The 71933-nt window shown below is 50.7% G+C and overlaps 1 long non-coding RNA gene across 1 annotated transcript; it reads right to left on the bottom strand.

Annotated features, from left to right (window-relative positions):
• Nucleotides 1-38116: 38116 nt before the first annotated feature.
• LOC147578765 (uncharacterized) lies at nucleotides 38117-65730 on the bottom strand. Its single transcript, XR_015255653.1, has 3 exons — nucleotides 65458-65730; nucleotides 63586-63760; nucleotides 38117-39163 (listed from the first exon to the last, which is right to left on the bottom strand). It is a non-coding gene; the product is annotated as an uncharacterized LOC147578765 (long non-coding RNA).
• Between the last annotated feature and the right edge of the window lie 6203 nt (nucleotides 65731-71933).

The following is a 71933-nucleotide window of genomic DNA, read 5'->3' as shown; positions in this document are numbered from 1 at the left end:
GTTGGGAACAGGATCCATGCATTCATGCATGCCTGATGCACTCCTTTATTTACTCAACCAACAAAGATCAAGCAAGTGTAACAATCACATGCTAAGCAAGACATGAAATATTAAAAAAAAAAAAAAAACACTTAAATACCCTCGAGATGTTCACGGTCTAGTTTCAGAAGGTAGGTGCATATCATTTAAATCCATTCAAGTCATTTATGTTCTTGTGACTCAAAGCAGAAGGTCCCCTGGGGGAGCGGGGGATTCTGCCAGGACAGGGCGGTTGGGGACAGGGAGGGAGGTGGGTGTAGGGTTGCAATCCTCATCTGGGTGAGATCGGTTTTGCCTGGAGGACCAGTCACAGTCGGTTCACATTGGCAAGGGCGTTGGGAGAACAAAATAGGCAGAGGGGTGGGAGGGCAGGTGGGAGGGTCAGCCCTGCAGAAGGAGAGCATTTCTGCGAGGTGGGTGGGCAGCAGGGCAGTGGCCCAGAATCCCAGAAGAAGATGGCAGGCAGTGGGTAGGTGAGAGGCAACTCTCAAATCCATACGTAAATAGTTTTATGAAGTAAGTAGGTCCTTTGTCCTCATCTGCCAGGGTCTTAACCATTGAAGTCACATTTTCCTTAATATCCAACCCAGAGGACAAGCAGTCTCAAGTGTTCTTGCGAGTTCAGAGTTCAGTGAAGACTGAGAAGGACAACAGGGGACCCGATCTGCAAAGCGGAATGTGCGATACAATGTCCACGGGAGCTATTGTCTTTCGAGGGTTGCAGAGGTCACCCCCTTTGGGAAAAGCCCACTCGCTCCGTTCTCCCACAGACACACCTGCATCCGTGAGGCGTAACCACTGGGAGGGGAATGTATTCCTGGGGCAGGAAAGTGAGGGAGAGCCGGAGAGTTCTCCTAACTAGGTGAGGTGGCCAGGCACGGGAACGAGGTCACGGTCACTGTCAAGGAGCTGGGACAGGTTTCAAGCAAGCAGAGAGATTCCGGGGCCATTAGCTCCTCTCCACTGCTGATCTGTTCCACATGCAATCTGATTTTTATGCTAAAGATTCGTGCACATAAAATGATAGGACTGCAGGCGCTCATTAAAAAGTTTATGTTCTTAGCGGCGTGTGGGGATGTGTGTGTGTGTGCGGGTATGTGTGTATATACTCGAGCTGCTGGAAATATAAACATCTTGCATATTTCATTTGTTTTTCTTCCAACTCAAAAAAGGCCTTCCTTTTGGTTTGTAATCTGTAATCCCCTTGGAAACCCAGGATGTAATCTGATAGAGAAAACTAAAACCCAGCAAGGTTTCACGGGATCCTGCGTTGGCTTTTCTTGGAAAATGGCTTCTCCCGAGATTGCTTTCACGCGTTTTTACAAGGCCATTTTGGAATACTGGATATGACATTTGATTGGGCCTTCCTTTAGAAAGGTCAGCTTTGCTTTAATAATGGTACATGTCATTACTGTGCGTAATAGGAAAATACTGGCCAGTTGACAGACCTGAGGCAGGACGTATTTTTTCAACCATTTGATTAAGACCTTCTAGAAATGGGAAGCCAGCAGTGCACACAAATATTGGAATGTGGTAGTAATTATAATGTGTGAATGGGACAGAAAGGTTAATTCTGCTTCATTTTGACACCTAAAGGTGTCCAGTGAAATGTCAGTTAAAAATGTCCATATAAAGCCATGTTCTTTTCAGCTTCAAGTAAGAAATACACATCTGATATTAACCAAAAGGCCAATAGCTGATAGAAAAAAAACAAAACAGATAACTCAAACCATATTCCATTATCCACTCTCCAAAGACCGAGATCCTAAAGAAACACCATGTAACAATTTGGATTGTCCACAGAGTTCCAAAGAGACAGGACTAGGTTTTAAAAGTAGACCCAGAGAACATGGTAACCCCTTGCTGTTATGCCAGAGAACAGAGATCCAGGCCCTGCAGCCCAAGCCCATGGCGTGGGCCACAGTCTCAGCGGCTGGGTGGTTGTGTCCTCCTGGACGCTGAGATGCCAGAGCCTGAGTGCCCCTGGCCTTGAAAGTCTCAATTGATGCTTCTACCTTGGACCACCTGTCAGACTCGCTGCATCAGCCTTGCACTGTGACGGCCCCTGGGGAGCGTCCCGGGCCTTGGTGGTTGCATGCCCCCACGGTCCTTGCCTGTCCTCCCCCCCTCTGCACTCTGAGGCTGCAGCCTGCTCCTTACCTCGGTACAACCAAGCCCCTCCAGCCCCCCACGCTCCTCTCTGCCTGGAGCTTGAACCCCAAACACCCATGACTTACATTCTAGTAACCACAGAAACCGTTGGCCTGAAAAATGCGTGCGGTTCTTAGCTCTGTGGCTTTAAGAGATGCCTTTCCCTCGTGCCTCCATAAAATTCTATGGGCCTTGGACCGCTTGCTGGCCTGGGCCTGCTGTATAACCCAGAGCATGAGGCCTCAGCAACGAAACCATTCCTGGTCCCATCAAAGGCATGAAAGTGTCATAGAAGGCACACACACCTCCTTTTGTACCCCTGAGCAAGTCACACACTTCTCTCCCACCGGGAGTCTCCCCGAAGGGAACTGTACAAGGACAGCCTGGATCAAAGGCTGCCCTCAAGTTGTCTTTAGGCCTCGGGTAGGGTTCCCAAACCCATCACTTGGCCAGCCCACAGGGGCCAGAGGACTGTAGTGACCCCCAGGTTCTGCTCTCCGGTGAAGAATGATCCAGATCACGTGTCCACAGGACCCACCATTACAAGAGAGATGAGTCCCATCCGCGAACCGCAGGGCCAGGCAACCCGCCACTGGAGTGGACTCGTTGTGCGACGACCAAGGCAATTCACAGCCACGCCACGATACTGTGCAAAATACAGCGAGTGGGAACCCAGACGTTCCTGAACACAACCCACCAGTCATGTGGCCTCAGGCAAGGCGCCTACTCCTAGGCCACGAAACGGGAAGTTCTGGCCCTTGACAGGCTTTTGTGGAAATGAAGTGAGTAGCTAAATTCACTTATGTCCATACTGGCACTCCCCGAACGTTCCTCCTCTTCCGCGTCGTTCCCGAAAGCAAGTCCCCACCACACGGCTCCCTGAGCAGCCCCGACACCATCCTACACACACAGCTGCAGACCCGTGTCTCACAAGGGCACATCGGCCCCAGGACGTCGTGAAAGCCCCTGGCGGTGGCTTCGGCCTACAGTCAGACCGAGGCTTCATTCTCTGTAGGCTGTCTGGTCCCCGTCAAGTCGCTTCGTCTCCCTGCCTCGATTTCCTCAGTACCAAATCACACGGCCCATCAAGGATTATTCTGGGAAATTAGCAATCTGCGATCAGGAAAGCGTCAGTGACCATGCCTGGCAAACCCTGGACCCGGTTCCCTCCCCTCTCATAGCCTTATCCCCTGTGGGCACTGGGAGGGCTCTGGATGGAGTGAGCGAGGTAAACCCCTAGCGGCTTCAGAGCTCCTGGTCCTGACCTCCCTGGTGGTCCCCGGGGTCTGCAGGAAGAGACGCAGGAAGGGTCATGCACCCGCCTCTCCCTTCTGCATCCCGAGGAGGTAAACAAGGCCTCCAAGGCCGCCTCCCCTCGGCACTCTGTCCTGAAGTCCCCTCACCGTCTCTCCTAAGGGGGACACAGGGAAGACAAAGCTGTCTCTCGGGCTAACCTCAGCTGCTTCCTGCTCTGCTCCCCACAGCCTTTGCGCTCAGGCCCTCCCGCCGTAATCCGCCCTGACAGCCTCACCCCCTCGCCTCTCTCTTCCTCCCCTGACAAATACATTGATAAATGATGACAGCAATAATAGTAACAGCCGTTGGTGGGTTTGTGGACACTCGCCTGGATCTTGAAACAGCAGTCACTTGTCCGCTTCTCCTTCCTTAAGACCAAACATACAGTAACCTCGGGACCAAAACAGAAGCGGTGCATTTCACACACACACGCGTACATATGCACACGCACACACGTGCACACCTAAGTGCACACACAAGCACTCACACGTGGGCACATGTGTGCCATGAATACAGACGTGCTTACCCGTGTGCACGCACGCAGCCCACAAGGAATACATTTGCCGCAAGCAACCCTAGAGATGGCTGATGTATTCCAGGAAGAGCACAGTTCCACGTGCTTCTTGCAGCGTGCAAGACACTTTTGGGTGTTGACTTTGTGCCTACAGAGCAACTCAAGGCCGGTCAGAGAGAACCGGTCACCCATCTCTACCTTCCCAGGGAGGTAGCCAGGATGCCAGAGCCTCTCGGGCACTTGGAAAGAGAATTCCACTTGAGTACGTAGCCTTCGAATGTGCAATTGGCTGTGCAAATATTTGCTCGGAGCCTCCCAAGAGGTGTGTGTTAGAGAGGGCGGTTCAGCAGAGGCGTCCTGCTCTGGTTTTCTTTCCTGAGCAAACACTTCACAGTTGTCTGACACTTCGAGTTGTGTAAACCATAAAGTTAACAATGGCCCAAAGATCAAAGACCAAACTGGACGTTCCAGACCAAGTAATAACACACAGGCCTCATTCCTAGGGTGGCAGATAAGTCTCCCCATCTTTGCACAGAAATGAAGATCCTAACTCCATCTCCCCTGACTCCTCAGCAAAAATGTTGACCCCAGATTTTGGAAAAGTGTAAGGAATTTATCGCATGGACTCACTATTCAAAAATCAAATTTTCGAGCAACTTAAAAATAGAACGAGGTGTATTTTTTAAGGAACCAAAGATCTTTTCAAATAAAAAATTATACTAACTTCCAGCTATAAAATGCCCAAGGGGATAACAAAAGTAATAATAATAAAATTTATGTAACGACCCATTACTTGACACCCCAAATTTCCAGTTCTGAAGGGATTACATACGATAGTTTACCTCTGCCAACAATCCTGGGAGATATTATGATTGGAAATCACAGCATGTAATAAGCAAATACAGTATTAAATTAAGCATGGCTTTCAATACTTACTGCTACGGAAAACACCCAAATAACTCAAGTGAGAAATTATGTCACACTAAATGAAACATTCGACAAACCTTTCAAATCTTTCCTCTGCCCCCAGAGTGCCCATTCATTCCTGGCCCCACTACTCACCAAGCCTCTCGCCTACACACGGGGACCGGAGGGTGAAGGGGGTTGGATTGGCTCCGGGTCCTCGTCACCACAGGCACTGTTTACACACCAGAAGGACCAGATGTGCAGACGGAGCCAACCTAAGCGGGGCCAGGTCACTCATTCAATCATCCAGCTGCCTCACTGCTCCAGTGTGGCTGTGTGTTAGGAGCCGTGATGGGGTGGAGGTGGGGGGGGCGACGATTACAATGAGACACTGCTCCTACCCTCAGAGATTTTACACTCGTTCAGGCTGGTAATGCATGCATGTATGTATGCATGCATGTAGAAAGAAAGAGAAAGAAAGAAAGAAAGAAAGAAAGAAAGAAAGAAAGAAAGGAGGAAGGAAAGAAGGAAGGAAGGAAGGAAGGAAGGAAGGAAGGAAGGAAGGAAGGAGAAAGAAAGAAAGAAAGAGAGAGAAAGAAAGAAAGAAAGAAAGGAGGGAGGGAAGAAGGAAGAAAGAGAAAGAAAGAAAGAGAAAGAAAGAAAGAAAGAAGAGAGGGAGGGAGGAAGGAAGGAGGAAGGAAGGAAAGAAGAAAGAAAGGAAGGAAGAAAGAAAGAAAGAAAGAAAGGAAGGAAGAAAGAAAGAAGAAAGAAAGGAAGGAAGGAAGTCAAGATAACAGCAAGGAATCATGAGTGTTTATGAAGCCTTTCTCTGTCCCCACCCGGGGTTGAGCACTCTGTAAGCACAAATCCTTTCAGGCCCCCCCTCCCACAAGCCCTGGGAGATGGACGGCTCTCCTCTTCAGTCTGCCTACTGGAACACCAGGAGAAAAGCCTGGGCTCACATTCAGGAAGCTTACAAGCTTCATCTTGTTCCCTTGGCCTTGGTTTCCTGACCTCCTTCACTGGTACAGCCTGTATTTTGGTGAGCTGCCTTAAATCACTTTTTAGAACATTCGATACCTTTACAAGAACTTGTTTACTAAATTCAGTGTTTCCGAACTCAAACCCTTCATCATTTCCCCCAAATCTGCTTCTCCTCTGAATTACCCTATTTTAGATAATGACAGCTCTAGTCCCCAGAGCTCAAACATGCCGTGATCACCTCTGATAAGTCTCTCATCCTCTTCTTGCTTTGTCTCTCTGCTCTGCCTGATACAGCTCCGGTCACCATCCAGTCCCCCAACAGCATCTTCCTGGCTTGTTCTCACACACTTTTGCCATCGTGGGTAGTGCCTAGGCCATTATTAACCTGGGACATGGACATGGTCTTGCAAGTCCTCCTCCTCTATACCACTTTACACACCGCTGCCATAGCTTCATGGAGCAGAGTTCTTGTGACATTATCACCCATATCTAACCTCATGCAGCTGTTGATGCATCTCCCATCTACCCATTCATCCACTTTCCCTCCCTCCCACCCACCTGTCTATCCATCATCCATCCTTCCATCCATCCATCCATTTATCCATCCATCCATTTATCCATCCATCCATTTATCCATCCATCCATTTATCCATCCAACTGTGTATTCATGTAGCCATGTATCCATCCACCCATCCATTTATCCATCCATCCATCCATCCATCCATCCATCCATTCATCCATCCAACTGTGTATTCACGTAGCCATGTACTCATCCATCCATCCATTTATCCATCCATCCATTTATCCATCCATCCATCCATCCATCCATCCATCCATTCATCCATCCAACTGTGTATTCATGTAGCCATGTACCCATCCATTTATCCATCCATCCATTTATCCATCCATCCATTTATCCATCCATCCATTTATCCATCCATCCATTTATCCATCCATCCATTTATCCATCCATCTATTTATCCATCCATCCATCCAACCATCCATCCATCCATTCATCCATGCATCCATCCAGATGGATTAGGAGCCCTTCCTCTGTGTCAACCCAGTGCTAAGTGTTTTATAAGCATCAACCCCTTCTGTCTCTACTTCCCAACCCTATGAAGAGGACATTTCTCCTCTCCTGAGGTGACAAGCACTTTATCACATTAGAGAGAGAAAGTATGGAAAGTATGAGGAACCCAGCAAAGGCCACTGACCACAGGGTTTAAGCTCTGGGGACTGAAACTGCCATTAAGTAAATAGGGTAATCCAGAAGAGAAGCTGGTTTGGGGGAAATGATAAGCAGTTTCAGTTGAAACATGTTGAGTTTAGTCAGTGATTCCTTGTACGTTCGGACTTTGAGAGAAAGGTTGAAATTAAGATTTTGGAGTAATCACAACTACTCAGCACCGTCACTGTAGCTTGAGAGCAGCCATAGACAATGTAGGTTCTGTTCCAATAAAACTTTATTAACAAAAATGAGCCATGGCCAGATTTGGCCTGTGGGCGGTAGTTTGAAGACCTTTGGCTTACAGGATGAGAAGAGCTGAGAGGCCCAGGGAGTGGAGTAAAGAGAGGGCTGCAGGAGTGGGGACTCCCAGACATGGGCACCCCCTCCCGCCTGAGGCTGCAACACCCGTCTCCGCCTCATCTCCTGCATTTCTCACGCTGGCTGTGCCTTGTGCAGATGCACCAAACAGAATTAAACTACCCAAGGTCCAACTGCAATGGTGGCGGGGAGGGGGGGGGATGTCCAGGTTCAAATCCACTCTGTCCTCTGCTAAGGGACAGCAGGACAGTGCACAGACCCAAAAAGGAAGGCCACAGAGAAGCAGCAGGGAGGCACAAGATCCTGGCTGGTCAGAGCAGACAGAACAAGGAGAGCTTTCTCTCTGCGTCCCTCGAATCCTGCTTCCCCAGGCCTTTCTTTCCATGAACCCTGCAGCTCTGAGTCTGCCGAGCCCCTAGACTGTGAGCACGGTGCGGGGCTCCTACGCAGAGGCGCCAGATGTCCTTGGGGCCTCCCAAAGAAGAACTCTGCTGGGACAATTGTGGCTCTCAAGCACTTCCTTCCCTCTTTCTTGCCTTGGTCAAGAATCCCACGTCAGGAGGACCAGGTCCTCCCACCTAGAAATATCTCACTAGAGGGACCTGGAGAGAGGCACTGACAGGCGGGAAAGTCCACACCAGGGCCAACAGAGGGCGAGCCCTGGTGGCCCTGAGCCACAGGCTGCTCCAGACTGTAGAATGTCGGGTGTCCAGGGCACCTATAGTTGGGGGGCAAAGTGTGTCAGAGCAAAGTGTCTCTGGGGCAGAAGCTTGGTCACAGTAGCGGTTGCCTACCTTTTGTCTCTGGCCAAATGGGTCACCTCAGCCCCTGGCCAACTCAAGTGGGGTGGCTGTAGAAATGTCACATGCCACTTCTTGTCCATCTGATGAAAGCAGGGGCAGCTCTGACGGCCCAGAAGGGCAGTGCCCAGGGAAGGCGGGGCCCATCCAAGTCCTTCGACCCCCCCCCCCCACCTCACCGCCACGAGCCGGTACAGTAAAAGAGAAAAACTTTCTTTTGGGCAAGGCCAGGATGAGAGAAGGGAAAACAACCCTCTTCACCATGAGGTCCCACCTGGCTGGGACGTGCTTCAGGTGTCCAGGCTGGCAAGGTCCTCCTCCCCACCCAGGAAGCTGCAGCAGCCGCAGGACAAGAATTGGGGATGGGGGGATCAAGCGTAGAGGCTGAGGGAGACGGGGGCGAATCCTGGCTGCGGCCAGGGAGCAGGTGCACAGCACCGTCGTCAGTCCCGTAAGCCCGGAACAGAGTCGGAAGGTGAAGGGGGAAGGAACACATCTGCTACATGCTGGGCACGAAATCCTTCTTGCAGTGTGGAGGGAAGCCAGCAGGCTGGGGGTCAGCACGCTGGGGGGCGCCTACGGACACCCCAGGGGTTGGAGGAGCAGCAGACACACGCGCAGGAAGGTAGAGACTTGGAAATCATCCTGTGCCCTGCTGAGAGCCGATCCATCGGAGAGCGTGACTTTTCTCCCCAGGGGAGAGGGCGTAGGGCAAGAAGGGAAAAACAGACGAGGGTCCCGACTGCACGAAACCTCCATATTGGGGGGTGCAGAAGAGGGCAGCCGTCTGTCCCCGTCTTCATGGAGAAGAGATTTCCCGAGCCCCGCTGTCCCTGCGGGCACTCGCCGAACACGCACGAATGAACGCGTGCATGTGCAAACGAATGAACTGTGCGCCCCTGGAGGGCCCTCCTTTGAACCCGAGGCCCCAAAAAACTGCGTTTCAACTTGGACACATCACTCCACCTCCCTGGTATCTGTTTGTTTGCTTATCTGTAAGATGCAGATAATAATTCCTCAGGCTAAGAGATGGAGGGAAATGTCACAAAGCCCCGACCCAGCCTCGAGGCCCACGGCCTGCCAGTGCTGCTCCTGTCTATCCTGGGCCACGTTTTCTTATCTGGAAACGGAGGCTATCTGGCTGGGCCTGTGTGAGGTGTCTCCCTACTGACACGCCCAGAGGGGCTCGAACTGCACAAGCGAATGCGTGGGCCTGGCAGGGGGGGTGGGGGGTGGGGACGGCCGGTCCCACGGGCAGCCGGAGGTGGAGGTGGTCAGCTCTGCCGGATTCCCATGTCGCGGCTCAAATCCGAGATAAGAGGAAACAGTCTTCCTTTTCAATCCTGAGATCGCCACTGACGGGTTCTGTGCGGCTCCCCCCTGCCCGTGTGAAATGCAGAAACTTCTGAGCAAGGCATTCCAAAACCGGCCCCGGGGAGCGGAGAGGCCCTCCCCCTGCGAATTGGGTGTGACAGTGCGGTTCCTCATCCTCAGGGAGAGGCTGCAGAAAGGTTGGTACGCGCAACACGCTTTGCAGTCTGACCACAGGAAATCTGCAAGTTTACTTCCTGCAGTCGAAAGCCGGAGATGCAAAGCGGAGAGCCTCTGCGTCTCAGTATGGTGCTTTTCTCATTTCACGCAAAAATCCCACAGGACGGGGCGCCTGGGGGGCTCCGTCAGTTGAGCGTCCGACTTCGGCTCAGGTCACGATCTCACGGTCCGTGAGTTCGAGCCTCACGTCGGGCTCTGTGCTGACAGCTCAGAGCCCGGAGCCTGCTTCCGATTCTGTGTCTCCCTCTCTCTCTGCCCCTCCCCTGCTCATGCTCTGTCTCTCACCCTCAAAAATAAACATAATTTTTTTTTTTAAATCCCTACAGGGTGTATCTTATAACAGTTCGTAGACGAGCGGACTCAAATTTGAAGGATAGGGTAAGGACCACCTTTTCCAACCACACGGCCAATGAAGGAGGCAGAACATTCCACCAAAACTTGGGATAAAAAAAGAAAACCAAATGGTCCCCTCAGAGCTAGACTGTACTATTCACACATAAGCGAACACCCCTACGTGCTGTGCAAAAGTCACTTTTTGAGGGAGAGGGGCCCTGCTCCACTGCCTGCAGGGTCCACTGTCCTTCCATCTGAGGACAGAAAGCACACAGCAGGAGTGGCATGGTGGCCACAGGAGCCCAGGGCAGAGAGTCACCGGGGAAAGCAAGGGGCATGGCCCGGGGAGAGCTTGTCCTACTCAAGAACAGGACGAGTCCCAGTACCCACCATGTGCATGGATTGTTGGGATCTCCCAAGCCTGTGACAGCAGGATCACCACGGGCAAGGGCTTTGGGCTCAGACTGACCCAGCGCTCAACCACAACGTCCCCAGCGTTTGTGAACTCCACAGCCCTGGACCTGCTACCTTACTTAAGCCTCATTGTATGTATATAAATATTATATATATATATATTTTTTAGAGGGGTGCCTGGGTGGCTCTGTCCATGAAGCATCTGCTTCTTGGTTTCAGCTCGGGTCATGGTCTCCTGGTTAGTGAGTTCGAGCCCCACCTTGGGCTCTGCACTAATAGCTAGGAGCCTGATTGCCATTGTCTCTCTCTCTCTCCTGCCCTTCCCCTGCTCATGTTCTCTCTTGCTCTCTCTCTCTCTCTTTCAAACACAAATAAACAAACTTAAAAAAAATTTTAATAAAATATTTTTGAACACGGAGCACCCACAAGACTCACCTAACTAACTACTTGGTAACCACCCTCCGAATTATGCTTTGGCCTCACTTCCAGGAAGCGAATGCAGGGTCAGCTCTCAGCAGGCCCCACCCCCGCCTGATCCCCGGAAAACGTCCTGCTTTATTTCCGAGAAGCAGAGGGGTCTCACTTCCAGGGATGGCAGGGGCCCCCCTGCAGCAGGGAGATGCCCTGTATCCTGCTGGCTCTGCTTGTTAGCGGGGAGATCACAGCCGCTGCGGCCACCCTGCCCCCAAAAGCCACCTCGGAAACGACCTCCTGCAGCCTGACGGTGCGGCCATGGGGGAGGAAGCATTGCATGCCTGAGGGTCAGGACCTGCTCGAGCTCCTCAGTGACAGGGCATCTCAAATCTCCTGATTCCAACGCCTCCCTAAACCTCCCTTCACCCCCTAGGAATCGCTAAGGTTCAGGCATCAAAGGGTTAAAGAGCAGGTTTTTGGCCAAAGCGGCGGATGCCCCAGCGAGATCTCAGATTCTAAACTAAGTGCACAAGAGCGAGGGAGATGGGGACCCCCCCCCACCCGAGAGGGGCCTGCCGGTGCCAGCCGGGGTGGATGTGAGCACAGGGCCGGTTGCTTCAGTGGGGAGTTATAAAGGGCCACGGGGGTGCCGTCTGCTTGTGAAGAACACGCTGACTTTTAAGTAGAATATTCTAGACAGCTCCCCAGTTCCCAGAATTGGAGAAGTGAGCTGGGCAGTGAACGGAGTATCTACTGCCTCTTGTTGGTTGTCTGCCGGGTGGTCCCAGAGCTACTTGGCTTTTCCCATGTGTATTTCTATAACAAGAATGCCTGTCATACTTTGGATATGCCTTCATTTGGATTCAAACCAGTTCAACATGCTCGACCCCACAGCGGCATTCCTGGGCCCTCTCGGTTGGGAACACGATCTGCTTCTCCCCAGCGGATCCCACGGACCCCGCCTGGGAGCCCCCCCTAGAGGAGTGTCCTCAGCACCCCCCGGTTCTGCGGGCAGGGCAGGGCCTCATCTCCAGGCTGGCGTCCACTCCAGGTCTCCTGGGTCCCCTGGAGTCCTGCCATGCAGGGGAGAGGGGAGGGCGCTGGGCCAACACCTGCGAGCCTCGGGAGAGAGATGCACCTTGTCACATCAGGAGAAAGGCGGTATGACCCTTTATCAGGCACAGCTGTTCCTCCCTGCGAGGTCGAGGTCACGGCTGAGGCCTGCCTGGGAAATGGGATCGCCTCCAGGTGCTTCCTGCCCCACCCTACCCCAGGCGCATGTCACGGCCCCTCCCGGCCCAGACATCACCGTGGAAACCGTGACGATTCCCCAAACATCATCATATTCCCAGGGCCTTCAGGAACTCTCTGTGGAGATAGGTGGGGACCTTGTGATTGTTTTTACAGATGAAGGGGCTGGAAGACAGAGTGAGCACGTTCTCTGCGGCGGGCTCCAGGACGGGCTGAATTACAGCTCTCAGGAAAAACCTGGAAGAGTGCAAACCGAAATTCTCAGAACAGGCTCGAAGCCTATTGACCATTTCGCAGAAGGAACCACGAGGGGCTTCATCTCGATGGACGGCTTTCCCGGTGCCCACGAGAAGGCAAAGCATGGCCCCCCCTCCGGCGACGGGAGCACACCCACGGCCCCTGGACCTCATGTCCTGGAGAACAGGCCAGATAAGGAGAGGGCGGGAGGCAGCAGACAGCAGGCCGATGTTCGGGTCTGATACAGAAGCCAGCGGTGGAGGGAGGGCCCGGGAGTCCCAGACAAACCCACGGTTCTGATGCCAGCCCATCGGCAACGAGAAACGAAAACCCTCCGGATCCCGTCGCGTATTTATTTCCACGCTTTGCAAGCAGAAAGCCCCAGGGGGAGGGTGTCGTCTTCTGGAACAAGCTCCACTGTCTTCTTTCACCAAACTTCCCAGGTGTGTGGGCGACCCGGCCAGGAGGTGTCTTGGTCAGCAGAGCGTCACTCTCCAGGCCTCCGGGGGGCTCAGCCCAGGTGCAGGCGGAGCCCCAAGAATAGGCACAGCGGGGAATCTGCTGCCCACCCACTTACACCAACGAGTCCCCTGACCCTTGACGCCCCGCCCTCCACTCCAGTCTTCCACCTGGGTCCTCTGCCCTCTGCCTTCAGCCCTGAGGCCCCACATCCCAAATCGCCCCTTCCTTCCCCACAAACGACCGGGTGAGGCCTGCTATGACCCAGCACTGTGGGGCCTGAGGCCCTGGCTCCCGCCCGGCCCCTGCACATTCTGCCGTCCACCCTGATTTCCAGCTCCGGCCACCACCCCGTGACATCAGCTCCCGGGGAGGGCAGCCCACCCAGAAAAGCCCGCGTGACCCCAAGGGCGTACCTTCTCCCCTTTCTGTCTGGAAAGGACTTCACATCTACGCCTGGCGGGGAGAGAAGCAGCTTCCATAGCTGGTTAAGAAAGGCCAGCTTGGAGCGGGAGCTGCTGTAGGTCTGGGGCCCGGGGCCTGGGGCCAGGGAAGGTCACAGCACAAATGCAGACTCACATCTCAGCCTGCGGCCACCGTGCAAACCAGTCAGCTGCCCCGAGGTGCCAGCACTCTGGCCGGGGCCTGCTCTGTGGGTCAGATGCAAGAAATCCTGGCTTCCCTCAGGTCATTTCAGTAGAGGGTCCCTCTTGGATCTGGTGGCAGAATGGCTCACATGCACACGTGCACACACACACACACACACACACACACACACAGGAAGCCAGGTGTGGAAGCAGATGCCCACCCACGGTCAGGCCCCAGGGGACACACGCGGTGGTGAGCACGTCTGACCCTGCCTCTGAGGCCCTTCCACTCACGGCAGAGGCAGTGAGTGAATCTGCTCCATGCTGCGTAGAAAGACGGGAGTCACGTGGCAGGTGATAGTTTGATCAGCCACGAAGCTGAGGTGTGAGGGATGAGAAGGAATGAGCTCTGCCCATGGAGTGGGGAGCAGGGAGTCAGGCAGAGTGCCTCCCACATGTGCAAGGGTCCTGGGGCCAGAAAGAGCTTGATGTGAGTAGTGATGAAGACAAACACAGAAAATATGGGAAGAGGGACCCACGGGTTCTCAGGTGACAGGGCAGGACCCCTCTGGTCCTGGGGGCCAGGATTGGCCAGGACTGGTTCTAAATGCACCGCTGACATTTTAAAGGGCTTTAAGGAAGGAGACAACAGCATTTTTGATAAAGCATCACCTTGGCTGCTGTGTGGAGACAGAGCGTAGTGGGTCAGCTTGGGAGCAGGAAGTGCAACCTCTTGCCAGGGTCCCGGGGACATGGAGAAGAGTGGAAGGGCAGAAGCACGCAGGATGCATTTGGGAGCGCAGGCAGGTGGGAGGGACGGAGAGGTTACTGGTTTTGAAATGTCTGGCTGGAGCAGCTGAGTGGAAGGGGGCGGGGGCAGGTGCTGGGGAAGACAACAGGGCAACACAGGCAGGAAGCCATAGCCAACGTCCTCTGCCCTGGGACCTGCACAGAGCAAGAAGGAGGAGGAAGATGCCAGGTCATCCACATGCAGGGAATTTCAGGCCCAGAGGCTTGGTCTGGGAGAAGCTCGGGGCCTGAGGAAGGCCGGGAAGACGTTCGCCAAGTAGGAGGCTGGCCTCCCCCCACCCACCCTGGATGCCTGGGGGGGTCTTGCAGGTGGAGGCCAGGGCTGGAAGAGGCTCAGGGGCCACTGGAAACTGGCCAGGTTGGCCAGGTGCAGGCCCGGGCAGAGACCAAGCGATGGAAGAATGAAAAGACCTTCTCCTTACGCCTTGAGCCTTCCAGGGAGGGGTTATAACCGACTAAGGTTCTGAAATTAGAGAACGGCCTTCTTCCACCCTCAGAAGCTTCTGGAACTAGGTTTCCTGTAGCCAACACAGGCACGCTTCTGGTATCTCCACCTAATAAGATGCACAAGGAAGTGGGTTTCTGTCCACCAAGTTGACTCTTGGGCTAGACCCAGGCTTCTTATCCAGCTGGAATGTACCGGAACACCCTACCACCCAGCTTCCATTCCACTGGGGCCATGCCAGGTCAGTGATGGTGCCATGCGGCCATTTGACTATCAGCACAAAACTGGCCTTATTCATAGAGTGATATTGGGGCCCCTCTGTTCATACGTGGTAGCCAGTGCCCACAGGTCATATGCAGAAGGTCTTTTGACCCTGGTAGAAGAGAGGTTCAAAGTGCACATGTCTGGTTGGGGCAAAATAATGGCTGCGTTATCATTAATGTCTAGCAATCACTGAATTCTTCTATGTGCCTGGTACATGCCCAAGCTCCCCAGAATTTTCTTTTTAAAAAATTTTTTATATGTATTTATTTTTGAGAGACAGAGAGAGACAGTGTGAGCGGGGGAGGGGCAGAGAGGGAGGGAGACACAGACTCCGAAGCAGGCTCCAGGCTCCGAGCTGTCAGCACAGAGCCCGACACGGGGCTCGAACCCACAGACCGCGAGATCATGACCTGAGCCAAAGGTGGACGCCTAACCAACTAAGCCACCCAGGTGCCCCTCTCCAGAATTTTCTCATCTCATCCCTACAGAGACACCAAGGGGTGGACAGCCTGACCTCCCTTCTGCTGGGGAGGAGGAAAAGAAGCTCAGAGGGTTTACCTCTGAAGAGGAGGGATAAGGTTCAAACACTTGCTTGGACCCCAGATCCCTCGTTCCACCACGTGAGTGGGAATGAGTAATGCACCGGGGTCCACGGCTCAGGGAGTGGCACCCAGAGAGCCCTAATTCTATTCTTGTCGCAGGAAAGCTTGGGGAACGCAGGCTGCGGGGCGCCTGGGTGGGCAAGACTCATAACTGGGGAGAGATTTAAAGGCAGAGTGCGAATACATTGGTTCACCTTCTTGCCTCTAATTGAGGAGCAATTAGAAGACTTTTGGAGACGGGCCTCTGTTAACTGCCTCCCAGACTGCCATTCACCGCACGCATGACGTCAGGCAGGTGGCCTCACCGCTCTGGCCAAGCTTGCTCATCACGGGACCGAGGGGTGAGGACTGCCCCCCCACCGGCTTCCAGCCCGCGCTGAGCGGAAGGTTCTGGCACTTGGCACGGCTGGTGGGGAGCAGCGCGGTCCCGTCCATGACAAGCCCAGCCCGAGGGCCAGGATTTATGAATCTGTTTTGTTTTCTTTTTGAAGCAAGGCCAACTGAGTTTTATAGGCACTTGCTTCCCAGAAACTGGCAGATCAAGGTGTCTCTGTAACCACATTTTTTTTTCTCAAGTCCAAGGAGACAAGAATAAAATCCCCTTTTGGGGGCGCCTGGTGGGGGGGCTCAGTCGTTAAGTGTCCGACTTCAGTTCGGGTCATGATCTCACAGTCCATAGGTTCAAGCCCCAACTCAGGCTCTGTGCAGACAGCTCAGAGCCTGGAGCCTGCTTCGGGTTCTGTGTCTCCCTCTCGCTCTGCCCCTCCCCTACTCACGGTCTGTCTCTCTCTGTCTCTCAATAATAAATAAATGTTAAAAAATTTAAAAGGGATCCACACCCACTTTCTGCTTGGTCAGTTCCAGTAAACCAAAACCAAATAACAATATGCCCCAAAGTAGCAGCATCTGATGGGCTTGAGATGTATAATGGCCTGAACGTGGTCTTTGGTTATTTCTCTCTCTCTGGTGTGTTCTAGAAGCTGATTTACAAAATTCTCTGATTACAGAAACCACACCATCTGCAGATCTCTGGGGTCTCAGTGGTGCTGGAAACCCCACCAGGAGTCTCGGGACGGAGGGCCACGAGGACCTGGACTTCAGCCTTGTTGTGAACAGCGGCAACCTTGATTCGCCCTTGACCTGCCTCCTCCTGGTCCTCGCCCGAGAAATCAGGCAGATGCTGCCAGTGGGGCTGCAGGAGGACCAGGTGGGTGACCAGAGCAGGTGTCCCATGGGTGAGTTCCTTCTTGTAACTGCCCAGGGAGCACAGAGGACCTTAGAGCCACAGCTCAGAGACCTCTATTTTCTTAGCTACAAACCACATGGGGAAAACACAATAGAGTCTCCAATTAATGCATATCCCATGATGGCCCATGTAATTCCAAAATCGTTGGCCCGGGGATCCCAGAATCTCCTGTAGCTCAGATGCAGAGACAAAGAGAGCTCCAGCCTGACCTCTCTGAGCGTTATCACCCCGGGGAAGTTACAGCGATTCTTAGCAACGAGCTGCTATGCCCGCAACAGGTTGTTGGGGATGAGGGATCCTTTGGGCTGACTTGAAAAGGAACAGAAAGAAACGTCAGGGCTGCGGCCGTGAAGTTCTACCACCTTCCCCCTCCGAACCTGTCTCCCGGCCTCAGGAGATGCGTTTCTGGTCCTTGGTGGCGCTCCTCAGCTGTGTGTCCCATGCAGTGAGCTCCCACATCAACAGGGCAAGCGCAGGACCCGCCTGGGTGCTGGAGACGGGGCATCGGTCTTGAGCCTCCTGTAAATGACGACCCTGACCGGCCATCCGATCTCCCTCCCGGACTCTTCTGCCAGCCCGAGGAAGTGGTGGCCTGCATCCCAGTCAAAGGGGACCTCCATTTTGTTTTTGTGACTGAGTACCACTTGGCTTGGCTTTGACTCAAGCGTGGCTTCCGATGGGAGAGAGGAGTGAGCAGCTGTAGAGTGGCTGGTGGCAGGGAGGCGGGGGGGTGGGTGGGTGCTCACAGGTACATTTGCTGCCAAGGGATGATCAGGCCCGAGACAGAAGAAGTGAAGTATCCTTCCCTGGGCACATGGATTGACAGACACGTAGGTACGGGAGGGACACGATGTGTCCCAGGCCCTTAAACTAAGCGCCTCCTTCACTGGACTCCACTGCTTGGAGGAAGGTGTTTTACTGCTACCTTTTCATCACACAGCATGGCGTGCAATTCATGGCCCTGGCCTTGCCCTCGCAGCCCCAAAGACCTGGCTGGCGTCTCAGTGCCTACAGCCAGCTCTGACACAGTCCAGAAAATAAGGACCAGGAAGGTGAAGCAAAGTCTTTGCACAAAATAATCCCAGAACCACTCAGAAGAAAATAATCCTAGAACCGTAACCCCACTTGGTTTCCTAGGGCACAGGTGGCCCAGGGGCCAAGTCCCGGTCGGAAACTACACGCTGCGTCTTCTCACGGCAACGCGACAGGTCGCAAAGGAGCTGGGCTGCTAAGGTAACAGGTCGAATGCTTACACTAAAAAAAAAAAAAAAAAAAACCTGAGTCAAAGTTTATCTGAAAATCAAATGTCTCTGAGTGTCCTGTGTTTTTTTTAATTATTTTAAGATTTCTTTATTTTTGAGAGACAGAGAGACACAGAGCACAAGTGGGGAAGGGGCAGAGAGAGCGAGGGAGACACAGAATCCGAAACAGGATCCAGGCTCTGAGCTGTCAGCACAGAGCCTGATGCGGGGCTCGAACCCACGAACGGTGAGATCATGACCTGAGCCGAAGTCGGACGCTTAAAAGACTGAGCCACCCAGGCACCTCTGAGTGCCCTGTATTTTTATTTGCTAACTGACAACCCTAGGTGGAGCCTCTGACAATAACATCTTGGAGTAACCTCCTTTCCCCGGATCCAGCCACTTTACCGCTCCTTGTACGAATGGGCAATCTTTTCTCAGTTTAAGCTGCTGCCTCGTACGTGTTACAGTTCCAACTCGATGCCTCTGTTGTCAGCTTTTTTGCTTCATGACACCGACCCTCCCAGAAATGATTCATCAACGATTCATCGTGATCAGGTCCCGTAAATAATTGCTGAATTGTATAAACCCATAAATCTATCCTATTCTTGGGGTTTTTGTTTTTCGTTTTATTTGTGCTTTATAGAAAGGTGTGTTTTTTCCCAATTTGTCCATAAGGTTGGCACACTGTTACACTTTTGAGAAGAAAACCCTGAGGAGTGCTAACGTGTCACCGACATGTCTAGGCTGTTGCGTGTTGTTCCGTGTTCCTCAATGTGGCAACTGAATTTGTTCAATTTCCAGCACGAAGCATTTGGCCTGGCCGTTCAGTGGTTGGTATGTGAACCGGAATCCCGACACTATTCTGAATTGTTGACAGCAGTAACCTTGGATATGGGCAAGGGTGATACGAGGATTATTAAAACGAGGTTGGAGGAGGAGGATAGCTTCCAAATCTATATGAAGCACCTAATCTATCAGTCAGAATCTCTGGCAGTTAGATCCTGGACCGAAGCATGTGTTGGGTGTCTTGGGCGATTGTACCCTGAAGCCATCATGTGGCACATGGCTCAGAGCAACTTGTCTTGTCTACACATGCCACTGCGTTTCTGGAAATAAAGTTAAACATTACCAACTGGTCTCAGGATCCTTAAACCATTTACCAGTTAGTGAGTGGGTTATGGTTACCATGCAAATAGTGGAAATCATCAACCGGGACTTGGTCAGAACGCCATAAAGTTGTTCATGAAAATGTATCTAAATGATCGTGTGCTAAATATAAATTCTCTGAAGATTTTAGAGAGGCAAAGTCCACATGGTGAATTCCATACTGTCGCAGCCCCACATAAAATCACCGGATGGGTCCCTCGGCTGTCGTATGCCAAATCCTCACATTAGTCCCCGCTTTTGTCGGTATGTTTGTCTATTCTGATACCTAATAAATACACGCCCATCGAGACAAAGTGGAAGGTAGCCATAAGCAGAAAGGGAAAAGCATGTGTATTACTCTACCACCCACATTTAAAACATAAGCACAGTTCTAAAAAGGGGGATGGTTCTAGGGACACCTGGGGGGCTCAGTTGGTTAAGCGTCCAACTTCGGCTCAAGTCATGAGCTCATGGTTCCTGGGTTCGAGCGCCGCTTCGGGCTCTGTGCTAACAGCTTGGAGCCTGGAGCCTGCTTCCGATTCTGTGTCTCCCTCTCTCTCTCTGTCCCTCCCCTGCTTGCATTCTCTCTCTCTTAAAAATAAATAAACATTAAGAGAATTTTTTAAGTGGGAGGATTCTATAGCCCCCAGCTTTCTTACACAAAACATGGGCATCTTTCCACATCAGCAAAGATGTTTTCACAGCCACATGGCGTTTTACCATCAGGGCGAGCCACAGTGTTTTGCTTGCACTGCCTACTTATTGTTCACTATTCTGCATGTCCCATTTTCTCCCTGTTGTAATCAATGCTGTCAAAGGCATCTATCATCACTGATGCTGAATTTTTGCAAAGCATGAAATCTTTTCATAGCTTGTAGTTGTGGTCTGATTTTTATCTTTGACCCCTCAGTCGCGTAGAGCTGTTCTATGTTGTCCTGCTTTGTTTTAATTTTCCAGGGTTTGAAGTTTCCTGTTTATGCCTCCATTACCTCTCTCAAGTTTTCCTGAGTTGCGGTCAAAGGATGCGGCTCATACTGTTTCTTCTCTTTGAAATTCATGGAGTTTTGTTTAAAAAAATTAGCTAAGACGTGAGGTCAGTTTTGGCAGATGTCCCCGGGGCAGTTAGAAAGTGCTGGATTCTCCCTTTGGAGAGCACACCATTGGACGCTTAGCTCTTGATTCAAAGTTGTTTATTACAGGATTCAAGTCCTCACTCTCGTTGTGTTTTGCTTACGCGATCTCTTAAAACCCAAGGAAGGACCTAGTGTGTATTAATAGACTAGTGTTGATTTCCGGCAAGTTCCCGCTCACTAATGTGAAGCCACAGTGCTGTGTGGCTGCCGTTGGGTGTAGCCTAAAGGTCCACAGCAGGTGACTTGTACCATCGGCTTGAAGCCCATCTTTCCAAATGTTACACATCTTTCTCGAGGAACAGAGGGCATCAGTACACGGAAACACCACCGTCTCTCATCCATAGCAATTATGTTTTTTTTCTGATGTTTTTCTGCCGTGTTTTTACCTCATTCTAAGAAAAGATCCTAAACTTTGCCTAACTCAATTTTCAGAATTCTTACTGGCTTTTACCTTTTCTAACCCATTTTAAACTCTGTTGCCATTTTCTTTGTCTCTAACTACTTCTTCTGACATCTGCCATTTCATTTTTCATCTCTGCCAAACCGTGTCATGACTCCCCTCTGCCTGTGCAGAGTCTGGAAAAGGGGAAAGAAGATGATGTCTAAATTTCCCCTAATTTCTCCTCCATCGGTTTCCTGTAGTAAGTTCTTTTAAATGTGTTTCTCCCATCGATTGCAACATGGGTTTGCCTCCTTCTGTGACTCTGCAGACTCCTCTCATGGGTGCGTGCATGGACCTGGGCCGTCACAGGATGCCATCTGACCAGAACAGCACCTCTGGGCCCTCCTTCCTCCAGACATGTCACCCACCCCGATCCGGAGCTGGAGAGCAGGCAGGTGTAGATTTCCATGGAAGGTGCTGGGTCTCCAGGGCTGACAGTGAGTGTGGCCCTGCTTCGTCCCCTGGTCTCTGCCTGATGTCTTCTCTCATTGGCCAAACCCTCACATCAACACCCAGGTGTCCACGCCTGGCTGGCTGTCCAGCCAGGGCACCGCTCTAGCACCCAGGGTGTCTCTGGCTAGCCTCCTAGCTGGTGGGCATTACACCTGCTGAATTGGAGGACTGCTACCTCCCACCTCAAATGAGACTATGGATCACGAACGTTCCCCAAGAGATCAGGTGATCCTCCTGGGGACGGGAGGAGCCACTCAGAGACAAGCTCCACATCAACTAGCTTTCCATTCATCCTCCCTGGAGGTCACAGGGGTCAGGGCGAAGGGAAGACAAGAGGCGACTCTGCCTGGGCCCAGGGTCAGCTTGAGACTTGTATCCCAAGACCGGGTTGTGGCACGGTTCTCTGGAAGACCACCTACCACACCCACAGCCCTCGCTGACTTCTGGGGACAGATGAGGTGCCTCCAGGACCTCTGCTGCTGTCTCGCCTACACCACATCCAGCAGGATGCCCTCACCACTCTCGGCCAGGGACCCTCAGCACCGATGGTATTTGCCCCACCTAATTTTGTCTTACTGCCAACCTTTGGCTTCGGTTCCAAGGAGAGAGAGAGAAGCTGGGCGGTTAGTCTTACTCCGTGATGTTTCTAGGGATAGTAAGAACAGCCAGCACTCCAATGAGGCCGAGAACAGTCCTGAGCATCTGGCATATACCAACCCACCCAATCGTCACGAGGCATATTATTATTCCCACATTACAGATGAGGAAACTAAGGCACACCGAATCGGAATGACTTCTCCCATCACACGGCTGCAGGTGGAGCCAACAGTCCTGTTGAGTCCAGCCTCAGTCTGCGTCTCATGCATCGATTGCATGGAGCCCGCCCCAACTGCCAAGCACTCCAGCATGCGGTTCCCGGGGACGGAGAAGGGAGAACACAGGAAACAGTTATGCCAGCTTAAATTCTGGCCCCCACCTGGAGCGCCGGGAGTGGGGGGGGGGCTCAGTCAGTTGAGTATCCGACTTCAGCTCAGGTCATGATCTCACAGTTGGTGGGTTCGAGCCCCGTGTGGGGCTCTGTGCTGACAGCTCGGAGCCTGGCGCCTGCTTCCAATTCTGTGTCTCCCTCTCTCTCTGCTCGCGCTCTCTCTCTCTCTCTCTCTCTCAAAAATAAATAAATGTTTAAAAAAAAAACCTTTAAATTCTGGCCCCCACCAGCAGTCCCAGCGAGGACCTCGGGCCACACGTCAGCTGTCAGATAAACAGATAGCAGGGGCAGGAGCCATCCCTACACGAGCCCCCCCGTGCCAGGGCTGGTGAAGCAGATGCCCAGTCTGCGGTTATCAGGACAAGTCCATGAGCCGGCCTTTCCACATCATGCATCAGAGAAGCGTCTGCAGAATAACCGATGCTTCTCTGCCCAGAGCACATCACAACCTCTTGGCCTGTGCACAGGCCCGTCAGCCAGCACGCGGACCGGAACGTCGCTCCTTCTTTTAATCATCTTACACAGGCTCGACGTGGCATGGTCTCCATCTCAAACACGATATAAAGATTAACAGAAGCATAACTTGGCAAAGGTAAGAAAGGCGAAGAAAACGCTAACTAGCCGTCTTCCCGCCAGGGCCCGAGAATAGCAGATGGCTGCACGGTAATAACATTCAGGTTGATGCTTTTACTAGTTGGAGATGTCACACAGATCCCTCCGATACCGTCCACACCACAGCCCTGCGATCCCCACTACACATGCACACACCTCCGAGGCAAGGGCGGATTTACTCTAGAAGCCATGGAGAAATCACTGCTTGCTCCTTCTCCAAACGGGACGCCTCCCAAACTGTTTCTTCTCTAGCTACCAAAATGCTAACTTCATTGCCGGAGAATCAAAGTATTTAAAAGATGGTTTGCCAAATGAATGCTGTGACATACAAACATAAGTGTGGTGGGGTTTTTACTTTCCTTAATTAAAGATCTCCATGGAGAAACAAACAAATACTTTCTATTCAACAACACTTAGATAAGAAGTTGGGAATGCATCACCATCTGAGGTACAGGAACTTCTAAATGTCAGGAGGTGTGTGATTAATTTGAAGTATTCCGTGGTCTTCCTGGGTGATCTCAAGCAAGTTTCCATGCCTCAGTTGACTTTCCCAATCTGTAAAATCTTGCAGGGACATTAAGACCCGTCAAAGAATGTCTATAAAGCGCTTTGAACTCCTTGAGTTAGACATTAAATAAATACCCAGTGTTATTAGAACTCCATTGGGGCAATAGAATGTTCGAAATGGGACTTTATTATAAATACTCCCTGAAGTTTGCCAAGAATAAATTGAATGGGCAAAGCCAACATACTTGGCTGTAACTTAATCCAAACTTGGCTTATTTGCCAAAAGTTGGCATCACAATACATGAATAGTGATCTCTGCAGTGAACATGAAAGGGTTCTATTATTTTCAGCCAACTGTTTAGCTAAATTTCCATACCGTTCATTTATGTGTTCTAGTCTTTAAATTGCTGCAGTATATAGGAAAGCAAGGAGCACAAAATAAAAATAAAAGTTCCCTAAGCCTGTTTGCATTTTCCTACAATTAATGTGACTGAACGTAATTTGGCTTAAATATCACAGAATCAACCCCCACGTTGATTGACAGAGATGGATAGAAACCAACATCCCCTTTTTTTAAGTTCTCACAGCAAAAACTAGAGCGGTACTAAACTCCCTTTGCATGGCAATAACGATTTTCTCTGAGTTGATCAGAGAAAGCTATGTGCACCATCAAATTAGATGTATTTTAAAGTCTCGCATCTTATAACGAAATCGTGATTTTCCATGAGCTGGAAGGAAGTTGAGAATTGCAAATTCAAAACTTCTGCATTGCCTCGAAGCATGCATCATGATTTTGGAGTCTTTATAAAGACACAACGTGAGGCAATTACCATTACTAAGAAGCGGGGCATTCAGTCTCCATCAGGAGATCAATCAGGGGAGATAGCAGGGTGCAGAGAAAACCCCGACCAGTCTTGGAGTCGGGACTTCTGGAGTCTGGCCTCACCTCTGTCATGAACTAGTTGTGTGGGAGAGTCAATCCCCACCCTGCACCTCTGCGTCCTTAGCTGTAACATGACAGCATGGATTCAACAACCTCTCTCATGGCCACTTCCGTCCACAGCATGGAACAGTGAGGGTGCGGTCGAAGGACATGTGTCCGGAAGGAAACTGCCCCAAACTGACGCTCAAACCCTCACTCGTACCCAAGGACAAAGGTCTGGGGACAACACTCTTTAAGCAGACCCAATGTCTACATTTTTCCTCCCTCACCTGCTTAACAAGCAGAAAGAAAATGGCGTCATGTTCGTGGAGACACCATTGGACAAGCTCAGCAGCAGACCTCACTGCCTGTGTGTCCTTGTGTTCAAACTCAGCACGTATTCTTGAGTCCATATAAATCCTGGGCGGTATGTTTCCAGATACACTTACCAGGAGATTACATTCCCCCGTGATGGATAGCAGCGGTGACCAGAGAAAGACCTCTGGATTGAAAATATGAGTCGCATATCTTCCGGGTGGTTAAGTCGGGGGGTGAGGGGGAAATGCCAGGTCCAAAAGACGATTGAACAAAGTGGCACACTCAGGTTTTCGTCTTGAACACATACTTTCAGCAAATGAGAAGACCGTCTGAATGCTCTAATCTATCTTTGGGATGGAAAATAAACACCCGCCAACACGGCCTTCGGCAAAATACGGGAATTGGAGCCTCGCACACAACCAGCCCCTCACTGCACCCACCGGACTTTCCAAGCTCCCTTTGCCCCGAGCCACAGGGGACTGGATGGGACACGGCAAGTCTGAGCTGGGACTGGGGTCCGAGCGTGGGCCGCGCCACCAGACTCGGGAAAGCCTGCTGGCTGCGGTCTGCAGAGTCGCACCATCTGCAAGAGAAAATGGACATGGGTGCTCGAATTTGGGAAGCTTCTGGAAGCTCTCTGCCTGGTGAAGCCGAGGTCTGAGGAAATGACCAAGGTCGGCAGGCGTCACCCTCCTGCCGGAGGAGAGTCGAAAGTCGGCTGAGTCCCATCCCGGGTCCTGATGAAGAAGAGGGGCCTCCGGAGGCCCACCCTTCCCCAGGGCCCCGCTGCAGGCTGGGAGCCACACTCAGCTCTGCTGGACCCAAAGCCTGCCCGAGCAGCTCCTCCGACAGAGGCTCACGGTGAGCACTGAACAAGATCACACACTCAGGTACTCAGCACTGGGCCCTAAGGAGCTCTGGGCCAATGTGGCCCACTTGTCTGGCTAACGATGCAGATTCCCACCCGCGCCCTCTGTGATCCCACCCCCACCCCAAACATTCTACATCGCTGCATCTCGCGGGGCCTCCCGGGTTCGCTCCGGGAAGGAGCTGCGGAATAATCCGGGAGCCCTGTCTACTCGAGTCAGCAGACCCGCCAAGGTTTAACGTTAAACTCTCAACCCGAGTTCCTTCAAGGAGCTTTGAGGTAAGCAATAAGAACTCTAAAATATGAGGAGGAAATTGTCCCATTTCCCTGTGTGCGCTAAGCCTTCCCGAGAGCATCCTGTCCTCCCGACTTCCCCGGGCCGCCGGAGGAAATGTAGAATATCCACCTCATTGTTCCCACCGGTCCTGGCGTGGGCTAATCTCAGCGTAAATACCATTTATCCCCTTTTCCACATCCTTGCCCAGAAAGGTCAGAGTGTCCTCGTTGCAAAGCCAAGGCATGGCGATTTCTAGCCCTCGTCTGAACTTTTGAGGAACGTGAGAGACTACAACCTGGAATGTTCTTCCTTCTTGTGGAAGGGCGGTGGGGCGTCACAGCACTTACAGCCAACAAGCCCCCACATTCACACGTACACACTCACACCCAGGTGCACAATCACGTACACACACGTTCACACTCGGGCATACGCGCACTTGTACTACACAGGTGTGCACAGCCAAAGGTTCACACGCTCGTGTGTACAATCAAACACACGTACACACCTACACTTGTATGTACTCACACGCGCACGCTCAGGCAGAGGTTTGCACACTCATACTCGGAAACACACGTGCAAACACAAGCACACCCGAACATGCACCGCCAGCCTATACAACTTCGAGCTGACGGCACGGGGCTCCTGCCCAAATCCCAGTACCAGGGGCATCACCACCACAGCCTGTGGAACCTTCTGTGAATAAGGTCATGGAAGAGCGTATTCGTGGATGCCTTTTGCTGACAACATACAGACTTACTGGGCAAGAAATCATCCACTCTGTCCCTGACTTCGCCGGACTTACCCTGTTGGCTACATGAGGTTGTGGAAGACAGAAGTCTGGCCCGGACAGCCTTCCACAGCCAGCCCCACCAGCCAGCCGGCCTGGAGTCACTGTTGCTGCAGAGGGTGACCCTGACTGAGCCCTCGGACCTTGAGACCTGGGTCCCCGCCCAGCAGAGTGCACATGTCTGCACACACGTGTGCAAGAACATGCACAGACAGAAAAATCTGGGGGACTCCATCAGTTGAGCGTCCGACTTCAGCTCAGGTCATGGTCTCACCGTTCATGAGTTCGAGCCCCGCATCGGGCTCTGTGCCGACAGCTCGAAGCCTGGAGCCTGCTTCGGATTCTGTGTCCCCCTCTCTTTGCCCTTCCCTCCTGCTTGCACTCTGTTTCTCTCTGTCTCTCAAGAATAAACACTAAAAAAAAATTTTTTTAAAGAAGAACATGCACAGACATGTGGGCATATACACGCACACGCACACACATACACACACTGGTGCACACACATGCAGGCCCATAAGTGCACGCACACACAAGTGCACACAGGTGCACACGCATGCTACACAGAGTTCTCAACCGTCGTGGTAACCTACCAGCCATTAGAAGGTGGCGAATAACATTCTACGTCGATACGATTGGGTTGTGATAGGAAATGACATATAGGAGGAGACGGGGAGAAAATACAGAGACATGAGAACAGGGCGTGCGCTCGGGCCAGAAGTCCATCAGGGATCCTGTCCTCATGCCGCTCTCCAAGTGTCATCTGGTGAGGCTCCATCACATTCACGATGTGCAGTGTTCTGCTGTACTGGACGCCGGGGCCCCCACCCGTCCCCTGCACTGAGAGCAAGTGTGAGGGCCACACAAACATTCCTTTCATTCTCGAGAGGCTGCAAATGCCACCAGGTGTCCACGGGGCGTCAGGCACAGTAGATGCCATGTGCATGGTCGGGGGCCCCACCTCTGCTCCGGGGAGGAGCTGGGGTGGCAAAGGAGCCCCGTCTTCCTACAACCGAGCCACCTGCACAAGGAGATCCGGGAGGTCTGGGGTCCTGCTGTCTGTGCACCAGCATCCTTGGTCCAGGAGCAGGACATCTGTCCTCAGGCCGTAGAGTAGAATGTGCTGGATGAAGGCAATAAGGTATAAAACTGGACGCTCTCCCTCCAGCCCAGGACTGTCCTGTGTCATGAAAATCTAGGCCCTCCTATAGGCCAGCAGCCTGGCGTGAGGGACCATGAACAGCACAATGGCATCAGCATCTGCTTGATATGATGGCCGCCTGGCTGGTGAGGGGACCCCACCTGCTGCCCGATGATGAGGGAACCGCGACCTGATTCAAGGATGGGGACCCCGGTGTGATGGATCCCCCCTGCCAAGCTCAGCTGTGTGACATGACCGAGGAGATGGCCAGCGCGTGACAACTTTGGGGTACACCTCGCTCAGAGTCGGGCGAGTACCAAGCTTTGGAAGCCCTGACAAGCTGGAAAGGTGGGGAAGCCGTGTAAAGGGGCAGAACATCCCTGACTCTCCAGGTGGCCATGTGGCCTCATCTTTGAGGACAGACTGCTACTCCGGTTGGGGGAAAATAACGGTAAAATGGTCTGATAATCACTGTGCAAGAGAAACCCAGAATCCTCCTGGGCGGGAACACGGGAGACACCCGGGAGCCAGACTGCCGCGTGCAGGAAGAATGTCGAAGGCTGCCTTTGTGGCTGGCGTGCTTGTCACCGGGAGATGTCAAGGCGGGGATACCAGGGGGGCCGTGGGGGAGGGGAGGCAGCACGGCTGTCCCTCAAAGTGCCTGGGAGTGTGGACTCTGGGAAAAGAGGGTGTCCGGGAAGTGGGAGGCAGCAGAACGAGAGCTAAGGACAGATGGAGCCAGCGGGGCCCCTGATGGGGAAGAGAATGGCTGGAAGTCCCTGCTAAGTAGACTTTTCCGCATCATAATCTCCCTGCCAGCCCGGGCTTCAGTCAGGCCGTGCGAGTCATGACCACTCCACTTCTGCTGTACTTTGAGCAATTAATAGACGGCGCGGCGTCTATACTGGGGACAGGCCGGGTGCACAGGAAGCCAGACTCGAGATGCTCACATGGAACCTGCAGCGGCAGTGAGCCCAGGCTCAGGGGACACCGCCGGCTCCATGCAAGTGACCACCAGGACGGTCACTGTATCACTGGGGACCGCCAGAACGCGGCGGGTGGACAAAGCGTGAACGTCTTGTGATTTGGTCATTAAGAGGCCACCTGGGTGTCCTGAGTATGTGGCTCTGGTGGGGGGGGGACAGGAGCTCCAGGAACTGGGGAGATCTTGCCATCGTCTCATGGGCCGCTGACCAGGGAGAGTTTGGTGCAGTGGAAAACAGAGCCGGTCCCCGTGTCTGTCAGGACAGACCAGGTTACGCTCTTGGTGAACCATCCCATTTAAGAGCCTGAACAACGAAGGGTTATTTCTCACTTACACGCAGGACAACTGGGGGCTCTGAGAACCAGGCTAATGGAGCAGCCTGTGCCTCAATCTGGGCTCAGGGACAGAGAGCCCTGGCAGGTCTCGCCCTGGCCAATAAAGGCGCCACTTGGAAAGAATGCACTTCCGCTGACAACTCAAGACCTGTCACATGGGAGAGTGTCAGAAGTGCGATCCTAAGGGACCCCGGAGAGGGGCGGGATTCCTCTGGCAGACCCCCCCCACAGACACCTGTTCCGTATTCCAGCCAGAGGCTGCCCAGCGTGTGCCCGGCCACCCAGCTCCTCCCAGCCCTGAACCCATAGAGGGACAAGGCAAAGCCCACCTCCAGAGGACAGCGCCATCCAAAAGCAGAGGCAGATTCCCCAGGGCACAGAGCTTGGGCTCCTCCAAGAACACAGGGACCTTAAACACAGTGACGCTGCGTGGCTGGCTGAGCCAGAGCAGAAAACCCTGCCACCTGGTCCCGGGGAGGGCGGATTTACTGAAGACTGTGCGCTGTGACCTGCAGGTCACGGGCAACGGCAACTCTAACTTCAACTCAAGAGAAAATGATTCATCTTTGATTTCCTAAGGAGAAGTCCGTAAGTGAGGAAACGGAGCAAGATTTCCTTCGTTTTGAGCCGTTATCTTTTTTGTTCTTCCCACTGAGAACAGCAGCCCAGCTCTATCAGTAAATGTGGAAATTCCTCACCAAGGCACTACTTCCAGCCACGCAGTTGTGTCTGTCTGTAATTGCGTCTGCCCCTTGCACAGGAGCCGCACAAAGCCTTCCCTCAAGGCCGGTGCCCACTTGTTCCGACGACCCCCGACCTCTCCTCCCCGGGGACATTTGCAGTTCGCTCCAGTGTGAGCCAACCCGGCTCTGACCAGCGCTCGAAACCAGCGGCCAGCGGGCTGAATCCAGCCCTCCAGGGTGCTGTTTGTCCCCGGGATTTTTTTTACAACTGAACTCGTCGCCGACATTTCGAAGGTCATCTCATCTTAAATGTTTATACAGTATTTCACATTTTCGAGATTCCAGATATCTGGCTTCCTCTGGAAGTTCAAGTGATCCCAGCCCACCGGGTGTTGGCCCCTGCAAGGAAGCAGTCACATGGAGCCTGGCCCCCAGGACATCGAAGGTCGTGGCCCCTGGGTGGAGGGTGTGTGTTATGAAGACATAGGAATGCATCTGGGCACCTGAACCCCAGCCTCAGCACTTAGAATCACGTCCAGTCCTGGGGAGGCCAGTAATACTTGCCTAGTGAATGAATGAATGAATAAATGAATGAATGCTGATATCGAGAAACATCCTGAGCCTTTGAGTCAGGCACCTGGGCTAACCCCTTAGCTCAGCCTCCTTCCCGCGTCTCAGGCCATTCGCTTATGAAAAACATACATCAAATCCACTGGGAAATCAGCTGAAACCCACAGGTGGCAGTGGCCAGCTCGCCCTGGGCCAGGTCCTGCCCTGGCCAACAGGGTCCTCCCTCCATCACAGCCCATCCTTGGGGCCAGCAGCAACAGCGACCAGAACTGGCCCGGTCCCCACACTTCCTCTTTGAAGACCCTTGTGATTACACTGGGGACCCCCCGATAACCCAGGATGATCTCCCTCAGTTAAGGTCAACTAATTAGCAGGCTGAGTTCTCCTTCGCCATGTGACCTAACATTTTCACCAGCTCCAGGGAGGAGGATGGGGACATCCTCGAGGGCGTCTTCCTACAAGCGCCTCAGGCATGTGGCCGGGGAGTGGTGAGATGCCACGGAAGTCCCCCCTGAGGGATTTTCATCCTGGTGACGCCTGCCCGGAGCAAATGCAATCACGGCTTACGTCAAACCAGAGAGTCAAGGTCAGTCTTCAAGGGCAAACGGGATGCTGTCAGTGCCGGCCAAAGGCCCTTCATCGAGCGCTCACCACGTGTTAGGTGCCGTGATGGGGGCTCGGGGTCAGAGGATAAGTGGACCACGGCCGTGCGAGGGGCACATGAGGGCTGGCGGGGAAGCCGCGCTCCGTCCCCGGCCAGTGGGAGGGCAGTGGGAAGGGCAGAGCTTCCAGGGCGGGTGTCTTTGAGCAAATCCCTCCACTTCCTTAAAACTCCACTTTCTCAGCAGCAAAACGGAAATGAGAATGGCCTCCTCGCAGGGGTGTGGCCAGAGGAAGAGAAGGGGCATGTGGGTGCCTCGCCTAGCCCCTGCCCCGGAGCCGTGCGGAGCACACGGTGGTCACCGGGTTTGGCCGGCTTGCCACAGAGGCCACAAAAGTGGATTTCAACTCTGCACTCTCCCCAGGGCTCGCTCAGCCCGCGTCGATCCTGCAGAAACCCAAACCACTTCCTGCCCCCCCTGCTCATGATCCATTGTTGTTGTTTTTTTTTAAAGCTTATTTATTTATTTATTGAGAGAGAGAGAGAGAGAGAGAGAGAGCAAGTGAGCCTAAGTGGGGGAGAGGCAGAGAGGGAGCGAGAATTCCAGGCAGGCTCTGTGCTGTCAGTGCAGAGCCAGATGCGGGACTCGAACCAATGAACCAAGAGATCGTGACCTGAGCCCAGATCAAGAGTCAGACGCTTAACCGACTGAGCCACCCAGGCGCCCCACTCAGGATCCATCTTTCAGCTCAGGGGAAGAGGGAAGTGGCCTTCCTTAGAAAACCTTAGAAAGCCGGTCTTCTGGCCCCAAGGAAGTTGCCCTTTTCTCTGAACTCGGCCCTGCCATTGGTTGGCCACAGCTCAGTCCTGCTTCAGCTGCTAGCTGTGTGACCTCAGACCACTCACAAGACCTCTCTGATTATCACCTATGATACCATTCACCGGGCCCCTCAGTTCATCTCGGTCCTCGCTCACTCCGTGTACAACGGAACTGCGTCGGCCCCTGTGACTTTCCAGCTCAGGCCAAGGCCGGGCTTCTCCGGGTCTCGCTGAAACCCTCAGCTCGACGCTGTCCCTGAGCAACATCCCGTTGCTGTGTGTGGTCACACACAGTTGCTGCCCAAAGAGGGTGTCCGCTGACAAGCCAGTGGACCCGAGGCAGGAGAGGGAGAGCTGTGCAGCTCTCCGGAGGGACAGGATCCCCCAGTCTCTGCTCTGGGAGAGCGTGGGGTCCTGGCAGGCTTGCTCAAACGTCAGCCACGTGCCTCGGTGATTAGGGCTGCGGTTTGGGCAGCCTTTCAAAGACGCCCCCAGGAGACACTCCAAGCCCGCCTCAGCCCAGAGCGGGACGCTCCGCGTGTGCATTGCAGGGCCATCCAGACTTTCCGGGAGAGCCAGGGACATCCCATAAGCCACGCACACACGTGCTCATTCCCCCGCTTGTGTCTCTTTGTCCTTCCCTCGCAGGCGAGGTTCGGGGGTTTGGCCGCAATGGCCTGTCCCCGCTGACGGGACGCGGAGGCCGTTCCAGCGGGAGGACGGCCAGGGAGACGGTGCTCGGGGCCTTGAAGCGCCCCGCAGGTCTGCTCCTGGAATTTCAACCCTCACTGTCCCCGCTTGTCCCCCGGCCCAGCGTGAACTTCGCTCGGGCCAAAAAAAATCAACTGCACAGGAACGGGATGAAGCAGGGGCCGGAGATGTAAGTCAACAAGATGCACGAAGGAAGCCTCGGGATTTTCGTTGACTGTGAACTCGGGCAGAGGCAACAGTGGGGCTCGCGTGAAACTTCCTCCGGGGAGACTTAGTAAGCCATCCTCGTGGAACCAGATCTGACCTCACCACGTCACCGCTCCAAACCTCCCTCTGCGACCACAGACGAAGGCCCATCTCTTTTAACGAATGCATGTGTGCCCTTCTGTGCGCAGAAGACAGCCACCCCCCCCCCAGGGGTTCCCTGCATGCAGGTGGGTCCTCGGGGGCCTCCTGGCCCTTCCTGCTCGTTAAGACGTGGGTGGGACGGGGCGGGGGGGGGGGGGTGTCTCCTGTGCACAGTTTCCTGAACTTCTCTATCCCTGGAGCTGTCCAATCCAAGATCAAAGGGATTCACTCGCTGGGGAGACACTGGGGTGCCTCAACCTTGGCACTATGGACTCTCCGGGCTGGCTCATTCTGTACTGGGGAGGGGAGGGGTGCCCTGTGCACTGTACGATGTGTGTAACTCCCTCCCCAACCCCTACCCACCAGACGTCAGTGGCACCTCCTCCCAATAGTGACAGGCAAACCACATCTCCAGACGTTGCTAATGTCCCTTGAGAGGCCAAGTCACCTGGTTGAGAAGCACCGGGGTGGAATACTGATGAGGATCCTTCCAACTTGCAAGATCCTTACCTTAACGATTCCATTAATTTCCTACCTTTTCCCAAATCTTCAGCTCCGTTCAGACTGTGAACCCACTAAGAGCCTAAGACGAATTTAACCAGGACAGCAAGGACAGCAACAAAAAACTCGGGGTTTTGGAAGTCCTCGCTGAGTATTACAAGGATCGTGATGGCGAAAGTGAGGCTGCAAACATGCCCAGTGCCCGCACGATGCGGGAACAGGAGGGTAGTGAGCTGGGCGGAGGGGAGGCCACAGAAACAGGGCTCCTTTGGGATTTCCTTCTGGGCCAAGAACACTCACAGCAGACAGCTTCGTAAATGAACTTCACAAAATGTTCCTTCCGCCTGAAGATGACGGTTTCCAGTCATTCCAGCCACTGGAAGGGGAGGAGCTAAATGAGTCCACGTTTAAATGAAACAAAATGCGATAGCTGGCGCTTGACTTCTTCAAACAAACGGCCAACTGGCCAAAACAAGGCCGGTTTTAAAAAACTGAGAGCCGGGCTTCGGACGCCTCGCTGCTGGCTGTAGGACGGCCAGAATTGCCGAGTGGTTTAAGGGTGCCGGGGAAAGCTTGACCCAAGATTTCAGAGCGTCTGATTCTGGTTTGCAGGGAACCCAGAAATCTACAGGAAGAATCTCCATGCCTCCCACATCTGCTACATCAGGGCATTTCATTATCAGAGCCCTGAATGTTGGATATAACACCGAGGACATGATTCCTTCCCCTTGGTGCCCACCTGAGGTCTCTCGAAAACATCTTTTTAGCTTGACTTCTTCAATATGGGTAAGATCGGTGGCTAGGATGGAAACAAGTGCTTTTAAATGAGTTCCTACACTATTTCTATTCCTAAAACAGATATGCCTGGACCTTGTCTGTGAGAGCCACAGAGGGGGGAAAATTAGGACCAGGCGTCAGGACTGAGCTCCGTCCGGCTTCCACACCTGCTGCACTTCGGGACGGCTTCTTGGCCCAGGAGCTCACCCGTGTCCTTTTAAATGCTTGATAAGTCCGAGCAGAGACAGCCAGAAGCTTCTCTGTTCCCAGAACTCAACGGAACCAGGGTGTGAGCGAGAGAATCCCAGCTGTGAAGGCTGCCGATAAAACAGCCCAGATCCCCAGTCCCAGACCTGTCCCTCTGGAGCCTCAGTGTATTCCAGAGCACCTGATAAATGACCCATTTTGCCATCTGAGCCACGAGTGGTGGAGGAGGGCTCTGCACCCAGCTTGTGGTCTATTCTAGACGAAGCAGTGCTTTGTAGGTATGTGCTAACGGCCTCATAGGTGGCTGGGGTGGAGAGCCCTAATTTGCAGCTCTTGCCAAGTCAATAATCCCTTCATGGCCAATTTTAAGCTACCCACATGCACTCAGCTAATTCTCCCAATGGCTGAAAATTCAACAGTCAGTTCTTGCAAGCAAGCGCGAGCCCCTCTGGCACGCCACGGAGTCTGGGGCTGTTTCCCCTTTGCAACACCACCTCGCTTAGCGCTCCGATGTACCTTATTTAGTCTTGTCTCATAAATGCCGAAGAATTAAAAACATTTTTGGCAAGAGAACCAGACAATCTGGCTCTGGAAAAGACAAAGGGGAGTTTGAGTAAATTCGAGTTCGCCTTTTTTATAAGAGGCATGGTAGCTGCAAAAGAGTAAGAAAGTTTAATGCTCTCGACCGCGAACCCTGAAGAACACACACTGTACCCAACATCAAACGCAGGCAGATTTTTATCTCCCAGAAGAGGGAAAGGTGATTTATTTTTCTTCAACTCTACTCAACTAGGGAGTAGACTGCCTCATAAAATGAAGCTAATCTTTATTATATATCAGGATTGCTTTTACCCACTAATCTTTTATTACGGTTGAATATTAATGGTGTCTCCCAAAACAACTCGTTCTGCTTTTCCCGCCTTCCTAAAACGATTTTATGATTTTAGATTGCCCTTTAGCGACCGGAGGAACAAAAATCACGTAGCTTCACAGATTGGCTCGCCACATTAGGATCATCGCTTCCTTATTTGAAAATAACTGACCACTTCTGATGACATGGTGACCACAGGCGTGCAGGGTGTTCTCTGCTAGAATCCCCCTGGGCAAAGAGAGGGGCTGAGCAAGTGGCAGCTCCAGGGCCAATCATCGGGAAGAGAGACAGCTGTATGAGCATAAAAGACACTCAGTAGTAACCTGGAAAGGTTAGGAAAGACCTTGACTCTAACACATCACAGAGCTTCGTATAAACATCCAGAGCAACCCGAAGCCCCCTTCTCCCCCGCATTGTGCCTTCGTGTTTATTCCAAATGACAAACAGCTGGAAAGAGTTGGGGGAAAGAAACAATGGCCATTCATTCTTCAGGATTTCCAAGGAGAGACAACGTGCGTGATTTTATCTTGATGGCCAACCCAACTGGGTTAAATCTGTAATCCCTTTACTTAGCCCAGGGCTGGGGCAGGGGGGAGGTGACGGGTGGGCAATGGGAGATGAGAATGACTTCAGAGCTAATTGCTGGGCTCCTTCTTAAGCCAACTCACCGAGCACTCATAACTTGGAACCAGTTCAGGTCACTCTAATTTGCTAGACATGTCCGCTATTATCCATACTTTAATGTACAAAGGCAACCCAAGAGCCAAAACGGCAAGGTGGTGCCGAGACTCAATCACCATTAATGTGCATATTAAAGGTCAGTGGGCTGCATAGTTCAGTTACACCGCGCGGTAATCAGTCATGTCTAGTGTAACCCAAGGACTCCCTGAGACAGCCCATAAAGCCATCTAAATTTGACTGTTTATGAAGGTTAACCCAAGAGCACTGATTACAGCCACGGAGCTGACACACATAATTAGGTTAGAAAAGCTCTCTAAGTGAAACCGTAGACGGATTCTTATAGAAACAGATGTTTATCCAACTAATGCTGTTGGGTGAGTGCCATGTGGCCATGGCCATGGCCCTGAGATGCTCGAGTCTGGAACATCCTTTTACTCGCTTGCCTAATTGTTAACTCAGAGGTTTCTGTCTAATGGCAGACGACTGCACTGCCCTGGGACCAGCCAAATGTGGTGCGAGAGGTCATGGCTGCCTGGCACCCTGTTCTTCCCACCTCCTTTGCAGCCTTGGACTTACACCAGGCAAAAGACGGACAGGAGTCTCCCACAGAACGAACCTGGCAGAGGCGGCATCGTCACAGGGAAAGAGAAGCCGCCATCTTCGTATCAAAGCAACATGGCGGTCAATCCCTAACTCCAACCAAGATGCCACTTTCTCCCACTTAATTAGAAGAGGAGCAAGTCGCAGAGGGGGATCCCTATGCTGGGGAAATGGGATAAGCCAGAGGAAGCAACATTCAAGACGCTGAGTTAGTGGGCCCCCTTATCTTCTTACCCTGGGAGGGAAAAGGAAGGGAGTGGTGACTGATAACCAAGATAGACCTCAGAGGGTAACACCTGCCCCAACCCTCCCACCACCACCAAGGGGTTTTCTTTCCGGGTCATAAGTGGGAGAATCCCCAGCCACAACTCAACAGAAGAAATCCCTCACCAAGGGGCACACACTGTTAACCAGAGCAACTCGACAAGCAGCACTATTCTGTCTGTGGGTCCCTGATGTCCCTGAAAAATTCAGACTCCCTTCCCATTCGGATCCATTGCCTTCCTCTCCCTGCAATTTCACAGGTAACAGACATCTAGTATATCGACATAAAGTAGGGCGCCCATGGTTGCTGCTCCCTCTCTCCACCCACTGTCTCCTGCCCTCCATTCCCTTCTTGCTATCCGGCCGTCCATCACACAGTCTCTGTGGCCTCATCCCCATTGCCACACCACCTACCACATCTCTATCGATTCTATTTCCAAAACCGCCTGGAGTCCGGACAAGTCTCCCTTGTCCATCTCCTCTGCGGCCACCTGCTCCAGGCCCCGGCACTCATCTCACGCTTGGTCTCCCCCCCCACCCCCAACGCTTGCCCGCTGCACTCCATTCCCCATGTGACAGCCAGAATGATCCGTTTAAATCCTTATTCAATCAGGTCACCTCCCTGCCAAACCCTTTTATGGCTTCCCACTGCCATTTGGATAACATCCAAAGCCCCTTTCATGCCTAAAAGCACGATGGAACATAATGAAAAGTAGTACAATTAGAGACCATCTTAAAGAAGCAGAAGGGGCTAGTGTCCCAGTGTCTCGATATGAGCTTATTATAACAAGTTAACACTACTTTTAGCTATAAGTTTCCTAAAAGCCAGTCAAAAGGGAAACACTTGGGGCACCAACTGGCATTTTTAAACAAAAGGTGGCGTGAAAACACATCTGGAGAGAGCTGCTGATGCTACACCCAAGGATTTAACTCAATCCTTGTCTAATGATGGGAAACCCATTCATCACGACTAGGGCGTTAATGAACCTCTCTGCAAGTCCACGGGGCACAACACGGAATAATGTATGGCTCAAACAAGACACTGTCGTACGTGAAAGTGCTTTGTAAACCATAAAGGGCATTAACCAGTCTTAGGTAGTCTAAACCGAAAGCCGTATTCTGTTTCCACACTGTTTGTATTGCCCCTCTGTTCTCATCACTGAATGGAAACATTTCTGAGGGGGATAACTGAGGTCATGTGGTCAAGGCATTTTGCTTCTTGATGATCTAACAGTGTTTGGCGAGTCTGCTCATTCTAAAAGAAAATAGACAAGATCTGTCTCCCAAATACCCTATTTCTTAGGCAAAGCTGAGGCAGGTACAGAATGGATGGTGCAAGTCAAAGTGGCACAAGTCACAGGTTTTACTGCAGACGTGGGAGCGGGACAGCATCATTCTGGCCTGAAACTTAATAGGGAGCTCTATGAATTTAGTTCTTTAGGAATAACGAATCATTCATCCTTCCACCAACTCAGAAAACGATCAAGTGTCTGTTTATTGCCTTTGGCCATGAACATAAATCCAGAGCACTTACAACAGAAAATGGTCAATCGTGTGATGAACCCAAGGAAAGGACCCTATTTCAACGTCGTTGGAAGGTGTTGGTGTGTGTTCCCCATTCCAAATCGCCCTTCCCTTCCCTCCTGACTCTCCTTCCCCCTTTCCAGTCCTCTGCCCCCCATACCCCACAAAGAGTCATGAGGGTCTCCTCACTGCCCAAAGCAGGTGCCCAAGGACACTCTTTACAGACATTTGAAACTTTAGAACATTGATGTACAGGTAGGTGCCCTATCTCAGGGCTGCCTGTGTGATCGTGTAAGTCCGTGCCATGCACATTCCAGAGACCCCCTTGTTATGATGAGTGATTTTCTATTGTACCCCGGACATCTGGGTAGTATATTAGGCAATCTGGATCCTCTATGAATCTTCCATTTTAACAGCGGTCACTCAGGCTACAGCCAGCACAGGTCCTGGCTACAGGTGTGGGCTGTAGGTCCGGTGACAGTTTGGATTGGAATCCTTGCAGCGCTATTCTGGTCTCCTTTGTATACTGCCCAGAGGCCACAGCATGTTTATTCAGGTCAGTTTCACATGTGAGCAGTTAGGTGTCTGCCCAGGACTTCTTATGTGAGTTGAAAGAATCCCTTTCTTCAGCGCTCTCCCACCTGAAATTCTCCTGTCAATCTCTACGCTGGGAGTGGGAGGGGCACCAGCTGCCCTGAGAGAGGAAGCCCAGGGTCTCCTATGTGTCTTCATTGACACTGAAACAGGAAAGGAGTGCCTCTGCCCAATGTAGGGGAGAGGGGTGGGTGTCTGCACTCCCCTCTCAGGCTCTGCTGACATCACCTTGGGGTGGGGTGGCGTGGGGCATCCATGGCGTTGAGTTGGGGCATGGGGATGTTGCCAAAAAAGTTTTCTGTCCTACTGAAATGTCTTTGGACCAGAAAGAGCAAGATTGTCTTGGTGTTTTTGTCGTCTACTCCTTCCGGCAGTTCTTGGTTTCAGGCTCCCCCAGCATGCAGTCTGGGAAAAATAGGACATAAAAAAATAAAAAATAAGAAGTCAGGGAATGTATCGCCATGTTATTCCTCTAGCCCTGAGGGTCCTAGCCAGTCCTTTTGATGTTAAGAGTCATCTTAGGATCAATTGTCTATTGCCTCTGTCCAGGGTTTTGCTGTACTTAGCAGGAGTAGCAGAGAGATAAGTCTCCACCATCTTTTCCAGACTCAGAAGTCTAACGAACTTTTTTTCTTATTTTTTTAAAAAGTTTATTTACTTATTTATTGAGTGAGAGAGAGAGAGAGAGAGAGGGAGAATCCCAAGCAGGCTCCGTGCTGTCAGTGCAGAGCCTGACGAGGGGCTCTATTTCACAAACCATGAGATCATGATCTGAGCCGAAATCAAGAGCTGGACACTTAACCGACTGAGTCACCGAGGTGACCCTAACAAACTTTTTTTTTAACAAACTTTTAATTTTGGAATAATTTTAGATCTACAGAAAAGTTGAAAAGACAATACAGTAGTGTTCCTGTATGCCCTTCACCTAGTTTCTTAATATCTCGCATAACTAGGACACATTTGTCCAAACAATATCAAGAAATTAACACTACTGCATTACTCCAACTATCGGTCCATTATCACCGAAACTCCAGATTTTATTGGATTTCACCAGTATTTCCACTAATACCCTTTTCCTAAATGCATTTACCCATCATGTCTCCAGTCTTCTCTGGTCTGCAATCCTCTGTCAGTACATCTTTCCTTTCAACGACCTCATATACCTGAAGAGTTGCTGGTCAGGGACTTTGCAGGGCCCCTTAATTTGGGTTTGTCTGATAGCTTCTCATGATTTGACTGGAATCATAGGTTTGGGGGTAGAATCTATGGAGATGCAGTGACCTTCTCATATCAGGAGGGACACAATATCAGTGCGACTTATCACAGGAGATCCTAACCTTGATCACTTGGTTAAGGTGGCATCCGTGAGGCCTCTCCACTGGAGTGTTAGGATTTTTCCTCTCCATACTTTTTTTTTAGAGAATTTTCAGGTCCATTTCTATCAGTGTGGAGTTATATGTGATTACTTTATGCTGTATCTTATCATTCAATATTACGTTATCTATTTTATTGCCAAAATTCTTCTAGCATTGAGCACTGACTCTTTCAGGTTGTTGTTCGTCAGTTTTAAGGGTGAAACAGGGGAAGAAATTCCAACCCTTTGTAGAGTCCCCCAAAACCCTGCCTATGCCCCTCCTCACATACATCCTAATATTCACAATGAATACTAAAGTAGGGATCTTTGGCCATATTCAAAGCTCCCAAAGCTATTTTTTAAAACCAAAGTTTATTTAGCTAATCTTATAACTAGAGTGAATGATTCCTTTGGTAAACAAAAATAAATGTTTGAGTTTCAAGTATCTCCAAACATAAGATAGCTCACATAAAATTCTCACACACTCCTGCTATGGGCTTTGTTGAACAGCAGCTGAAGTACTCAGAGGGGAAAGAGTCTGTGCACTCAGGGAAATCACTTTTAAATAAGCTACATTTATTAAACACCATCCGAAGAATTTTAATTATATTGAGCTTCCATTTGAGCATTTGTATAATCACTCAACTATTGCAGCAAAATCAAATGAGAAAAATTCAATATTACTTTCAAACAGAGACCAAAGTTTACCAAAAATCTTCTGGATCAATGGAAGATATTGTTCAATAGCAGTAATAAAAATACTGTTGTACCATCTAGAAATCAGATAGGATGGAAACAATTGACTAACAAGATTCACACTTCTATAAAATATATTTATAAAACACTAACCTAAAAATTAGGCATCAAGTCTCCATTTGAAATGTTGTATAATTCCTTAACCAGAGTAAAAACAAAATAGAAAAATTTCAAAATCATTCTAGAAGAAAGACAAAACAAAATTCTTGCCATGTTTTTGGAAGATTTTAGTGGACTTGTTAACAACAGTAGAGATACTATAATTGCACTATCTACAAATAAAATAAAATAGAATCAAGTAATTTATGAGTCACATTAAATAATCTGCAGTTATAAAACATTATCTAAGAATAACAAAATCCTATCAAGTTTCCATTTGGGCCAATAAAAACTAACAGAAGTAAAACTAAAAAAAGAAAAAAATAAAAATTATTTTGGTAGAGACAAAAGTGTCTTACTGTGGTTCTGGATGTTCAGAAGCAGCCTCATTGAAAGCAGAGGCAACTCAGAAGCAATTCATTTCTGCCTTTAGGCTGTGTGGCCAGTGCTTGGTGTAGACATACTTCTCTGCACCTCAGGAGAAGACGTGCTGGGCAAGGTGACCCCCTAGGTAGGGAAGACCTCTAGGCAGTTTTTTCCTCTCATTCTAGAATGTGGGTAAGGACAGAGTCACTTCACAGGAGCTGCCCCTCACCCCAGAGCCCTTGGAACCTACACCATTTGACAAAGCAAGATGGAGCCCAGGCCAGCCACATTCAGTTCCTTGGCAAGGCTGGATCAAAGCCAGCTCCTCCTTCTCATGATCAGTGTAAGGCCGCCATGTGGGGATGGGGCTGACCTGGTGGAGGCTCTCGGCCAAGGGTCTGCCAAAAGTCCATTGGCAACAGCAGGGACAAAAGGATACTTCGGAAACCTTTAAGATTCTTCCTCAATATTTCTGGTCCCAGATAAGCACTCTCATTTTTTAAGTTGTGTGGCGTCTCTCAGCCAAAAGAGCACTCAGTGCATTATCCTGAGCTCTTACTTTCGTGGAAAATAAGCTGTCTTGGATAATAGCCAGTGGTTCCTTCAAATTTTTCCAACAGAACTTTGGCTTGTATTGTATAGGTGTCATATGAGACACCTTCGCATGTACGACTGATCCTATCATGTGCTTTGGAAGATTCTCCTGAACCCCGACAAGGTAAACCCCCTCCAAATCAGATACTTGGCAAACACTCTTTCTTTTCCTTGATGCAGTTCAGGAGGATGCTGCCTCCTCCTTCAGACTGTGATTTTCTAACTGTGGCAAAGCTCTCCCAGGGTAGCGACCTCTTGTGTGATCTTTAAGGGCATCAATTGTTTCATCTGCTTCAGTTAATCCATGAACATTTGGATTCTTTCTTCCTCAAGAGCTTTTTTTTTTTTTTTTTAATTTTTTTTTTCCAACGTTTATTTATTTTTGGGACAGAGAGAGACAGAGCATGAACGGGGGAAGGGCAGAGAGAGAGGGAGACACAGAATCGGGAACAGGCTCCAGGCTCCGAGCCATAAGCCCAGAGCCTGACGCGGGGCTCAAACTCACGGACCGCGAGATCGTGACCTGGCTGAAGTCGGACGCTTAACCGACTGCGCCACCCAGGCGCCCCTATTCCTCAAGAGCTTTTAACTAGGCATTTAACTTGGCTACATCAATCCGTGGCTTCAGAACCCTTTGATTCACCAACATGATCAATCCCTCGTTAATGGCTTGGAGGAAACTTGCCTCCATGGACTCTGCCACCTTCCTCCTTCAGTCCCAAAATCCAGCTCTGTACAAGGATTAGAGCCCTGGAATCAGAGTTTTCTGCAAGGTGCAACCCAGTTTCCCAAACTAGCTTCCTACAGCACCCTTCTCTGCCCCAACATCCCCTGACTCTGATTAACATCTTCCAAAAAATAACATTTCAGGACACACTTTTGGAAAGGTAGATATAGTGAGATGCAATCATTGTAGATGTTTAACAAGGCATGTGAATTTGGATTGGGAGTATTATACTTGCCCCATCCATGTAGAGGACATAGCACAGTGTCTGACACCCACACAGTACTCAGTCTTAGAAAATGGGTCTGCTCTGTTCCCCCAAGTGTCTCTTCTTTGGCTTGAGTGTCCTGTAGATGTTCCGATCCCTTTTGGGGAAAGACTCGACAACCTTGCTTTGTGACAGGGAATGACTCTAGCCCTTCTTGAACCCTTTGGATCTGACGAGGGAACTAGGTTGTTCTGACTTGCAACTAATGGCTTTCCACTTGTGGCCTCCCTCTCTCCGTGAGCCTCACAACCGGACAGCTGAGACAGAAACTCCAGCATGACTTTGCTGGGCTTCTGGTTTTAGCTGGACATGTAAAGAACTCGGTTGTCAGCACTCCATCCTTGCCATGAGAAAAGCCAGATGAACTGAATACTGAAAACTTTTGTTGGGCCCTTCAGAAAACTGAGGTCTCAAGGCAGACCACCACGCTGACATCTGAAAAAATAGGTGCCCTGAGCAGACAGAGGACCTGATATTTACTAAACTGAAACAGAAATCACCAGATGCCACAAGCCAATAGGAACATTAAGGTAGGAATTTTGAGGAATTGCTAGACTCTGAGTGTGGGATACTGAGTGAGAACCTCTTAGGGGCCACAGTTTTAGAGAAGTCCCCACACTTCTTCAGCCTTTTCCTTCAGGAACTCCAACTAACAGAGGATTGGGTGAATGCAAAGGGAATACCCTCCCCCCAACACTTCCCATGGTCCTGATAGGAGGAAGGAAGGAGTAACCATTGTGTAATCCTCCTTACAGAACACAGCCTTCATCTTGGGAAGGACGTTTCCAAATAGTAGCAGTGACACCCCATCCAGCCAGTGAAAGGGAACTATGTGTGATCCAACCACCTTCCCCACTCTCTACACCATCTGGTTAGGCCTCCAATCACAATAATGCTGGACGACAACAGAGTTACTGTCAGAGACAGATTCTGAGGAGAAGCACAGAGGGAGACAAGAACAATTGAGGTCAGTGATGAAAGTGCCCCTAACAACACCTTTCGGGGTTCAGCTACCATGGCACATTAACTGTGAGGAATTGCATAAGGCACAGCTTCACCACTGGCTCTGCAATCCACAGACCATGAGGCAAGTAATGACGCACATCACTTCAGTCACCAATCCCATCACTTCCTCCAGAGTCTGTTGTTGGATGGTCACCCTCCTACTCAGGGCGTCATGGACAGCAAAATGTCTATTTCTGTTGCCTCCTTGTGTCCTGGCAATAAAACCATGGGATGTTTACAATGAATGGATAATCAGAAAAGGGCATTGGCCAACATACATGAGCATGCACGTGATAAATGAAAAGCGGTTTGTTCAGGAAAAGTTCAAATTGAACATAACCAGATTGGTAGATGAAGTGGATGACCATGGTGATACTGACACGGCTGCCATGAAGAGGCTCCACATGTGAACCAGGACCTTCGTGAGCCACCCTGCCCAACACACATGGGGAGATTCGTTCTGACGAAAAGGAGAAAGATTCCTTAGTGCCAGGGATGCCAGATCAACTTCACACTAATGGAACTCCCAGAGATATTTCATGACATTATAACAGCAAAGGAGACAATGTTGGAGGCTGATCAAAATGGCGGCCTGCCAAAGCACAGAGAGGATGCCCAGTACCCACAGAAGATGTATATGAGGAGAAGGCAAGCAATGATCACACACCTGATATTTTTTTTCTACAAAGAATGAATGTTTCTAATGTTTTACATTATAGTGTTCTAAGTAAATATTAGTCTTACTACTTTTCATTTTCCTATACATTAGGAAACAACAGCAGGAGAGTTTTTAATGTTTTGACAAAATATTTTTAACCATCTTATTTTTCCCGTTGATTATGGAGATCGCTCTGTGTAGTTTCAGCTTCCATGGTCATTTCTACAGCCCCACGCAACTATACAAAGCAAGGATGCCTGTATATGAACAATCACTTCTTTTTAAGTTTATTTGTTTATTTTAAGAGACAGAAAGGAAGAGAGAGAGAAGGAGAATCCCAAGCAGGGTCCACACTGTCAGTGCAGAACCCGATGCAGAGCTCAATTTCACAAACTGTGAGACTGTGACCTGAGCTGAAATCAAGAGTCAGACACAACCAACTGAGCCACTCAGGTGACCCCAATCACTTTATTTATTTTTTTATTTTATTTTACAGAGAGAGAGGGAGAGCTCATGAGCAGGGGAGGGGCAGAGAGAGAGAGAGAGAGAGAGAGAAGGAGAATCTCAAGCAGGCTCCATGTTCAGTGCAGAGCCTGATGCAGGTCAATCCCATAATCTTGGGATCATGACCTGAGCCAAATTCAAGAGTCCAATGCTCAACCAGCTTAGCCACCCAGGCGCCCTACAAACAATCACTTTAAACTCAAATTGTCCAAACACAACAGATACAAGACAGAGATTGTCAAATTAGATCTAAAGGAAATAAAAGGACTCAACTATATGCTCTCCATAAGAAACACATTTTAAACATAAAACTCAAACACAGTAAGAGTGAAAAAATGAAGAAACATATACCATAGATATAATTCAAAAACTGCTAGGGTAGCCACAATAATCTCAGACAAAGCCGAATTCAGAACAAAGAAGACTATCAGGAACAAAGAGAGACATTATATAATGGTAAGTGATCAATTCTTATGGAAGACAGCAATCCTAAACATGTATGCACATAACAACAGGATGGCAAAATCTATAAAGCAAAAACTTATAGGACTGAAAGGAGAAATCAATAAATTCACAATCATAGTTGGAGACTTCAACATCCCTCTCTCAGTAATTGATAGACAAAGCAGATAGAAAATAAGAAGGAAGTAAATGACCTGAACAGCATTATCAATCAACCTGGCCTAACTGACATCCAACAACATTAGAGTATACATTCTTTTTTTTTTTTTTCAACGTTTATTTATTTTTGGGACAGAGAGAGACAGAGCATGAACGGGGGAGGGGCAGAGAGAGAGGGAGACACAGAATCGGAAACAGGCTCCAGGCTCTGAGCCATCAGCCCAGAGCCTGACGCGGGGCTCGAAGTCCCGGACTGCGAGATCGTGACCTGGCTGAAGTCAGACGCTTAACCGACTGCGCCACCCAGGTGCCCCAGGAGTATACATTCTTTTCAACAGTGCACGGAACATTCACTAATATTGACTACATTCTGGGGCATAAAACACAGCTCAACAAATCTTTAAAAACAGAACTCACACAAAGAACTCATACATTATCAGACTGTAACAAAATTAGTTTGGAAATCAGTAAAGAACAATAACTGGAAAATTCCCAAATATTTGAAATTCTACAATAAGCTGCTAAACAACCCATGAATCAAAGAAGTCTCGAGGAAGTCAGAAAAAATATTTTGAACTAGGAGACAATGAAAATCAAATAAAAATGTGTTTGATGCAGTGAAATCGGCACTTAGAGGAAAATGTATAGCATTAAATGCATACTTTAGAGACATATATTTAACATTAATAATCTAAACTTTCACCTTAGGAAAATAAAGAACAAATAAAATCTAAATGCAAGCAGAGGAAGGAAATAATGAAAATGAGAACAGAAATCAATGAAATTTACAATAGTAAAATAGTGGAGAAAATCAAGAAACCAAAGCTGGTTCTTTGGAAAGACCCATAAAGTTAATAAAACCCCTAGCTAGGCCAATCAGGAAAAAAGAAAGACAAAAATTATTAATACCAAGAATGAAAGAGGGGTAAAAAAATAAATAGATACATAGATCTATGGGACAGAAGAGAGAGCTCAGACATAGACCCACATGAATATGGTCAATTGATTCTCAACAAATGTGCAAAGGCAATTCAAGGAAGAAAGGATAATCTTCAACAAATAGGGCTGGAAAAATTGGACACCCATATGCAAAATGTTAAGTCTTGATCTACATCTGCCACCTCATATAAAACCTAACTCAGTGGATCATAGACCTAAAAGTATCATGTAAAGCTGTAAAGTTATTAAAGAAAATGTAGGAAACAAATCTGTGACCAACTGTTGGGCAGAAAGGTCTTAGATGAGATAATGAAAGCATAATCCATAAAATAAAAAGGTGATAAAGTGGACATCATCAAAATTCCAGAACATTTGTCCTATGGCAGAGAGAGAAAAGACCAGCTACCTACTGAGAGGAAATATTTGTGAGTCATACTACTGACTACGAACCTGTATCAGGAATATATAAACAACTCTCAAAATTCAACATAAAACAAAAAATCCAATTTTTAAAAAGTGGGCAAAAGTTAAACAGTCAATTCGCCAAAGAAGATACACAGACAGAAAGTACAAGAAAAGATGCTCAACATCATTCCTCATTCGGAAAATGCGAATTAAAACCACAATAAGTTGCCATTACGTGCTTGCCAGAATGACTGCAATTCTTTTGAACTGAATATACCAAGTGCTTGCCCGGATGCAGAATAACAAGAACTCTTACACGCTGCTTGTGGGAATCAAAATAGGACAGCTTTCCAAAGCAATGTGACAGTTTCCAATAAAGTTAAACATACTCTTCCCATATAATTCAGCTATCCGTTCTGAAGTTCTCAACCAAGAGAAATGAAAACATATGCCCTCCCCCCAAAAGCCTGTATAGAAGTGTTTAGAACAGCTTTATTTCTAATTGGCAAAAGCTAAAAACAACCAAAATTTCCCACAATGGCCAAATGTGTAAAAAAAAAAACCTGTGGTACATCCATAAAATGGAATACCGTTGAGCAATGAAAGGAACAGGCTGTTGACACATGCAAAAACACGAATGAGTTGCAAATATTCAAAGACCAAACCATAGAGACAGAGAACAGATCTGTGTGACTGTGAATAGTATCTAGGGGGGATTTGGGGTCTGGGTGGAAAGAGGGGGGGCATTGGGGGTTGGGGTGGAGAGAGAGAGAAAGTCTCTATCCTGACTGCAGTGGCGGTTACATGACTGTGCATTTGCCAAAACACGTAGAATTGCACACCAAAAAGAATGAATGCCACCTTATGTCAATTTTCAAATAGCCTTAAAAAGTCAAGGTCCATTGTTAAGTATCCATTCGTTTATGCACTCGGTTATGTTTACCATGTGACTATTTTATGATGCAGACTTTGCTGGATTCTGTGCAGTGGCAAACAAGATAGACAGTGTCTCCGTTCTCTAAACTCACGGTCTGGTGCACGAGTTGGCAAACTACAGCCCAGGGACTGAATCCAGCCCACTACTTATTTTGTAAATAAAGTTTTATTGAAACACAGTCATCATGTCCATCCATCTGTGTATTGCTATGGCAGAGTTTAGTTGTCACAAAGACCTATAGCCCACAAAACCTCAAATATTTACTATCTAGCCCTTTAAAGAAAACGTTTGCCAATGCCCTAATGTAGAGGGTCTCAAGCTTTATATTGACCTAATGTCTTTTTGGAGCCTATTAAATTCAAGTCCTATCCAGAAAATTTGTAACTGAGTAAGATAAGTCTACAGATTTCTAGAGGATCCTAAAGCAAGTGGTTCTGGACCTCTTTTGGGAAAAGCTATTTAAGAAATACAGACATTAGGGGCACCTGGGTGGCTCAGTTGGTTGAGTGTCTGACTCTTGATTTCAGCTCAGGTCATGATCCCAGGGTTGTGGGACTGAGTTCTGTGTCAGGCTCTGTACTGAGCGTGGAGCCTGCTTAAGATCTCCTCTCTCTCTCTCTCTCTCTCTCTCTCTCCCCCTTTCCCCTTTTCCCCCACTTGAGCTCTCTCTCTCCTGAAAGAAAGAAAGAAAGAAAGAAAGAAAGAAAGAAAGAAAGAAATGAAGGAAGAAAACGAAAGAAAGAGGGAGGGAAGGAGGGAGGGAGGGAAGGAGGGAGCGAGGGAAGGAGGGAGAGAAGAAAGAAAGAAAGAAAGAAAGAAAGAAAGAGAAAAGGAAAGAATACAGACATTAAGCAAAGGACGGCAACTGGGTGTTTAAAGGGTTTGAAGGGTTGTCTGAAGGGTTAAAGTACAATTCATGCATTAAACTCCAGCTTGACAGCCTGGTCCTTTTAGAAGTTGCTTCAACTATTTGAAGGTGGCACCCTCTGGGTAAAACAATATTTTGAAAACAGATGTTTCAGAAGAATTATGGGCATGGGGTTATTTTACTCACCTTATCTCCAGTTATGAATATATATAAAACTGTTCAAGAATTTGGTAATAAAACCACACATTATTTTCTGTTTCAGCCTCAGTCCAGCCCAGCCAGGGTTCCTCAGCGAGACAAGACGGCCCCTCTGCGGGGGGGGGGGGGGGGGGGGGGGACAAGAGCTGTCTCCATGTGTAATCCTGGGAGCAGGGCGGGGACGGAGGGGGTGCGGGAGGCTGGGGCGGGGGTCGTGGGGGTGCCGTGGGAGTGGGGAGGGCATGTTGGAAGAACTGGAGGTTACTGCGGGGGAGACTTGCCAACAATGCTTACTGTGCAACCCCCTCCATCTCTAGAACTTTCTGCAGCAGCCCTGTCTGCCAAAGCTCCCTGTCCCCGCTGGCCTGCTTCAACCCCTCTCTGTCAGGGCATGATGCCCAGCTCCTAGTGGGGCCCCGGGGGGTCCCTAAGCCCTTGCAGAACGTTACCTAAAATGAAAGACCAAAGCAGAAGAGAGACCATCTTCAAGGAGCATAGGATGTTGATGTGAAATAATGTAAAGTTGCCTCTGAGTTTCCTAAAAGCTGGAGTGGGGAAGCAGGTAAACACATCATAAACCGCTAATTAGCAACACGCCTTGGCCATGGGCGGGGGCAAGTCATAAAATGAGGGAAGGGTCTGGAGCAGAGGTAGTATCTGTCTTTCTGGATGTGCCCACCAGCCTGTCCCCACAGCCACCCGCGGGGGACCTGCCTTTAGTTGATGCCCTTTTGTTTCAAAGGACAAGTTTGGCCGTCGATGTCAGGACTCTGCAGTCAGCCCAAAGTAACCCAGTGAATTCCATCGGCTTTAGGGCTCTAATAATAACTATTTGAGAACGTTGCAAGATGGGAATATAATTGCTTTTATTAGTAATTAGATGACATCACGGCTGGGAAGCTTTTATTTTGAGAGTGAAGCTACTCATGATGAAAAGTAAAATTATCTTTGGTCTCTTCTAGCCCCTCCTCGATGGCTTATAATTCTGACGTCTCGCAGAACATACGAACTATGGCCACCATGTAAACGTAAACTTTTTTAATACTACTCGCTTTGCAAATATACTTAGCCTGAACTCTGCATCCGAAGCCAAGATGGCCCGGCTCTGTAATTAGTAATGAATTCCTGTCTGTCTTCCGTCAATTATTTTCTCTCTGGTTATTATTTGACAAAAGCCGTGTGTCCAACAGGTGTCCTGTCTGACCTTTCTCATCAGAGCCCATGACGGGAGCATTCCACCATGATGGATGGGGAAGGGGATGAAGGGACTGCTTTTGGAGTGTGCAGAAAATCAGAAGATAAATTTCAGCCTGGAATGAAGAGAATCCCCACTGCTCTGGACAGTAGGGGCATCGTGAGGCTAACCATGATTTATCCTGCCAAAAACAGGACCTCATATGCTATCACAGAGGAGCAGAGAAAGCAAAAACCCCAGCATCCTCTTCTCAACGGATGGTCACGATAGGAGTTGATGTGAAGACACAAAAGAGGCAGTCACAGGTCATCTGACACCTTGTGAAGTCATGCCTTGCTTACTTACCTCTCTATATTTCTTTAGAAATGTTTGTCCTATATAGGACCGTCTTATCAAAAACTATATTAAAAGAAAATACCATTTCAGAGGCACCTGGATGGCTCAGTCGGTTGAGGGTCCAACTCTTGATTTCAGCTCAGGTCACGATCCCAGGGTTGTGAGATCAAGCCCGGTGTCGGGCTCCATGCTGAGCCTTGTAGCCTGCCTAAGATTCTCCCTCTCTTTTCCTCTGCCCCTCTCCCCCTCACTCTCTCTCTAAAATAAACTAAAAATGTTTTAATAAATAAATAAAAGAAATTGACATTTCAGAGAATGTCCAACTCTAGAGGCTAAGGGATAAAATAGTGACAAAATGCATGATCTCTTGACACTAACATCAGTATTCTAGATCACAATAATGGTCATGGTGAAAAGTTACACAGGATAAATTTCGAATTTTTTCCCCTCAGAACAATGTTCGGAATGTATTATTCGCTGTATTAATGTGCTGAAAACCTTTACGTTTTCAGTTTCAGGAGAGGAACTTTGGCACGGCCTGTGCCGTAAAACGGTTGCTGTCTCAAACTCAACACACACCCAAAGGGGGAGAAGGCAAATCGTCAAGACTCTTCATTGAAATCCAAAATGGCACAACTCATCTTTAAAATCCAACCAGGAAAGAAAGGAGTCACAGAACGTATTTCCGGGGAAAAAATAAAAAGTCACAGAGGATGGCTGTGTGACAGGGACATGCAGTGGATGCGCCATTGGGGGTGGGGTTGAGCCGGGGCCTGTCAAGGCCGCCTGGGGTCCTCAGGGGCAGACACAGCAGAACAGCTGAGCGGGTTCCAGAAGGAGAAGGGCCCTGGAGCCATAGGATGGCGGCCCCCACAAGGGTTGGCCTGGGGGTCAGGGCAACGGACTTCAGACAGGTCAGCTGACCCCTCCAGCCGTGGGGGTCTGCCGAGCTGCAGAACTGGGGGCAGGACATTCTGGGGCGGCAACCTGGAGGCTGAGGCCGAATGGCGGGTATCTGCTGGGCAAACAGCAGAGCCTGGATGGAAGGGAGGTATGGGTCCGAGGAGGAAATGATCCTGGCGTCTGCTGCGCCTGCTGGCTTAGCTGTCCTCCGGCTTCCATCAGGAGTCCGGGCCCTGTGTGTATAGCCTGCTTGCTAGGGTGTGTGTGTGTGTGTGTGTGTGTGTGTGTGTATTCGTTTCCTGTGGCTGTTGTAACAAATTACCGCAAACCCGTGGCTTAAGACAACAGAAACTCTCACAGTTTTGGAGGCCAGAGTGTGTGGTGGAGGTGACTGCAGGGCCACATACACAGGCTCTGGGTGGGGGACCTTTCTACTCTTCCAGCTTCTGGTGGCCTCAGGCATCCCTCCAAGCTATCATCCTCTTTGTGACTCTTACCTGTCACTGGATTTAGGGCCTACCAGAGAGACTAAGATGATCTCTTCACCTCAAAGACTTCACTTAAATTTTGTATATCTTATTTAATTTTTTCTTTTCTTTTCTTTCTTTTCTTTTATTTTATAATTTTGTCTATTTTATATGTGTGTGTGTGTGTGTGTGTGTGTGTGTGTGCGCGTATGTGTATATTTTAAAGTAGGCTCCAATCCCAGCGTGGAACCCAACAAGGGGCTTGAACTCACAACCCTGAGATCAAGACCTGAGCTGAGGTCAACAGTCAGATGCTTAACCGACGGAGCCACCCAGGCACCTCTCTTACACTTTTTATTGAAGTAATACTCACAGACACTTATGATTAAAGAGTGGACATACCTTGTGGAGGCCGCCATTCAACCCATACGCCTGTTTAGCCCTTATTTTCATGAAACCTTTCACTCTTCTTTCTTATGGATGTCAACGTCAGCTGCAGGCTCCTGTTCAGGAGGACTGGCAGGCCCCGGGGGACTGGGAGGTGTCATTCAAGAGACCAAGTCGCTCCGGGGACCATGGAAGCATCCGGACACGTGATGACCTTCACCTGGGCTTCTCAGAGAAGGGCCCAGAGAGAAGATGTTAGGTGCTTACGTGAGATTCCGAGCAGGCAACCACTAGGAGCTTAATTAATGTGTTCTCGGCAGCTAACTAGTTGGACTGTAGTATCCTAAACTGATGGAACCGTAGAAAACAAATGAGGCCCCAAGATCCAAGGAATCCTGAGGAAGCCAGCCCAGAACACTTCCAAGACTGTTTTCTCTCATATTTTGAACAGATTCCTCTCTGTGTTTTAACACACAAAAAAGCACACTGCTGGGTCAGGCTTGGGCTTTTTCTTGGAAAGGGCATGATCCAAGCAAACCCTGAGGCCCATTGCGAAACACTGCTGACCGAGCGGTCGTGACTCAGCACTCCCAGGCAAAGCCGGGGCACTAAGACCGCCCTTCCTCCGGCTGGAAACACACTTCTTTGAAATCAAGCCCATTTGTCATCCCACTGGCTGTTTTTCCTTCACTGCGCCACTCGGGTTCAAATGACCCCTCAGAAGGCCCAGGGCCGGCCAGCCGGCCAACACGAAAACATCCCTCTCTGGAGGGAAGGAGGTGCCCCACATCTGGGAGAAAAGCAGATGTGAGTGCAGAACAGGGGCTCTGGTGTGGCTCAGCCTCACTCGGCAAGAATGTGCATGGCCCAAGCATTGAGTCACTCCTCCGGCCTTGTTTTTCTGAACCTCAGAAACATTTTGGAAGCCACTGAACTGCCCCTCCCCTGGAAAGAGCTCTGATGGACGTCATTCTGGTCGGGTGGTTCTCCAACAAACACATGTGTCAGAAGACTCCGTGAACCTTCTAAAAAGTACATGTGTTCGGGCCCCACCCGGACCTGCGGAAGGAGAACCCCCTGGTAGTGGGAGCCGGCCGTGTGTTTGGTGGTTTTGATTTTCGTGCTGTTTCGATGTTCCACAAGTAACTCAGATGTTTGCCACTTGCTAAGAAGCATTGAGTCCTCCAACGCGAAGTGACCTTTTAGGACACGGAGTCCCCCCAGCAGTCAACTGCTTTGCCCCAAGGATACACGATGAGCTCACAAAGACCCCAATCCCTAACTCCCCAAGTACTGACGTGCCCACGGCCCTTTTGGGGGAGAGTCAACACCAAGGTGTCTGGGAATTCAGAATCCCTGATTCATCCTGGCACAAAGATCCAAGCCCCATGGAGGAAGGGAAGAGACGATGCTGTTTGGAAACGAGAAAAGCACAACCAGCTGACACGTGAGGGCGGTTTATGAGGTGGAAGCCCACCCGTTGAGAATTAGTTGTGGCCTGGCCAGGAGGACGCAGATACACCAGTAAAATCTCCTTCCGTAGATTTCAGGGATCTGAGGGGCAGGTTAGGGGACAGCTGAATACAGCAGATTCGTCCCACCCACCAGAGCTGAAGCAGAAGAAGGAGCAGGAAAATGACCTAGACCCTCTCAATTAGGCAGGATTACAGGGCAGCACAGGGCATGCAGAGTTCCGGCAGGTTCCAGCCAGCGGTTGGGACCCTCACCAGTCACCAGACCTCCCAGCCGATGGGGACGGAGGAAGCCCCAGGACTCCAGCGGGCTAAAGGCTCAGCCCTGGGAGCCCCATTCCCGGGGCGACCACAGATGTGAGCACACCAGCAAATAGAAACCAGAATGGAACAGCCCCATCCACTGAGGCTACACTCACTATCCTCAGTCGTCCCAGCACAATGCCTCTTACAAAGGTTGCATTTTTTTGCCCCAGGATCCCATGAAGCTTCTTTCACTGCATTTTTACTGTTTTTATTTTATTTTTTTTACTTTATTTTATTTTACAACAGCTCCCCATCTACCACCCTTTGAGTTGTTTATTTTGCATGACATTGAACAGAGCCTAGGCTGGTTGTCCTGCAGGATGTCTGGCATTGCTTTGCCTGATCATTTACTCTTTATTAACATTTGGGGAAGAATGCCACCCAGGTGTTGTTGCCACACATAGTTACTGTTTTGATAGACGGTCTGTCCACCGGGAGCCCCTCCTTGCCAGCTCTTGTGTCACTTTACGTGTTCCTCCAGCCCATACGCGACACCCTGGTTTCCAAAGTTAGATGTTCCAGGTGCAATTTGTGGCTCCCTACAGGCATCAGCTGTCTCTCCAAAAGCCCTAGTTCCCTTTAGTGAAGAATGGTATTTAGGAACCAAAGTTTGGGCACTAGGTGTGCCCACCATAACTGGGATGTCACTGCACCTTAGCACTGTTGGTGATAGGTAATACATAAGTACATATTCCACTCTGATTCCTTGACTCAACCCGACACCAAAGACTCCTCCCCACCTCCCCCATTCCTTTTTTGTGGCTCCTTCTTCCACAGTGAGAGCCCTGGACCCCGGCAAGAGGATACAGCCACTTACTCCATCTATCCTACGATACTTGGAAAATATTTGAAAAGTGAAATAATGACAGCAGCCATGCCATTATCAAGAACAAATCTAGTTAGCAAAGTTCAAAGTTATTTGCATTAAGATTTCTCTTGTGCTGTTAGAATGATCGGTTTGTCACACAACTAAATTAACTTATGTTTTTAATACTGGAGTTTGCTTTTTTTTTTTTTACCATTTTGTATTAAACTCTATTTCTTAACATTAGAATATATACAGTGCAAAAATCACAATTATATATAAAATTATACCCAAGCCACTTATCTTCAGCCCTTCTCTCTACCCCATTCTTACCCAATCCCCAAAGGTCACCACTTTGACTAACCTCTACATTATCATTTCTGTGTCTCTTTTTGCAGAAATATGCAAATACGATCATATATTTTTATTCCTCCTTCCCAACAGTCTTAACGAAATGTCCCCACTTAATCTGGAAATTGTATCATATTAACTCTTAAAGGTCTGCCCCATTATTAATTTTACCCATCACGTTATTCAATTAATTGTCAAGCCACCCCACGTCGTTGCCTCCCTCATGCAAAATTTCCACAAAACATCAACTGGGAAGGATAACGTGGGGCTCGATGAGGTTGCAGAAAGAGGAGGTTAGAAGGGAGACCAGAGACTAGAGGCAGGTCAGGTCCGGATAGTAACATGACGTCTACCTGTGATAGAATCCAATACAGCATCCCTTCTCTGTGGAAAGATGGTTTCAGCAGGACAAAAAGGAGAAGGAGTCCCATAATGTCCAAGCAACAGGGTTCTCTACAGACTCAGACACTGTCCAGACAGTTGCCGGAAGTGAGTAGCAGGGTTCCACGGGCTGTGCCAAAGACATGGTCTTACTCAGCAGATTCATCAATGCATAAGGGGCAATGTGTATCAGATAAAGAAAGTCTGTTTTGCAAATGGGAACGTTAAAGCATTTGTGCAGGACTGCACACACCTATGGCCCAGTGACAGGTGAAATAGTTACAAATCAGTCTTGTCCTCAAGAGCAGGGATTCTCAACTCGGGTTATCTGGGACCCCTCTGAAATCCCTTGCAAGATGTCCGAGTGGATTTCAGTGGGGGGAAGTATGCAGAGTTTTCGTCGGGTTTTGAAAGGAGTTTGTGACTCAAAACATTTTAAAAGTTCAGAAACACCGGTGTGGGGGCCAGGAAACTAATGGGGGAGCAGATGGCTGTGGTCATCGGACTGAGTGTACTTAGCCAATGCAATCAGTGAAAATGACCTTCCTGGGCTTCATCGGTAATAACGACGGATGCTCTTGGCATACATTATTTCCTGCATCCTTGTAACAGTGCTTTTAATGAGCCGTGCCCCAGAGGGATCAATAACAACCCCAAGGCCATGACATTGGCAAATGGTAAAGCTGGGATTCGAGCCCACACCTGCCTTATTCCAGAAGCCACAGGCTGAAGCCAGCATCGAACGGCTTTTCACCAGTCTGGCCACTGCTGATGCACCATATCTAGTCCCGTGGACCTTACTTAGAGACTAAGTGGGAACATAGCCAGAGTAGGGCTACCGCATGGTCGTGGGCACCCACAACCTCATCGCTGCAAAGCCAATCAGGGCTCTTTCAGACTATTCTCACAACCTCGGCCAGCCATGGCCCCCGCAGCCTCCCCCCGCCAGCGTCTACATCACCGGGCTTGAGCGTGCAAAGGAGGCTGCTCAGTCCTCAGCTCACCTGAGCCCAGACTGGGGCTCTGCTACAGCCCTGCTCTGGCAAGCTCCAGCCCCTCCTGTGACCAAGTCACCACCTTTACCCACCTCTGCAAACTGGGTCCCCATAGAGGTCTGCATTCTGCTTCCTTTGCCCTGTGCCCAAGGCATCTGCCTGGACCTTACTCCTGCCTGCTGGCTCATTCCCAGGAAGCCGTCGGCCTCAGCCTCTCCATCTGCTGGCCCAGATTCCAACCCTCGTCCAGAGCCTTGCTATTTGTACACGCACCCTCTCCAGCATCGACTCCATCGGACCACCCTGCCCTCTGGACATGCCATGGTTTCTTCCAGATGGAACAGCTCCCAGAGCGTCCAGCTGGGTCTGCCGTTCTCAACAGCACTTCAGATTTGTCTTTAGATGCATAATGTCCTTAAAGGTTATGACATGAGCCCTTCTTACAATCGAGAAATTAATGCCAAAAGCTAAATTAGAGTTTAGTATTATTTTTACGTCATTCTAAAAACTTTGTGTGATACGCCCGCATTGTTAAAAGTGCTCTATCCTACAGAGGAGATGCCCAGCGGGTCCAGAATACCTTGTGAGTACTGATGTTGATAGGTAAATAAACATTATGGAGACTGAGGCATCCAGTGGGAACACAATTAATAACAAATGGAAAGAATCCACTTACTTAAAATTATAGCAAAATGTTCTAATTCCACTTCCCTTTGACTGTATTTTTCTTGTAACTGGTCTTTTGCCATGGCTTCTCTCTAGAGGGAAGTTAGGAATATTTTCCAATATTTAATAAGGAATCATCCCCTTCTTAAGGACATCCTTGTGTTTCAAATCTGGTGTTTGGCCTCAATTGAACAGATGGGATTTTCCGTTAGATTTTTGAGAGAGACCTTGGAATCCCGAAATCCTACCTCTTCCAATAACACCGCCATTCAGCTAGTTGGTTGGCAAACACATTTATAGCACTTAGCAAGTGCCAGGCACAGTTCTAAACACTACAAATGTTAGCTCCTATGGCAGACACCCCTACGTACAGAAGCATAACCTTGTAGAGTTAAGTCCATGAAGATGAGGCTCTATGTATAATCGAAAATTTTCTAGAAGTAAAATTTGCTTTTAATTTTATGCTATCCAGGCCAAAGTGTAGGGGTGTGTGTGTGTGTGTGTGTGTGTGTGTGTGTGTGTGTGTAATGCTACATGAGAAGTTAACAGGATGGGAGAGGGGTGAGTGAGAAGTGACTGCTAATGGCTTTCTATTTGGGGTGATGAGAACATTCTGGAATCAGAATAGTGCTGTGTGCACAGCTTTGTGAATATTCAAAAAACCCCACTGATTTGTACACTTTGAAAGGGTAAATTGTACAGCATGTGACTTGTATCTGGATCTTCTCTTACGTTACAGGCTAAGAAGGCAAGAAGAATAACATTTCTCTTGCCTCTTCTCATGTTCTCATTGTCCACACCCCAAACTGGCCACGACGTCTTCCCCTCTTGCCTGGGTCTTAGCTGGAGAGAGAGGAAACAATGAAATTAGAGGAAGAGAGAAAAGAAGGTGTGGCAGTGCTGTGGGAGTGACCAGAGTGGCCGTCACCACTTGGGAGTGGAGAACGTGACCAGAACGTGAACATCCCGCCCCTCCACCTGGCCCCAAGCCACCTCGAAGCTTCTGTGTTCAGCAGCCAGGTGACCACCAAGCTAGGGCCGATGTACCTGTCTGGGTGCCGCTGGGTGCTGGAGTGGGGCAGTGGGGACAGGCAAGGGACAAGAAGATAAGCAAAAAATGTATCCATGCAAGAGGTGCACGATTTTCAGGAAGAGAAAGGCCAGGAGGGAACACCTCGGCACGGGGAGATGTTCCTGAGGCAGAGGCGGAGCTCAGAGTACAGGGACGTATGGCTTCTGCCGGGGACTCGGGAAAGCTCTCCAAAGCAGATGCATTTGAGCAGGGTCTTGAAGGATGCTTAGAAGTCCACCAGGCCAAGGATGCACCAGAGAATGGGTGTCAGGAATGACCGTGCGAGTAGAACATAAATGCATCATGGCGGCAGAGGCCAGGAAGGACCAACAGAGAAGGCCCCGTGCGCCATACTGAGAAGGGGACCCAGCAAAACGCTTTCGGAAGGTGACAAAAGACGGTGCACTGTGCCTGAGAGCAGCCACGCTGGCGGTGAACAGATGCTGGACCTGGGGAGGAGGGAACAAGACACCAAGAGAAGAGGATTCAGCCCGGGTCACTCCCAGGGCCTCTGGCTTCATGATAGGAATTGCATTTTAGAAAAGTCGAGTCTTCTGTGGCTGTGGAGAATCCTGGGTCATGCACGGGTCTGGAGCTCAGGAGACAGGACAGTCTGCACAGACATGGTGGGGCTCAGCCTTCCAGGACACAGAGGCTGTGGCCGAGAGAGCAGGAGGAGAGCTCAGGACGGACAGAGCCGCTGGGGGCAGGGAGAAGAGCAGAGTCCATCAGGAAGCCGGAGAGAAAGAGGAGGAATGCACACAGGCATTGAGAAGAGGGGAGGAAATGGAGGGGAGGACGTGTCTAGAGAGGTGCGCACCAAGAAATGTGGGGCTCGAAGGAGGCTTGTCAGACGTGGCCGCGAGGAGGCCGCTTCTGGGCCGAACGCCACGCCCGGTGCTAAAACCAGATCACCCCACACGCTCCCCGGATACACGGCGATTTCTCCTGGAGGAAGGGCTAGGCTTCTGCGTCCTAAACAAAAACGATGAGGCCCAGACAGATCCGTCGCTTGTCAGACACCAGGTCCTCCTGACACGCAGGCTCCCTTGACCCCGCCTGCCTCGCCAAGAGCAGACACTCCTGAGCCAAGCCTGTGCTCACGGCAACGAGTAAGTCTCTCACAGACAGCCCTCTGCACAGGCCTGACAGTGGTCCCCAGCACACTCCCAGAAAGTGCCTTCCGGAGGCCTTTTTGAAATGCAGGGTTTTCGGAGTGTGGCAGAAAGGTCTGTCGAGAAAAGAAGAAAGGAGCCATCACATGAGAATGAGAACTCTATGTGCTTACGTGATACGGATAACGTAGCCATATCCTAGTGCCTCCCCACTGAGCCCCGGTGGTCGTGGACTCCGTGCTGCTCTGGCCCGCATTCTAATGTTTCTGGGCTCCCGTGACACTGGGCCACCTGCACCGAAATCAACGTCATTCACTATGTGAACAAACTGGTCAGACTTTGATCTGAAGCCTTGACCTGACCCCCATTTAAATTCGTTCTTTGTTTGAAGGTTTCTACAAGGCTCGAAACTGCCAGATAATTTTTCAAAATGAAGGTTGCGGCGCCCAGGTGGCTCCATCGGTGGAGCGTCCGACTTCGGCTCAGGTCATGATCTCGCGGTTGGTGGGTTCGAGCCCTGCGTCGGGTTCTGTGCTGACGGCTCGGAGCCTGGAGCCTGCTCTGATTCTGTGTCTCCCTCTCTCTCTGCCCCTAACCCCTCAAATATAAATAAACATTTAAAAAAATATTTTTAAGTCTACAAAGTGGAGGTTTCTTACTTGCCCTGTGGGCTCAGGAGCAATACAGGTCCTTTCGCTCTCTTCTGATGTCCAGTCAGTGTCTGTCCTGCTGAAGGTGAGGGTCGTCTATGTCCCCTCCGGAGCCCTCTGAACCAGCATCCCCTGGTGGAACAGACCATGGCCTCTGCTTTCTGTGTGAAGGCATTACCCACCCCTGACTTGCTTCCAGAGAGCTCCTGTGACCTGAGCTGATGGTCAACTTCACCCAGGCTACTCCCATAGCTCTCAAAGACTCCCAGAAAGCATTTGAAATCCAGAAGATCTTGATTCGGTTAGTCTGGTGGGACTCAGGAGGCCACAGTTTTGTGTTTTTTTCCTAAATATAATTTATTGTCAAATTAGCTAACATACAGGATACACAGTATACTCTTGGCTTTGGGAGTAGATTCCTATGATTCACCACTTCCAGACAACACTCGGTGTTCATCCCAACAAGTGGCCTCCTCAATGCCCGTCATCCCATTTCCCCTCCCCTCCCGCCCCCCATCAAGCCTCAGTTTGTTCTCCATATTTAAGAGTCTCTTATGGTTTGCTCCCTCTCTGTTTGAAACTATTTTTCTCTCTCCTTTCCCGCATGGTCCAGAATTGGACCCACAAATGTATGGCCAACTAATCTTTGACAAAGAGGAAAGAGTATCCAATGGAAACAAAGACAGTCTTGGACAACAACATGCAGAAGAATGAAACTGGACCACTTTGTTACACCAGACACAAAAATAAACTCAAGATGGATGAAAGACCTAAATGTGAGACTGGAAACCATCAAAACCCTAGAGGAGAAAACAAGCAACAACCTCTTTGACCTTGGCCACAGCAACCTCTTATTCAACATGTCTCCAAAGACAAGAGAAATAAAAGCAAAAATGAACTATTGGGACCTCATGAAAATAAAAAGCTTCTGCACAGCAAAGGAAACCATCAACAAAACTAAAAAGCAACTGACGGAATGGGAGAAGATATTTTGCAAGAGACATATCGGATGAAGGGCTAGTGTCCAAAACCTATAAAGAACTTACCAAACTCAACACCCGAAAAACAAATAATCCCATGAAGAAATGGGAAGAACACATGAATAGACACTTCTCCAGAGAAGACATCCAGATGGCCAACAGACACATGAAAAGATGCTCCACATCGCTCATCATGAGGGAAACACAAATCAAAGCCACACTGAGATACCACCTCACACCAGTCAGAGTGGCTACAATTAACAACTCAGGAAACAACAGATGCTGGCGAGGATGTGGAGAGACGGAAACCCTCTCGCACTGTTGGTGGGAATGCAAACTGGCGCAGCCGCTCTGGAAAACAGTGTGGAGGTTCCCCCCAAAATTAAAAATAGAACTACCCTATGACCCAGCAATAGCACTGCTAGGAATTTCCCCAAGGGATACAGGAGTGTTGATTCATTGGGGTACATGTACCCCAATGTTTATAGCAGCACTATCAGTAATAGCCAAATTATGGAAAGAGCCCAAATGTCCATCAACTGATGAATGGATAAAGAAGATGTGGTTTATCTATGCAATGGAATACTACTTGGCAATGAGAAAGAATGAAATCTGGCCATTTGTAGCAAGGTGGATGGAACTGGAGAGTGTTATGCTAAGTGAAATAAGTCAGAGAAGACAGATACCATGTTTTCACTTGTGTGTGGAATTTAAGAAACTTCTCAGGAGTCCACAGTTTTTAAAATGCCCCATTTGTCCAGCCAGGTCATGCTCTGATAAAAGGTGCCCGGGAAAAGTCATTCTGACTCCAACCATGATCTTAGCACATCACTCTAGCACATTAGCAAGACAGAAGCTGATGTCAAGGTGTCAGCGTGGTGTATTGTTTCAAGCTGCCTGCTGGCTTGGGGGATGAATTAATTACTGTATGAACTTACAGACACCCCAGTTCATCCCACAAAAGAGTTGACATGATTTATCAAATGCCCCCCCAAAGTTTTTACAGTAAAAGAGTAAAATAGTGAAGAACTGAAAATAATTTTCTCCTTCCTGGCTCAGGTCTGCTGACTGGTTCACATTACCCAGAGTCCAAGCCAGCAACGTCCCCGAGGGGAAAGCCAGAGGGGAACCCTCAGTCACTCAGTAAGGCCCCAGGCAGGGGGCAAAGCACTTGCTTGGGAGCAGAGCTGAGGGAAGACTAAAAACTAATAATAATAGCCAGGAGGCTTGAGGCCCTGCACCAGAGGTACTGTCTCACATCATCTTATCAAACACCATCCAGATGGGGGATGGGACAGTGTGTATTAGTTTCTGGCAGCCGCTATAACAAAGCACCATAAATGGTGTGGATTCACACAACAGCGTTTTTTTTTTTTTTGTTTTTTTTTTTCCCCTCTCTCAGTTCTGGAGGCCAGAAGTCCAAAATCTTGGACTCTGTTGGCAGAATTGTGCTCTCCCTAAAGACTCTCGGGCAGAGGGGTGCCTGGGTGGCTCAGTCGGTTAAGCGTCTGACTTTGGCTCAGGTCACGATCTCGCAGTTTGTGAGTTCAAGCCCCGCGTCGGGCTCTGTGCTGACAGCTCGGAGCCTGGAGCCTGCTTCGGATTCTGTGTCTCCCTCTCTCTCTCTCTGCCCCTCCCCTGCTCCCACTCTGTCCCTCTCTCTTAAAAATAAAACAAACATTAAAAAAAATTTTTTTTAAAGACTCTCGGGCAGAATCCTTCATGTGGCTTCCCAGCACGTGGAGGCTCCCTGGCTTGTGGCCACCTCACACCTAATCTTCATATCATTTTCTTCTCTGCATGTCTGCTGGTCCTCTCCTCTCCCCATAAAGACACCAGCCTGTGGGTGTAGGGCCCACCCTGACCCAGGATAACCTCTTCTCAAGGTCCTGAATTAATTACAACTGCAAAGAACCTAATTCGAAATCAGGCCACATGCACAGGCACCAGGGTTGAGATACCGACATATTTTTGGTGGGAGTGAGACACGATCCAACCAGCTGCAGGGGTGTTACCGTGCTACCCCTCTTTAGAGACGGAGACGTACGAGGGAAAGTTCAGCAGCTGAGGAGGGCACGGAACTGATAAGAAACAGAGCACAGAGCAGAGGTGTGTGCAGGGGCCAGTGTGTGTGAGTTGCAGAGGAAGAGAGAGACGTCTTTGATCTCTGATTGTATCCCAAAGCAAAACTGAGTACCCAGAAGGGGCATTGGTTCTGATCCCTCTAGAACCAGGATGCTCGAACAGACCGTCTAACCCTAGGGCAAGGGCCACCCATAGTGTGGCCCACAGCAGGCAGCTGCCCACCTGTCCCCGATCTGTGCCGTCGACACCGGAGACAGCTGCCCCGAAACGGAAAGACACATTTTCAACAAACACACACTCTGGCTTTTCTTCTCCCGAACGAGCCAGGATGCTAATTAACAAAGACTCACTGGCGAGGGTCTCACCTGCAGCTCATGAGGCAGCCTTAATTTGCGGGGATTGATCATAAATCCTCATTTAATGGGAACCATCCCTCAGCTTGCGGGGAATATGTCAGCTGTCACAAGCGCCCAGAGGCTTCGCTTTCCTCCTCCGGTGAGTTGAGCCTGATGCTTGGAGAGAAGGCGCATAAACCAACCTCTGGAAAAATTACAGAAATCGAGGAAGAGACGTCTGAGATTCCAGACCACTGATCCCAGACTGAGGGAATTACAGGAGAAGATGTGACAGTGGCGGGATGCCACGTCAGTGCACCCTTGCCACTCGCTTAGAGGAAGGGGTGGGGGGAGGCGGGGAGGACAATACGGAAAGTTAATTAACCTGCCGAAGGGATAATCCCTCACCCGCGTTTCAGAGCCCAGAAGAGAAAGGCGGCAGGGAGGACCCCAGGTTTCTTTCCAAGGGTGGAGGGGAGCACTGGACAGTTTCGGCCCTCGTGCAGAGAGCACTTAGGAGCCATCCCTCCCTGTCCCGATGCTGGCCGTGCGCACGCGACACCAGAGAAATCAGGAGGCCAGCCTGGGGTCGGGGCTCCCGACCCAGCTCACCCCATCACACCAAAACACAGGTTTCCCGTCATTGATTCCCCGGTGGCTGTGGCCAGCTAGGACCGCTTTCTTCCCAAAGCGCTGGGAGGCCACCGGACGGGTGGATACAGATGTCAGCACGGGGACCAGGCTAGGCCGGCTGGGCCAAGGGGCGTCAAACAGAACCTAGGATTCAGTTTGAGGGGCGTCGAACAGAACCTAGGATTCAGTTCAAGCGGCACAGCTCCTTCTGCAAAGACGCCCCAGCATGAGGAAGCAGAGAGCCCAGAAGCTGGTTGTTAACATCCTGGAGTCAGACTCTGATCCTACTAATCGAATGTTCCAGAAATGTAAAGACACGGTAATGATATTTATCTACAACCTCTAGTACTGCTGGTGTGGAGCTTGTGAACCCTCCAACACTCGGGCCCCGTGGGCCTCTGCTCCCGCCCCAGGACCCTCCCCCACTCCCACGACGCTCAGATGGACAACCCACACACTCTAGTCTCTGTCCCGGCTCTGGCCGCATGTGTCCAGCTCCACAGACGGACCTGATCCCTTCTGCCTCCCGTCACCTGGAAGCCCATCCCTGGCTATGGTCCCCAGGGGTATAGCCGCCCTGTCCTCTGTCCTACCCCTCAGGTCTCAGGCTGGCCCGGTGTCCACTTGATCCCCTGTGTGTCTCCCCCTCCTGATGTCTTAACTCATTTGGTCCTTTCCTCCCAATTGTCCCATCCTCACTGAGACCCTCCCCGCCCCTTGTGGAGCCTCTGGCCGTATGCTCCTAACTGCCCCCCCAACAGCTGCTTCTGCGAGGGTGGCCGCGTGCCGGCCTGAGCCCCTCCACAGCCCCTGAGCCTACGCGGGTCCCCGCATGACCCGCAGGCCATCCGCAGTCCCACGTGCCCACCGCCACCTCAACGCTGTACCGTAACAACGCAAAGCCATGCCAGTCCCGGCCCAGCACCCGCCCTTGTGCTGAGCCCCCTTCATAGCCCCTCTCCCCACCGCCTGCTTGACCAACTTTGTCCTTGAAAACCCTTTCTGATGTCTACAAAGCCTTCTCGGACAGCGCCCGCCCCCCACGGTCAGTTCATCCCTGCCCCCCTTCCTGCCCCTCCCGCTCATATGCCCCCGCACTCATCACCTGCCCTGGTCGTCTGCCAACACCATGGCCGGGAGCTCCTCGAGAGACGCCTGCCTCGCGCCTTTCCGAACCCCAGAGCCCACTGCTCTGCCGGGCATGGATGTGTGTGTGGGCCACAGTCCCCCTGCCCTGCCTCGGGGACACGTCATGTTGATGGCACGCACCTTAGATACGACGTCATAAGAAGGGCACTCCGGCTATGTGGGCTCCCTCCAAACCCCCAGTCGAACCAGCAGACGAACCCAAACGGAGGCCCCAACAGGGGCCTTAAAGTCCTCCCCCAGGCAGAAGAGGACAGGGAGACAATGTCCACAGTGAGCCCGGACCCTGGTCCTGTGGCCAGGATAGGATTTCTGTCCTTTCGGGCCAGCTGGCTGTGAGGACTCTCTGGCATGGGGAGGGGGTAGAGACCACGGAAAGTGTGGCCACCCAGCTGCCTCCTGTCCCCCCCACCGCTCCCCGAGTCACCGCATGCCACTCCCCGCCCAAAACCGCCCAGTGCTCCTCTCCACCCTTGGAAAGAAACCTGGGGTCCACGCTCTGGTCTGAAAGGCTCTGCTGGGCGTGGCCCTGCGGCTGCTCCAAGTTACGTTCCCTCCCCTCCCTCCTCGCCATGGCCAGCCACGCCGAACCCCCTCCATCCTTCAGGCACCCCCCACCCTGCCCTGTTGGCCCGCCCTCCCCTGGGCTGGCAGGCCTGTTCCTCTGACTCTCCAGGCCTCCTTTTGAATGCCCCTTGGAGCAGCCGCTCTGCCCATGGGGGACACCGGCGTCCTTCCAATGGTGGGGCTTTGCCACCCTCAGTTATGATGTCCTGCCTGCTGACCGCCAGCCCCACCGAACCCTAGGCCCCATGCAGGCGGGGATCGCAGATGATCTCAGCAGACCCAGGGCCGGACGGCTCCCGGATGCTTAAGGAAGGGGCGAAGGCATGCAGTTACGCGTCACGGAAAGCCCGTATAGACTCTGGTGCCAGTTACGCAGGGATCTGAAGTGGGACTTTGAGACACGGTATCTACTACAGAACCTCCTTCCCCGTAAAACAGCAGATAAAGACACCACTTCGTAAGGTTGCCAGGATTAAGTAAGACTGCGCACTTAAAGACCCAAGGACCATGTCTGGCACGGAGTCACGTGCTCCTTAGCCCCTAATTTTTTAAAGATATGGCTAAGCCAACAGTGTGCGTTGTTTAAAGCCTGTCTCAAGCCAACTCCACCACGATCGTGTTTTATCTCTACCCTAAGTCATGCCAAACAGCCCATATTTTTAAAAAAAGATGTTAACTTTCTACCCTTCCCACGTATTCTGAGTTCTGAAAAGATTATAACAACACAGGCTGAAGCACACGTCTCTCCCGCTGCTGTTAGAAAATAGAAGGTAGGGGCGCCTGGGTGGCTCAGTCGGTTGAGTGTCCGACTTCAGCCAGGTCACGATCTCGCGGTCCGTGAGTTCGAGCCCCGCGTCGGGCTCTGGGCTGATGGCTCGGAGCCTGGAGCCTGTTTCCGATTCTGTGTCTCCCTCTCTCTCTGACCCTCCCCCGTTCATGCTCTGTCTCTCTCTGTCCCAAAAATAAATAAACGTTGAAAAAAAATTTAAAAAAAAAAAAAAGAAAAAGAAAATAGAAGGTAAATTGTAAATGTGCCCCGAGGGAAGGGTAGCAGCACCGTCACCCGTGCAAGCAGGCTGGGGTCCAAGGAAGGATCGGAGGAGAAGGCGAATCTGAACAGAGAACGAAGAGGGCGAAGTTAAGACCACAGAGCTCGGCCCTCAATCCCGTCTCAGCTTTTCAGCTTACCTTGGCCACGCTGCAGAAGGAAAAAGCCCTTTTCTTAGTGATAATTACACCACTTACCCAAAAACTATGGGAAGAGCATAGTTTATGGTAGTGAGGACAAACGTCTGTCAGGGGAGACAGCGTGCAGAAAGGGGGAGAGACTGAAGTCCCCCAAACGCACTGGGGACGGAGGCGAGGCCTTGAATAGGGACACCGGGCCTGGCACCACCGGGCCCAGGAACAAAAGGCAAGTCACACAGCAATTTGCCCCAGAAAAGGGCACAGAGGCCTGGAGAGAACATAGCCCTGCCGGAGAGACGTGGCACGGCTTTGTTTCTGGGCGCTGGGGCGTTCCTGAAGGATCGTTGCGATGCGAGGGGGCCTTGTGCACGGCAATCAAGAGCTATGTGGGGGAATCCCTCTCCGTGAGGGTCGATCAGTGCTGCTGCCCGGTGTGTGCGCACAGGCTCGCTGGGGACAGCTGGCTCCTCGCTGTGACCGGCCGCCAAGCCCGAGCCCATGTTGCCTGAGCAGAGCCAGAGATCGTGGGAGCAGAGGGAACACTGGGGGTCCTTGCTTCTAACCCTTCAGACTGCAGGTGAAGACAGGGGGCTCAGGGCCAAAGTCTCAAAGCCTTGAACACCCTGGGCCAGGGCCCCCTTGGACACACTGAGCTGCCTGACTTCTGAACTCAGAGCTTCAAAGAAAGAATCACTCCCTCTGCCCAGAGATGCTGGCTTAGGCAAATACCTAAGATAGCAGTGTCACCAGACAGGCCGCTCCAGATTCCAGCAGGACAGCTTTTTGTCAGATTCTCAATCACCAGCAAACGCACCACGGCCGGGCTGAAGGTCAGGCCGGGGACCCCAGCACCTGGACTCTGGGGAAGGCAGGCAGGATAGCAGGGAACGTGGACGCGCCCAGCTCTCCTGGGTGGTTGGAACAAGTCCTCACTCGGGCAGGCCGTAGCTCCAGCCAAAAACACCCCAACTCTTGTGTGCGGCTGAGTGTTGTGGGTCAAACCGTGGTACCCCAAAAGTGACGTCCACGTGTTGGAATCGGGATGTGACCGGGTTTGGGGAAAAGGGTCTTTGCAGCTTTCCCGGGGTGCGTGTTCCTGCAGCCAAGGATTCTGTCCCCAGCTCCTCACACGAAGGTCCCCTCTGCTACATCCAGAAGCTCGGAGCTCAGCACTGAGCTATCCGCACCAGGGGGCGCAGGGGACGCGACCAATGTCGCAGCCAGCCCAGGGCTGCAGGGGCTCCGGGGACACAAAACCTTTAGCTCTGACCCAGCCAAGTAGCAGGCAAACCAGGACAAATAGTTCATCCTCCCTGCAGCCTTCCTCGAGGGTGGTAATGAAGCCCCCGGCAGGTGCAGGCGCTCGAGTGCCTCGACTGCCACCCTGAAGGTCTCAAACATTCCCTGAGCAAAGATAAGTTGGCACAGACCCCCAAAAACCTTTTTTTCTTTTGCAAAGGTAAAACTACCCCAAAGGGATCTCTAGCAGTAACGAGAGAAGAACGGTCCTGTCCGTACCCCTCTTTGTAGTCTCACACCCCCACCCCCAGCCACAGGCCCATCTGGGGGAACATCAGGATCTGTGGATCACAGAGGGACATTCAGTCCAGTGGCTGGGACTATTCTCAGCTTGGTCGCTTGTTTCTACTCCATGGCCCCACCCCAACATCAGCTGGCCACTGAGAGCCTGGCCAGGAGGACCTTGGAGGCTGGCAGTCCCTGAGGCCCACACCGTGCAGGCCCCCCTTCGGAAGCCAGCCAGATTCCCTAAGTGACACCGCGGGGGGCTGTCCCCCACCTCCCCTGCCCACCGCGACCACCTTTCTACCCACTCGGAGGTGCCTCCATAAAAGAGGGAGGCACCCGGCTCCTGGCACCCCGTGAGGGAAGGGGGCCCCCTCCAGGGTGCTTTCCTGGAAACCCGTGACGGTGACAAACGGCCCTCTGACGAGGAGGCTCAGACGCCCATAATGGTGAGCACCCGGGCCATGCCACATTAGCAGGGTCCTGAGAAAGGGGGCCATCCGGACCGCCTCCCTCGGCCTCTATTCACACATCCATTATCTTCCTGCAGTGGAGACAGATCCAGTCAAGGGGCAACGAGGTAGGCGAGGCTGGCTCCTGAGCAGTGGGCAGCGGGTTCATTCGGGACTTTAAGGGAAGCCTTTGATCCTGCGTTCTCTGGATGCTGAGCAGCGGAACACAGAAGTAAGGGGTTCGAGCTAGGGGAGGCAGCCAGGAGCACACCCCTTCTTCTGCACTTGCCCGCTGCCAGGAAGAAGCCCACCCCGTCTGAGGGCTCCCCACCTGCTTCGGTTCCCTCGTGGGTTTACCTAAACCTGCCTACGTCCGCAAGCTGGCGTCCCTCTGCCCCCTTTCTCCTTCCTCCGAGCTGTATTTATTACAACCAGCTCCTTTTCTGGACTGCCTTAAGCGCTCACTCTACAATCGCCGATGAATTGGATTAAAAAGCTGGAAACTGTTAAAGGGAAATCAGTGTCAGGAGGCCTGTTTCCGTCTGTGCTGGTTTCCAGTTGTTAACAAACGGGAGGGGATCCCGGCGTTAGGGAGGCCGAAAGCAAAGGAAGGCGTCTGTCTCCCTTACCAGCACAGTGGACACTTGTGACCAGGTGGCCAGCTGCCTGGATGGTCTTGATTCTCCTGCTGGACACAGGTGTTACCTCCTCCTTGAGACCCCCCCCCCCCCCACACACACACAGACTCGCTGTCCTCATTTTGTCCCCAACCCTTCATGCCACACACCCGCAATCCCAGCCGCTGGGGCTCCTTGGTGGCACAGCTCCAAGGGACCTTTCACATTGTGGGTGAATGGGAGACACCTTACAGTTACCTGGGTACACATTTGCCTCCTTGCAATGCCCCAGCCTCTCGACCTGAGCCCCTTAAACACAGGAATCTCGTCCTATTCGCCCTCGTGCCCCAATACCTACCTGAGCCTGGCACACAGTGGGAGCTCAGCAGGGCTTGTCTGGACCCCAGCCCCCAACTTTTCTATTATGGGACTCCTCCTTTCTTCTGATACCATTGAGCCTGAGGCCTTGGGGCCTCCCTGGGGACAAAGGGCTATGGTTGCCTTAGCTCTGAACCTTAGGAGCTCACTCAGAGTCTGTGACAGTGAGCTGTGGAATGTCACAGTGACATCCTGGGTGCACCTCGAGCCCTAGACACCCAGTCCTGAACTCGGCACCCACAAATCCACTGCGCTCCCCCCTCACGCCCTACAAACCATAGCCAGTAAGGCAAAGTCACCAACTGGAATAGGCCACCATGTTAACAATCTAAGAAACAACAGATCAACCTAGGGGAAGGGAAGGAAAACTAAGATAAAAACGGAGAGGGAGGCAAACCAGAAGAGGCTCTTCAATGCAGAGAACAAACTGAGGGTTGCTGGCGGGGAGGTGGTGGGGGGAAGGGCTAAATGGGGGATGGGCACTAAGGAGGGCACTTGCTGGGATGAGCACTGGGTGTCATACGGTGAATCACTGGGTTCTGCTCCTGAAACCAACACTACACTGTATGTGAACTCACTTGAATTGGAAAAAATATATTTAAAAAAAGCTTTTTTTAAGTTTATTTATTTTGAGAAAGCATGAGTGGCGAAGGGGCAGAGAGAAAGGGGGGGAAAGAGAGAATCCCAAGCAGACTCTGCACTCTGAATGCAGAGCCCGATGTGGGGCTCAAACCTTGAGATCAAGAGTCGGACGCTTGACCAACTGAGCCACCCAGGCGCCCCGAAAAAGTTTTTTTGAATTTTTAAATTTAAAAACTAAAACATACAAAAAATAGAAAGCTTTCTGAGGCCAAAGCCATCCAGAAGACTTTTAGGACAAAGCTGGAGAACACGCCCGAGGTTGCCGTTTCCCGCAGACACGATCGCCACAGGTCAAGAAAGGCTCAACTTGAGAACCAAGGAGCCAGCCAGCTCCACGGCCCCTGCACGCCTCCTCCTGCCCCTGAACGTGCCCCGGGATGCTTTCCAAGTCCTCGAACCTGCTCCCCAACCCGCACGGAGCAGTTGTACAGCAGGCTGCAGGGCAAAATGTTGATTCCCAAAAAAAGAACACAGGGCAGGTGGGGGGAGGGGTGGCATGCAGGACACTGGGAATCGAGCGGCCAGGCCGACCTGCTGAGGTCTCCCACGTCCTGAGGATACGGCGCAACCAACTCTCGAGGCTGGACGCTCAGCCCCAATCCATGCACATCCTGTTCACCGTCCAAGATAGATGGGCCAGTCAGTGCCTCCTCTTGGACGCCCCCCTTGACTGGGAGCTCGTCACCGCTAATTCACATCAGGCATGTGAATGATGACCTGGGACACCTCTGTGCTGAGCCAGCCTCTCTGGCTCCTCGCCCTGGACCCCTTCATCCGAGTCAACCCCACGTCCCCATGTACCACCTCCAGCAGGCTTCTCATTCCCTGACAGGGCTGCCCATGAGCTTGGCCACTCCCGACCCCTCTTCACGTCCAGCCCTGGGACCCAGGGTCACACGGCAAATGTGACCAGAGCAGGGCGCAGCTCCAGGGAGCCAGGGCCCTGACGTGATGGGCTATTTCCGTCTCGGGGCCCAAGGACACTTGGGCCGCCTCTCTTGTTGTCCTGACTCTATATTTACAGCCACATGACCCTCCCACCTGTCCTCACCCAGTTGGGCTTTTCCATCCCCTAGCGTAAGACTCTGAAATAACCGCTGTTGTCTATCTCTCCAGATACCGGAGTATCCTATAACGAACAGACACGTGAAACAACACACAACACGAACATAATGGACAAGCTGCAAGAATATAAAAGAAAGGCACAGCCCATTCGTAGAGGTAGGATGAC

Source organism: Puma concolor, chromosome C1 (assembly GCF_028749965.1).
Source record: "Puma concolor isolate L17-30 chromosome C1, mPumCon1.1.hap2, whole genome shotgun sequence".
NCBI lineage: Eukaryota > Metazoa > Chordata > Mammalia > Carnivora > Felidae > Puma > Puma concolor.
This window is presented reverse-complemented; position numbering and strand designations above follow the sequence as displayed.